Raw genomic sequence first — 72,089 nt, 5'->3', positions numbered from 1 at the left:
CTTAAGCTAACCAAAGATTCAAATCAGGTAATTACTTGTTTTTCCACTTAAGGCTAGTGATGTGGTAAAATATAGAACAAATGGGGATTAAAAAGGTTCAAGGTGGCTAACAAAGGTGATTGAAAGGATAGGCTATTTGGGATAAGTGAGTTAAATAACAAATGATGGCCTCAATCATATGCAAGCATGTAAATACACTAAACAATGGACATATAGAATGGAACAAAATATAGATTACAATCATAGAGAAGAAAACACACAAGAATAAAAATTTATAGCTAAATAATGTAATCATATAATTAAGCTCAAGTCTCACAGGTTGTGTGTTCTTAACTATAAACTATGTTCCAAATACAAGCTTCAAACAAGTTTAACACAAATGTTTAATTTAAATTAGTGAAATGCTATAACGTAGGGTCTTGAAAAGAAATTATTACTTCAACCAAGCAGTGGTAAAATATGCACAAAATGTAACAAACATGCAATCAAACATGCAAATGCAACAATGAACTAACAAAGAAAATCCCACATTGGTGTTGAAAAGGAACTAACTAACCCGCGGAAGTCGATATCGACCTCCCCACACTTAAAGATTGCACCATCCTTGGTGCATGCAGAGATGTACAAGTGGATGGGTGGCTCCAACTGATGCTCTTTCTCCAAAGATCGTGTGGCAGACTTGTTTACTGCTCTAGTTAGAGACTTTTCCCTCTTGGTGGTTATCCTGAAAAAGGGAGAAAGGAAAGGAAAGAACCCATGAGCAAATATATGAAAAGGAATAAAACATATGTGGTCTAGTTCCAAATAACAAGGTTCTCAACTACATGATCGTGACAACATGTAGTGAGAAAATAATAGAAGCACAAGGCATGTCAACTAAAGATCAAACAAGTCAAGGCGCACCCAAAATAATGCAAAAAATATGCAACAGTTGAGTAAGAGAATTTTAACACCAATATGAAAACAACAAGTATAGAAAAGAAAAGGGAAAAGAGAAGGAAGAAGAAAGGAAGGAAAGAATAAGAAATGAGAGAATAAAGGAGTAAGATGGAAAACGGGACGCGACGCGTATGCGTCGGTCACGCGTACGCGTCGGTGAGCAAAATCATAGATGACGCGTAAGCGTCGGTCATGCGTACGCGTGACTGTGTTTGTGCTATTCGCACAAAGGCAGCCTCGCGCATGCACAACTCTCTGTTCACTCAATGTTGTGGCCTAATCTTGCATATGACGCGTGCGCGTCAGGCATGCGCACGCGTGGAAGTGCAGATTTTGAAAATGACGCGCACATGATAAACCACTATTTTATGGTTTATCTAATTGAGTGGTTTTTATCAAGTCCTTGCCCACTTATTCATACTATTTGCATGGTTTTACAATTTCTTCCCAGAATTTGTGCTATGACTGAAAACATGCTTCTTTGGTCTTAATTTTGCTATGTTTAATCCTCTCTTATTACCATTCGATGCCGTGATATGTGTGTTAAGTGTTTTCAGATATTACAGGGCAGGAATGGCTTAGAGGATGGAAAGGAAGCATGCAAAAGTGGAAGGAATACAAGAAGTTGAAGGAACTGCAAAGCTGTCAGCCTGACCCTCTCGCACTAAAACGACCATAACTTGAGCTACAGAGATCCAAATGATGCGGTTTCAGTTGCGTTGGAAAGCTAACGTCCGGGACTTCGATTTAATATATAATTTGCTATAGTGGCCATACATCTAGGCGACGCGAATGCGTGCTCCACGCGGACGCATCGCAGTGACGAAAAACCAGCGTGGCAGATTTTATAACCAGCGAATTCTGGGCTATTTTTGACCCAATTCTCGGCCTAGAAAACACAGATTAGAGGCTATAAAGTGGGAGAATGCATGAATACTTCAGATCAGATCATAATACACTTTTCATAATTTTAGATGTAGTTTTTAGAGAGAGAGGTTCTCTGCTCTCTCTTAAGATTTAGGATTAGGATTCCTTTTAAAGGAATTAGGATTTCACCTTCCTTAATTTTCAGGTTCAATGTTCTTTTTAGTTATTTTCTCTTTTATTTGTTTATGGACCGTTCATGTTATGATTTTCTTTTATTAATACAATTTGAGGTATTTCAGACTCATGATTGCTTTTCCTTATTTATAATTTAGATTATCTACTATTGGCTTTGGTTGATTAATTGGTAACTCTTGAGTTATCAAACTCATCGTGATTGATAGTTGTTATTCTTGCTGATTAATTTAGATTCCTATAACTCTAGTCTTTTCTTAAGGAGTTGACTATGACTTTAGGTGTTAAATTGATTTGTCCACTTAACTGACCTTCATAGTTAGAGGTTGACTTAGTGGGAGCAAAAATATAATTCTCATCACCATTGATAAGGATAACTAGGATGGGACTTCTAGTTTTCATACCTTGCCAAGAGATTTTTTAATTATTAATTTATTTTTCTTATCAATTAAATTATTTGCTCATACCTTTTCAAAACCCCGAAATATACGTTTGCATAACCAATAATAAATCATACTTCCCTGCAATTCCTTGAGAAGACGACCCGAGGTTTAAATACTTCAGTTATCAATTCCAAAGGGGTTTGTTAATTGTGACAACCAAAACGTTTGTACGTTCGGATTTTCTGTTGGTTTAGAAGCTATACTTACTACGCGATTATATTTATAAAATTCTTTACTAGCAGGAAATTCTAACGTCAAAATGGCGCCGTTGCCGGAGAATTGCAAAATGTGCCTTATTATTGGTTATTGTAAATATTTTTCAAAAAAAAATTCAGATTTTTATTTTAAAATTTTTATCTTATCTTTTCTTATTTTTCAAAATTCAAATCTTTTTCAAAAAAAAAAATCATATCTTTTTCAAAATCTTATCTTATCTTTCTTAAAAATCTTATCTTATCCTTTTTCAAAAATCAAATCTTTTTCAAAATCTTATCTGATCTTTTTTTCAAAATTCATTTTTTTTAAAAATATTTTCTTTTTGTTAGTTTTTGTTTTTATTTTTTTCCTACTACTATGAACTCTCACCCCTTTGGCTATGAGTCTGGTTACAATTATGTTGCAGGAAGAGGAGATTATAATAAAAACATGCATCAAGGTTGGGACAATCAAAGATGGGAGGAGCCACAAGGATTTGATCAACCCTCATGGCAACAACCACCTCCAATGGACTATCAACAACCATTCTGTGATGCATATCAAGGCAACAGCTATAGTGAGCACTCTTTTAATTATCGACAACCACCACCATATGCCTATGAACACACCCCCTCCTCAACATAACTTTGGACCACCATACTCACAAGCCACTTTTCACCATTCACCTCCATATGACCCTAACCCTCATCCACTATACCAACCACCTTATGAACCATATGAACCATATATAGAACCACCCCAATTCCAACCCAATCACTCCCAAAAACCACCACCTCCAAATACACCATATCCATATCCATCAATCCAAGAGCCTTCTGGTCCTACTTATGATACCCATGCGGAACAAGAATCAAAGGATCGTCTCAAGGAAACAGTGGATCAATTTCATGCAACCCTTCATCAATTGGAGCAAGCGATAAATCAATTAGCTTTTCGACGTTCGGACATTCAAGGAACCCCCATGGCTTCAAGTGGAGAATCTACTGAAGAACGTGACATGAAGAAGAAGTTAGAAACTTCGGTAGACAGTGAGCAGCACGATTTTGTACTGGAACAATTGGAAGAAGCTACGCCCGCCATTGAAGAGGAAGAAGTGGTTCAAGTCATAGAGCCTCCTTCAAAGACGTTTGAAATTGATGTTGAGGAGGGTGTACAACCTCCAAGGCATCTCATGGTTGAAGACTTTGAAGGAGATGATCAAGAGATGGATTCAATCATTAATGAATTCTTATCTACATTTGAATCCTCTCCAATTGGACTAAACATGGAGATTAAAGAAGAAGAAGCACAACCTCCCATGCCCTTGGTGAACAATGAAGAAGAAATTGAATCAGAAGAAAGCTACCAAGAGGAAGAGGTTGAAATTGAAGAAGCTTAAAAAGAGGTGGAAGATATCAAAGAAGAGCACAAGGGAGTGGAGCTTGCACGTTCATTAGAAACACCTCCCCCTAAGTTGCCATCATCCCTCACAACATTCAAGTGGGTAAAATTCATATCCTTTAGCTTTCTAATTCCACTTGAATATGGGCTACTGGAGACGGATGGTCAGCTTAGAGCTCTTTGTGGCATTAAGAGTAAGAGGAAGATGGTCAGTGGTAAGAATTGTCCTGCAAGGTTCATTATGGTTGGAAGCTTTAAGTTTAAACGCAAAGATTGGTGTAGAGCTCAATTGAATAGGTCTAGGAAGTTGTTTGGACGCTTCAGTGAGAATTCTAAAGTTGAACCGCCCGGATGGAATCATGATAATCAACTTGAAGACGGGTGTAGAAACAAGATTTGGGATCTGGGAATATATGAGGATCAACTTTGGGAGCTCAAAACTTGTGAAGAACCCCATCAAAGCTTGAGGAATTTACTTAGTATGGATAGAGCTTATTGGAAGACCAAGCATTGGTGGAAGTTTCAAGATGAGTTCAAGCACAAGCCACCATGACAAAAAGCTCACCAGAATGTCCAACTTAAGGACTTTAACTAAAAGTGCTAGGTGGGAGACAACCCACCATGGTATGATCGTTCTTTTTTCAGTTTTAATTTCAGTCTGTTTTTGAGTTTTGATTGAACCTGGAAACATGCATAGCATTCATATTAGCATTGCATTTTGCATACTGTATTATTGAAGAAAAAAATACGCACGCGATGCGTAAGCGTCGCTGACGCGTCCGCGTCACAAGTGCGTTGGGAAGAAATAAGATTGAACAGAGAGTCACACGAAAGTGTGGCTGGAGGCGTGCCTTTTGCACAAATTGATCCACGTGACCGCGTCGCTGACGCGTGCGCGTCAAGTGGGAAAAATGCCTCCCACGCGTCCGCGTCACCCACGCGAACGCGTGCCCCAAAATCGACGTAAAAAGGGGTGTATGGCAGAATGTTGGGCTGGAACGTGGCTGGACCCATGCTGGGAGCACAAGCCCACTCACGCGTTCGCATCATTTTTGAAAAATGGCCATTCACGCGATCGCGTCCCCTACACGACCGCGTCACCCTAAAATTTGGCAATATGAGTTTCAAACAGAGAGTTGCGCGACCGCGAGGCTGCCCTTGCGCTAAGAGCACAAATCGATCCACGTGACCGCGTGGATGACGCGTCCGTGTCATTTCATAGAAGCGCTATTCGCGCGAACGCGTCACTCACGCGTCCGCGTCACAAGCGGCACACAGCTTATCCAGAGCAGCCAAATATCTTATCTTTTCTTCCCCATATCTTAATCTTTTCTTTCCTTCTTCTTTCTTTCTTCGTCCTTTCTTACCTTCTTCTTCTTCATCTCATTAACTTCTCATCCCCCTTCACTTCCATTCTATTTCATTTAATTTATTTGCATACTTTCATTCGTTGCATTATTTTCATTGGTGTTGCAACTTTATTTGGGTCTTATATTACTATACTTGAGCTTGTGGATATCATCAAGAGTGATTTGACAATTAATATTAATTTTTTGATTTTTACATGCATACCAAGTGTTTGTGAAAAGCCCGTATGGCATTGTAAATTCTTAATTACCCCATCCTTCTACTCTAATGCCTGTTTTTCACCAAACCGTTCCAATATTTTATTAATTAAATATAATTGTCAATACAAACATCATTGTTAGTTTCTCACGACTGACAAAATATTTTGGCTTTTAATGCTTGATCTATGCTACTCATGCCTCTGCCAGCATGCCAATAAACATCTTGCATCTAATTGCTTTAATATGCCCTGCTATATTTCCATTGATGTCCTAATTGCATGTAGTCGCGACCATGTTTTTAAGACATTATCTCTTACCTTGGCATTGATTTTCACTTGAACCTTCCTCCTCCCGGTTCTAGCTATTCGGATTACATCTCCCTTTTCTTTCTCCCTTTTTCAGGATGGCCACCAAAAAGAGTAAAGAGAAAGCCTCTAACAAGCAACCGCTGAAGATCAGAACGAAAGGAGCACCAGCTGAGGAACCACAACCCCCGTCCACTTGCACGTCTCTGCATGCACCGAGGACGGTGCAATCTTTAAGTGTGGGGAGGTCGATACCGATCTCCATAGGTTAGTTAGTCCATTCTCAACACCAATTTTTAATTTTCTATGTTAGTTCATTGCTGTATTTGCATGTTTGATTGCATACTTTACCACCACTTGGTTAAAGTAAGAATTTCTTTTTTAAGAAAGTTTTTATAGTATTTCACTAATTTGAATAAAACTTTTTGAAAAACTTGTATGAAGAAATATTATTTTGGAACATGGTTTAGAGTTCGAACATACAAAACCAGTGAGATTTTGAGCCTATTTGAATTGGTTGCATTTTATCAACCAATATTTTATTTTTGTGTGTGTTTTTCTCTCTAAAATTGTGATCTTTGTCTTGCTTGATTCTATATTTCCATTGTTTAATGTATGCTTACATTTATATGATTGAGGTCTTAGTTCACTGAACTTACATACCCATATGGCCTTACCCTTTCATTATCCTTTGCAAACCAATGTTGAGCCTATTTTACCCCTTTGTTCCTTACATTAGCTCATCACTAACTCTAAGCGGAAAACAATAATGTCCTTAATTTGAATCCTTGATTAGATTAGACTAGTGAAAGTGCTCATGAATTAAGTGTGGGGAAAGTGGGTTTAGAAATGTTTGGTTTGGGAATTGAGTATGTTAGACTTTCTGTGAAAATGCGAAAAATGTAAGAACATGTTTATGCATTCAATACCTTAATCATATGCATTGAAAAAAAATTATTAAGAAAATAAAAATAGAAAAAAAAGGAAAAAAAGAAGAAAAATGAAAATGGGACAAAATGCCCCAAAGTAAATGGTGATAGCAATGCACATGTACTGTACTTGGTGCACGAAATTGTGATCTCTAACAATGGCATTCAACTTGGTATGCGCATCTACTAACTCAGCACTTTCTTTACAACTTCGCACAACTAACCAGCAAGTGCACTGGGTCGTCCAAGTAATACCTTACGTGAGTAAGGGTCGATCCCACGGAGATTGTTGGTATGAAGCAAGCTATGGTCATCTTGTAAATCTCAATTAGGCAGATTCAAATGGTTATAATGGTTTTCGAAATTAATAATAAATAAAACATAAAATAAGGATAGAAATACTTATGTAAATCATTGGTGAAAATTTCAGATAAGTATATGGAGATGCTTTGTCCCTGTTGAATCTCTGCTTTCCTACTGCCTTCCTTCAAACTTTCTTACTCCTTTCCATGGCAAGCTGTATGTAGGGCATCACCGTTGTCAATGGCTACATCCCATCCTCTCAGTAAAAATGGTCCAAATGCTCTGTCACAGCACGGCTAATCATCTGTCGGTTCTCAATCATGTCGGAATAGAATCCATCTATTCTTTTGTGTTTGTCATCACGCCCAACAATCGCAGGTTTAAAGCTCGTCACAGTCATTCAATCCTTGAATTCTACTCGGAATACCACAGACAAGGTTTAGACTTTCTAGATCCTCAAGAGTGGCTGCCAAAGGGTTCTAGCTTATACCACAAAGATTCTGATTAAGAAATCCAAGAGATATGCGCTCGGTCTAAGGTAGAACGGAAGTGGTTGTCAGTCACGCGTTCATAGGTGAGAATGATGATGAGTGTCACGGATCATCACATTCATCATGTTGAAGTGCAACGAATATCTTAGAACAAGAATAAACTGAATTGAATAGAAGATAATAGTAATTGCATTAAAACTCGAGGTACAGCAGACTCCACACCTTAATCTATGGTATGTAGAAACTCCACCATTGAAAATACATAAGTGATCAAGGTTCAGGCATGGCCGAATGGCCAGCCCCCAAAACGTGATCAAAGGATCAAAATAAAATCCAAAGATGTCTAATACAATAGTAAAATGTCCTATTTATACTAGACTAGCTACTAGCGTTTACAGAAATAAGTAATTGATGCAGAAATCCACTTTCGGGGCCCACTTGGTGTGTGCTTGGGCTGAGCTTGAGCTTTATACGTGCAGATGCTTCTCTTGGAGTTAAATGCCAAGTTGTAACGTATTTTGGGTGTTTAACTCTGGTTTGTGATATGTTTCTGGCGCTTGACTTCAGAATGCAGCATGGAACTGGCGTTGAGCGCCAGTTTGCATCGTCTAAACTTGAATAAAGTATGGACTATTATATATTTCTGGAAATCTCTAGATGTCTACTTTTTAAAGCCATTAAGAGCGCGCCATTTGGAGTTCTGTAGCTTCAGAAAATCCATTTCGAGTGCAGGGAGGTCAGAATCTAACAGCATTAGCAGTTAGGGGTGGCAATGCGGGCCGCCCCGCCCCGCCAACAAAAGTGGGTACAAAATGCTAGCGGTTTGACTTTGTTTTTTTTAGAAATAAAATTAATTAAAATTAACTAAAAAATAATAATTAAAAAATTCAATACAAATAAAAAATAGTCAAATTATAATATAATTTTTTTATTAACTTTTTTCAAATTTTTAACTTCAATAAATTTGTTCAAAATAATATTTGTCAATAGAACCATCTTTATTTTAAAAAATAAGTCACATAATTTGAACATATATACAAAATTGTAAAATAAAATAAATAAAGTCACATAATTAGAACATATTATATACATAATTTGGCAATTTTTTAATTTGACAAGTTTCAAATTCTAGCCCGATCCACCTTTTTTTAGCGAGTTCAGCGGATCGACCCGACAAATTCGACCCGTTTTACCACCCCGTGTATATATATATATATATATATATATATATAAAAGAGTAGATTATCACGTATTTTATTATATAAAAATAGAAATTTTTTGTTCTAAAAAATATAAAATAAATAAATACAAAAAATATAATTTTTTTATTCATTAAGTTTAATTATTATACAAAATTTTTTTATAATATTAAAAAGATATTTTAAACTATAATATAAAAATATAAAATAAATAAAATTTATTTTATATTATTTGACAAATAATTAGATTATTATATTTAAAATTTATTAACTAATTACTTTGTTAAATATATTATTATATAATATAATTTTTTATCAAAATATTTGTAAAAGTAAAATTTATTTAAAACGTTATATATAATATATGAAAATATTAACTTTTTTATTTAGGTATGTATTTAAAATTATATTATTTATTATGTTTTTCTAAAAAATTAAAAAATTAATATTTTTATATATTATATATAATATTTTAAATAAATTATATTTTTAAAATATTTTTATAAAAAATTATATTATATAATAATATCTTTAATAAAAATAATTAGTTAATAAATTTTGAATATAATAATTTAATTATTTATCAAATAATATAAAATAAAGTTTTAATTATTTTATATTTTTATGTTACAGTTTAAAATATTATTTTAATATAATTTTTTAATATTATAAAAAAGTTTTACATAATAATTAATTTTATTAAATAAAAAATATTCATATATTTTATATTTATATATTTTATATTTAATTATTTAAAAATAAAAGATTTTGTTGCTATTTAAAGTATTGTGTATTAAAGTATTATTATTTAAAACATTTATTTATATACTAGGATATTCTATATTTATTAGAGTCCATCAATATTCTTCTTTTATATTAGCCTTTAATTTTTATCTAATAAAATCTAATGGCTTATATAAATGTAGCTTATTCAATAAGCATATAATTGTTGAGAACACACGGTTCTTGGTCATGTTAACTGGGGTTGGAAGAATAATGTTCATCATTGTGGATCTTACTGAGACAAAGGCAATGTGAGTATAATGTTTTGGAGGCCATGGTATGCTTATTTGTTGGTACCACAAACATTCAAATAAGGCTATCTTATGTTGGCAGAGGTTGAAACACAGATCATCTATGCAAACCCTGATTGCAATTTTTCTATCTCCAAAACGAGTCTTCATTGCCCAAATAAAATAACATTTTATTTATTTAGTAGAGTCCTAAAAGGGAACACTATTCATGTCATGATCAAAGGAAATTCAATGCATCTAGAGTAATACCTTAAATTGCTTTATAACTATTTTTTATTAAAGTAATTCCTAATTTTTTAGAACATTACACAAATTTGTTAGTGTTAAGTTTAGAGAATTAAACTATAATTAAGACGATGACTAAAAATTATTAGACTATTTGTTTGTAGATTTTATTGTGTTTGTGTGAAAAAATTAATTAATTTCCATTAGTCCAAAAAACATGAAAAACAAGTCCACACTAATATTCCAAATCTTGATCTAAATTGAAAAAATTACTGAACCAAAAAAAAAAAAAGTCACATGTTATGATTAGAAAAGCAAATTAATTATGGCCCAATTAAATAAGTCAATCTTGATCAATAAATAAATTCAATCTTGTATCAAAATTGACCGAAAACAAGTGGCTGAAGAAAGAAAAACAAAAAAAGCAAAATAAAAGAAATCAAGCCCTAGCGAAAAAGTAGTCCAAGAATCAAGCTTGATGAATTAAAGTAAGGAACCCAAGAAGACCAAGCTTCGTACGGTCATCTCATCCTTGGTAATTCAAACTCCAAATTCAATTCAATTTAATTTTTTTTGGGCTTCGACCGAAAGCTTCTCTCTTGCTTTGATCACGTCACTTCACCTTCCAAGAAAGAAAGAAAATGAAATGCACAGAGAGTAGGTTATGAAGAAAGGCAAAAGTATTTTTGCCAAAACAGAATAAGAAAAAGGCTACAACAAAGAAGCTACTCTCATTTGGTCAAAACACATCAAAAGGAGATTTCATATTTATGCTTCACCAAGGATTATTGAAGAAATCAACTAGGTCAAAAGTACCATTTTGGAAAATATGAAAAAGGTGAAGTCAATGGTGCTCTACTTGAAATCTATGATCAAGAAACAAAATTGGAGCCAAAACAGGAACGCACGGCTCTGATTCAAGATTCTTGAAGAAAAAGGTTGAAAGAGAAGATTGAAGGTATGGTTGCATGTCACTGCTTCTACACTCTCTCTCCTCTGTGAACGCTGCTGCTACATCTGTGTATTGGGAGAAGAGAACTAACATGTGCTGAAGAAGGTTTCAAGCCTTGGAAACTTCACTCCTCTATAATAGGGGGTGAACGACCAAGGATTGAGCAAGGAGTGAGAGCACACATTTAGGTTTTCATAGCTCTTTGAGCTGTTTATTCTTCTCCTTCATGGCTATCATTGAATATTTATTTTTCTCAGTATAGTCTGTTTGTGTTTTATTAGTAAAAGACAAAAATGTGAGGTTTTGTAAGAAAAAGCCAATAAGTGAAAAAAGGCAAAGAGTTAAAACTTGGAAAAAAAGCCATAGTTATCTCAGAAATTCTTTGTATGTATTTCTGTTTTGTTGTCATGATCTTGAGGGAATTTCTTTACAAGTTGGGTTAGCACTTTACTGTTGAAAGTTAGGGTGAGTTCTAGTCAAATTCAGGTTGGGATAGAATCTAGACTTGTTTCCTTGCAAGTTGGGTTAGTACTTTGCGGTTGAAAGCTATGTTTGAGTACTAGTCAAATTTAGATTGGGTTTAGAATCTGGATTTGTCCCAAATAGGATTGGGTAGATCTTAGGGAAGGAATTGGTGTTTGTAATCTGTTAAAAATATTGAAATTACATCACTATTGTGATGGAGACTAGATGTAGATTACATCGCACCTTGTAGCTGAACCAATCTGGATGTTCTACCTTCTTCCCTTCTGTTTTTGTTACTCAAAAGACAAAAATAAAAATGTCTCTCAATTATTCACGAGACAAAAGTAAAAATATCTCCTAAGTACGTTCGAGAAAGAAAAAGTAATACTTAGTAGAAAAAAGAAGTTAAGATTCAACCCCCTTCTCTTAGCCATTGATAACCATCAATTGGTATCAGAGCTTGGTCTTAAAGAGATCAAACTTTACAACTTAGAGAAAATATCCTGATGGTGAACGACAATTGTTCCAACACAGTGGCTTATACTTTGACAAAATGACAGTCCAACAATAGACCTTCATTCTTCAATGAAAAAAACTTCAACTATTAAAAAGAAAGAATGAAGATCTTTGTTTAGTCACTGAATTACAACATGTGGAAGATAATCATAAATGGTCCTCAAATTCCTACAAAAATTGGCGCTAATGGTGTTGTCACTCACAAAACTGAAACGGAATGGAATGAAGATGACAAGAAAAAGGTGGAGCTCAACGCCAAAGCTATCAACATGCTTAACTGTACTATCTGCTTCAAAGAATACCTAAGGGTATCAAGATGCAAAACAACAAAAAAAATTTGGGACAAGCTTCAAGTCACACATGAGGGCACCACACAAGTAAAAAAAATCAGGATTGGCATGCTGAGCAAAGAGTATGATATGTTCTCTATGAAGGAAAGAGAATCAATTGATGACATGTTTGAGAGATTCTCTATCATCATGAATGGCTTGGATGATATGGGATTACTCATTTTGAACAGGTGCTAGTGAGGAAAGTCATGAGAAGCCTGACAAAAGAGTGGAAAATTAAGGTCATTGTCAACTATAAAAGTAGTAACCTAAGTCAAATGACCTATGATGAACTAAGAGAAAAGTTACTAGCATATAAAATCACTCACATAAAAAATGATGCAAAAAGAAAAGGAGCAGCCCATAAATCTTGCACTGAATCATTGGATGATGAATCTGGTGACTGTTTATCAGATAACGAGTTTGTTTTTTTTTTTTGCTAGGAAGCTTAGAAAGATGATGAGACTTAAAGGAAGAAGCAGAAGTGGCAGCTCAAGAGAACTAAAGAAGAAGAGACTTACAGCTTCTTGGGAGGATCTCAAGATTGACTCAGATGAGGAAGAAGACTCCAAAGATGAAGCATAAATCTGTTTCATGGCTGATGAAGATCAACAAGAAGAGGTAAATTACTATGATTTATCTCTTGATGATTTGCATGTTACTATTGATGATCTCACTCACTATTTTAAAAAATTGCTGAATAAATACAACAAATGCAAATCTGAAAATGAAGTTTTGAAAGTTGAAAATGAGTTTTCTTTTGAAAGAAAACGTGAAGGAGATTAAATGTGTTTTTTATTTCTTTGAAGAAAATAGATTTTTAAAATATGAAATTAAAAAGTAAAAAAAAAAGCACATTATTGATCTCTCTAAAAAATATGTTACTGAAAATAAAAAATTAAATGCAATGATCAAAAGTTTGAATAATGATTTAGTAAAATTTGCATATGAAAAATCATGTTTAGGGTATATAACAAAAATGATGCAATTTTAGAAAAATCACTTGCAAAATTCACAGCATCATCTTCAAAATAAAATCATCATTTGATAGACCTGGTCTTGAATATTCATCTAACATTGATGCTGATTTTGAAAAGCCATATTTTGATAAAAATGCATCTTATTCAAAATCTAAACCTGCTCAAATAACTCTAGTTTGGGTTACATCTCTAACAATGAGGCTGTTTTTAGAAAATTCTTCTATCACAAAAGAGCCTTACATTTTAGAAATCCATGTGTCAAGAAATTCTGGTTTAAGATTTTTTACACAAGGGGGTTTTAATATTAGAGATGGATATTTCAAAAGAAATGCAACCTTTTCAAATACCAAAAAATTCAAATCTTTTAATCACCATCAGCATCATACCTTAAATCTTTTTCAACAACGTGCTCACACAAATCATTGTTTTAATTGCAATAAACTTGGTCACTCTTCTCCCCAATACTTTATTAACAAAAGAGGAGTAGGAAACAAAACATACAAAATTGTTTGTGATTTTAATGCACTTGGGTAACCAAGAAGGACTAACTTCAAAGGATCCAAATTAGTTTGAATACATAAGGTCACTTAAAAGTTTTGTGCAGTTTTACCTAGCATCTAAGAAGAGGAAAGATATGTGATACTTGGATAGTGGATGCTCTAAGCACATGACCGAAAAGTCCACATTCTTCATCAAGCTTGATAAATACGATGGAGACTTTGTGACTTTCGGTGACAATAGTAAATGAAAAATTGTGGGTTAGGTAAGCTTGGTAAGAATTTCTCAACTTTCATTGATGATGTATTTTGAGTTGACGGGTTAAAACACAATCTTCTAGGCATTAGCCAATTGTGTGATTTATGTTGTTTGGTTATTTTCAAGAAATTGGAATGTTTGGTTGTATGTAAAAAATCTGGTAAAATTTTATTTGAAGTTAAAAGATGTAATAATGTGTATGGACTAATCTTAGAGGAACTAAAAGAATAAAATGTAGCTTGTTTTACTTCCATGGAATCTGAGAAATGGTTATGACATAAGAAATTAAAACATGTAAGCATGTTTCGACTTTCTAAGCTTGTGAAAAAGAATTTGGTTAGAGGTCTTCTTAAAATAAGATTTGGCAAAGACATCACTTGTGATGCTTGTGAAGTGGGTAAACAAATTAAAAACTCTTTTAAACCCAATGATGACATCTCAACCAAAAAACCATTAAAAATGCTACATATTGATCTTTTTGGTCCTACAAGAACTCAAAGTCTTGGTGGTAAGCTTTATGACTTAGTGGTGTTTGATGACTATACTAAATTTGGATGGATTCTTTTTTTTGGCTCATAAGAATAAGAATGATGTCTTTCTTGCTTTTTTAAATTTGTGCAAAAAGATTAAAAAAAATTGAAAATAGCTTTCATAATAAGTGATCATGGAAAGGAGTTTAAAAATTAAGATTTTGAAATTTTTTGTGATGAATTTGGTATTTCACAATTTTTCATATTCTAGAACACCTCAACAAAGTGGGATTGTTGAAAGGAGAAATAAAAGCTTTCAAGAAATGACTATGGTTATGCTTTATGAAAATAATATTTTAAAATTCTTTTGGGCTAAAGTTATACTTTGAATCAAACTACCATTAAATTTTTAAAAAAAAAAACCATATGAGCTTTAAAAAAGAGTACCACCCAATCTTAAGTACTTTTATATTTTTTTATGCAAATGTTTTGTGTTAAACACTAAAGATAATCTTAAAAAATTTTGATCCAAAATCTTATAAAGATATCTTTGTTGGATATTTAACCACTAATAAAGTTTATAGAGTTTACATCAAGGAACATAGAATAATTGAGAAGTCCATACATGTCACTTTTTATGATTCTAACTCCATTTCAAGTGTTGTTGAAAAAATTGGTGCAGGAACTGAGATTGCACAAAGTTAAGATAGAATTGAAGAAAAAGACAAACTTGAGCTTACAATGGAAGATGCAGCTCACGATTCTGTAGACCAGAATCTAGGAGACGATTTTGTTTTGTCTCCTCCTAATACAGAGATTTGTGAAAATCTCAATGGAACTAATCCTATTCATACTCAACCTGAAATCACCTCACCAAAATCAAGAGAATGGAAGTTCTTGATAAACTATCCACATGAATTCTTCATTGGAGATCCATCTCATCGAATTACCACAAGATTCTCAAGTAGAAAGAGAGCCGAATTCAATAACCTCGCTCTTTCATCACAAGTGAAACCCCAAAATATGAAGAAAATACTCGAAGATCCCTTTGGATAAAGACAATGGAGGAAGAGCTTATCCAATTTGAGAAAAATAAGGTTTCGACTCTGGTACCTTATTCGAATGGTAAGGTAACAAGTACCAAATGGATCTTTAAAAATAAATTAGGTGAGAATGATAGTGTTGTTAGAAATAAAGCTAGATTAATAGCTCATGAGTTTGATTAAGAGGAAAAAATTGAATTTGATGAGTCATTTGCTCTGATAGTTAGAATGGAAGCAATAATATTATTGCTTGCCTATGATGCCCATAAAGAATTTAAACTCTTCCAAATGGATGTTATGTGTGCCTTTTTTAAAATGGCCTTATTGATAGGGAAGTATACGTAGCTCAATCCCCCAGTTTTGAAAATAAAGATATTCTAAACTATGTTTTTAAATTTTCTAAAACTCTTTATGGTTTGAGACAAGCTCCAAGAGCTTTGCTATGAAAGACTTAGCCCCTTTTTTGTTGAAAAATAGCTTTCAAATGGGTACTACGGATACTACTCTTTTCATTAAAGAATCTAATGATCATTTCATACTTGTTCAAGTTTATGTGGATGACATTGTGTTTAGATCGGCTCATGAAGCCTTGTGTGATGAATTTGAAAAATTAATTATTAGTAAGTTTGATATTAGTATAATGAGAGAACTCATTTTTTTCTAAATTTTCAAATCAAACAAACTCCTAATAGAATTTTTGTATACTACGGTAAATATGACAAGGAGTTAGTAAAGAAATTTGATTTAGAAAATTTCAAACCAATGAGTACACCTATGCATTCAAATTCTAAACTTGAAAAGGATGAAAAAAAAAGATGATGAAACAAGGTATAGAGGAATGATAGAATTTCTTGTATATTTATCCTCCTCTAGATCGGTTATTATTCATAGTGTGGGTATGTGTTCTAGATTTCAATCACAACCCAAAGGAATCACATCTTTTAGCTGATAAATGAATCATTAAATACATTAAAGGCACATCTGACCTCTGTTTAGGGTATTCTAAAACTAATAAATTTTGTGTAAATGGGTATTGTGATGCAAATTTTGTTGAAGATCGTGTGAATAGAAGCAGCATTTCAGGGATTTGTTGCTTTCTTAGACAATCCTTGAATGTGTGGTTAAGTAAGAAGCAGGCTACTATTGCTCTGTTAATAGCTGAGGTTACAAGGAGACAAAATTGGACAGATGATGACTTCCTCTAGGTTCCATAAAGTTCAGACTATGTGTTGATAATTTTAAATGAATTTAGATATGAACTAAATCCTTGGTGGTCAAATGTGTTTCCTTAGAACCACCACTAAGCCCTAGAGAAAGTTGTTTTGTTTTATGAAGTGGGTCTCATTGCTTGTTTTGATCACATACACCAAAAAGAGAAGTATTTGCATTCATCTTTTTTCAAGTCAAATCAGTTTCAAATTCTTTTTAATTTTTGACTTGTCATTTCAAAACTACTTACATTGTTTTTTAAATTCAAAATTCCTTAAATCCCATTTTATTAAATTGGTTTGTGTTTTTAAAGGATTTTTGAGCATCTAAAGCAGTTATTATGACAACTTCTCATCTTCTCCACTACTCCCATTTTTCTTTACATATGAAAAGTTTTTAACTTGTATTTTTGAATATTTTGGTGTTGATCTGAGCAATAAAATCTAAGACAGAATTTTATATCTTAAGAGTAGCGGTGATGTAAAGTAATCTAAAGAAAATGGCACAAAGGCAGCCAAAGACACAGTTTTGGAAGAAGAAAAAGTTTTTTCTTGCAACCGAAAATGAAAAATCTGATGACTAGTCTTGTTTGATGCTGCTGTTTTCTTATAATTTTTTGCACTTGTGGTTAGCATATTGAACTATTTTTTTGGTGTTGAAAATAACCAAAGGGGGAGTAAGCATTGTGTGAAAATAAATTGAAACAGGTATAGTGGTTGAACTTATTATGTTTGAGACTGGCCGCAAATTTTCTTGTTTTAAACCATTATTTCACGTAGCTCTGGTTATGCATATTGCTCTAATTGTGAATATTACTTTTATTTTGTTTTGGTAACTGAGCTTTTGATTAAGGTTGCTCCATGATATTGTTGCTGAAAAACTGTTTCTAAAACATTAGTTTATCATTAGTTTTTGTTCTATTTTTATATTTTTTTATTGAACTCTGTTGGGTGACTATAACTTAGCTTTTACACTTTTACCTGCTCTACATGTTTTGCTTATATTTTTATATTTTTTCCATTTATGCTTCACCAAGGATTATTGAAGAAATCAACTAGGTTACAAGCATCATTCTGAAAAATATGAAAAAGGTGAAGTCAATGAGGGAATCTACGATTAAGAAATAAACTTGGAGGCAAAACAAAAACGCACGACTCAAATTCAAGATTCTTAAAGAAAAAGGTTGAAAGAGAAGATTGAAGGTGTAGTTGCATGTCACTGCTTGTACCCTCCCTCTCCTCTATGAACGCCGCTGCTGCATCTGTGTATTGGGAGAAGAGAACCAACATGTGTTGAAGAAGGTTTCAAGCCTTGGAACTTCACTCCTCTATGGTGAACGGCCAATTGAGCAAGGAGTGAGAGCACACGTTTGGATTTTCATAGCTCTTTGAGCTGTTTATTCTTCTCCTTCATGGCTATCATTGAATATTTATTTTTTTTAGTTTAGTCTGTCTGTTTTTCATTAGTAAAAGACAAAAATGTGAGGTTTTGTAAGGAAAAGTCAATGAGTGAAAAAAAAGACAAAGTTAAAACTTGGAGAAAAAATCATAGTTATCTCAGAAATTCTTTGTATGTATTTCTGTTTTGTTATCATGATTCTGAGGAGATTTCTTTACAAGTTGAGTTTTCACTTTAGTGTTAAAAATTAGGATGAGTCCTAGTCAAGTTCAGGTTGAGATAAAATCTGGACTTGTTCCCTTACAAGTTAGGTTAGTATTTTGTGGTTGAAAGTTATGTTTGAGTACTAGTCAAATTCAGATTGAGTTTAAAATTTGGTCCCAAATAGGATTGGGTAGATCTTAAGAAAGGAATTAGTGTTTGTAATCTGTTAAAAATATTAAAATTCCGTCATGATGGAGATTAAATATAGGTTATATTGCACCTTGTAGCTGAACCAGAATACATCTGGATGTTCTATCTTTTTCCCTTCTATTTTTCTGTTTCTATTACTCAGGAGACAAAAATAAAAATGTCTCTCAGTTGTTCACGAGACAAAAGTAAAAATATCTCCTAAATACGTTCAAGAAAAAAAAAGTAACACTTAGCAGAAAAAAAAACTAAGATACAACCCCCTTCTCTTAGCCACAGATAACCATCAGTTAGTATACATGAAATGTCTCAAGTGGCATGGGGTTTGTTAGTGCTTGTTGCTTGAGTACTATTATAAAAGGCTTTTGTCGGGCACTGAAGATGAGATCACCATAAAAGTTTAATCACTTTCGGTGGTAAGTGGTAACTGAATGAAAGGGGAACCCAACCTCTCATTAAAGGGAAACATTTTATGAAGTAGGGGAACCTTTTTGGGGGAACTTGAGAGACAAGACAAGAAGAAACACCCCCACCATAGTGCATGGCAATAGCACACTACAAGGGTCCCCTCTCTCCTGTCATCTGATCAAAATCTCCTCTTTTTTTTTTTCTTTTTTAATTCAGTTTCCTTCTATGGATTGAAAAGAGATTTTGAATTGAAGCAACAAGCAGACGACGAGGCAGAACATCTTCTTTGCAGCCTTTCAGTTTCAGCAGCATATTCCTAAAGAATCTGAGATTATGTTAGCTGAAATCTAGTCTTTCCCATTTCAAAGCAATGATAAAGGGTACAAATATTGGGTGTAATCGGAGTTTGTATGGAAGAACCACGTAAAATACCAATTATTTTTATTCATAACAACGTAAGAACCCAAAATACAGGTTTCCCAGAAACAAGTGCCAGCAAAAGAAGAAAGAAAAAAGAAAATATACAAAAGAAGAGTTTGCTCATTATTGCACATGTGAATGATACAATAATCTTTGAATCCATAATACGAATACCTGTACCTTGCTATTTCTGTATACTTGCAAAGAAAGTAAAAGGTCTATCCAAATTTAGAATCCATTCTACTGGTCCCCCTACCAACTATTCATTCTCCCCTAGTATTCTACTTTTGGTTCTAACTCCGTAGAGAAATATAATAACCATTCATTTAGCACTATTTCCTCAAATGCACGAGAACTGCTTCCAAAACAGCTTCTTCAGTTGTTTTCTGGCTGCAGCATTGGAAAGAAAGCCCAACTGTTGCTTGATCTACCTTCCTTTCCAGCAACCTTCTTGTTAGTCCACCAATCAGAGCCACTGGCAACAACATCAGTAACACCTTTTCTGCTGTCAAAATTGAACTCTTTGGAAGAATTAGAGGAGTTATGCTTTTCACAGCGACGCTCCTCTCCTTCTCCCGGAGCATTGACTGTCTGATCATCTGAAGGTTTCCCTGAACATAAAGCACAAGTATTGGAGTCTATTTGCATCCTTTCTTTGTCAACAGGGTGCTCACTCACTATACCTTGCGAAGACTGTGATGTGTTTCGCAGCAATGATCCTGCTTTATTTGCAAGACAACGTGCAACATCTTCCCCAGTAAATTCAAATGAAACTCTATGATCAACAATTGCTGGATTAGTTTGGCACCCATTCCCTGAGTTAGCAAGGGATGATGCCTCAGAAATCTGCTGTGAAGCTAGCTGAACAGGTGTCAGAGAGCCAGAACTCAACCTTGAATTTGAACCCGTCCCATCAGGTGTCAAACACCCAGAGCCAAGCTGTGAATCTAGTCTTGAACCATGTCCTGTAACATTTGGTGTCAAAGATCCCGAACCTAGTCTTGAACCATGCCCTGCAACATCTGGTGTCGCAGATCCTGAACCTAGTCTTGAACTCTGCCCGGCACCATCTGGTGTCAAGGATCCAGATCCAAGTCTCGAACTCCATTTACGACCTGTGAAGTGTTCAGAACTCAAGAACTTTGATGATTCCTCTTTATGGAACTCGAGAATTGGGTGTCTATCAGGGAAAGGGGTAGAGCTGCCAGAAGTTGAAATCACTGATCCAGGTGAGATGAGTTGGCCACCTGGGCTTCCAGGATATTGCTGATAAGAATGATAATCATAGTTGAACAATGCAAACTTGTGATTTCTACCACTGTTTTTATGAGCCAGGTCTAGAGAAGATGCCACCAATTGAGCAAATGGAACCTCAGGGGATGATGGTGTTGTCTGATGCACAGATTCAGGAGGCGGAGTAAAAGGAGCAGTAGATGGTTCAGTTGTGAAGTTAGAAAACACAGGTGGTGAGACTAACTGGGTCTCATAGGCATAAGGACCAATGGTAAAGATAGATGCAGGTCCACCAGAAGAAAATGCATTTGCAGATAGAGAGGAGAGTGAGAGCGGCCCAGCTGGTGACTGAATAGCAGATGAAGGATTGGATTGGAAAACAGATGCAGGAGAAGAGGGAGGCACAGCAAATGGCATTACTACGGCAGTTGAAGAATTTGGTGCAGTAGGAGCAGCTTGTCCTGATGGTGCAACAGGTTCAGGAACATTGACAGCATGGCCAATTTTCTTGCTGGTTTTATGAGATCCAAAACACCAATATGAGCTCCAACAGCTTCCCCAGCGTTTTTTCTGCAGTCAATAAAGAAACAGACCTAAGTAGGAAGTTGGAATCATAACATCATCTGTACACACTACTAATAATCTGCTATTTTTAAACAATGCAAATTTTACTGCTTTAGTCTCTGTTGATTTTTGTCCCCAAATTTTAGGTTTTTTTTTTTCTAATTTATTTTCATTCCATGTTAAATGATCCAGACAATAAAGACCTTTTATTTAATAGATGGTCTTAAGCAAAATTCTTCCAATCAATTGAAAGCATGAAGCTGAGATTGAAGAAAATGGATACTTCCAACACAATTAAAACTAGTGAAAATTTTGGACAAGAGTATTTCAGCAGAAATGAAGAGATATTGCTTAAGATAAGCAACATAAATAGGAACACTAAACAGAGAAGAACCACTGTCGACAGGGATTCAGCTTTCAGGGGGGAGAAGTTTTGGAGCTAGGACACAGAGAAGGAAAGTAGTCACCACAGATAAGAGGCCAGGTTATTCAAATTTGGTAAAGCATCCCATAAAACTAAAGTCTTTATTTTGTAAAAGGGGATCAGATTACTTTGTTTCATAATTCATGAAATTGGTTTGGATTGATCAGATTGGCACCTCTTGGAACTGTTATTATGCTTATGCCTAATTAACAGAGTTATGAGCATCAAGTACGTACACTTCAGGAATCTATAACTTGTTGCCTTCAACAATTTACTACTGCAACTACATGGTGCCTCTTGTTCAGGCTTATGTTATCACCATACCCGTTGTAGGGGAAGCAGCAGAATGATTCCCATTTACAACATCAAAGATACTGAATAGTAGTATATTGTAGCACTTTGAATCAGTAACCAAGGATCAATAAGCATCCCAAACAGCCAAACCCACATCTGTATACTGACTTTTTGACAGCATATGGGAGGAACAAACGTCAGCAATCATCAGTAAAAGGTAATGATTGACGCCTTCAATACAAAGTGCATCTGTTGTATCAGACAATTACATTAATTACAAAATCTAAATTAAAAATCCATCTTGATCTGCAACGCTGAACATTGCGAACTAAATTTTAAACCCAGTATGATCAGCACTAGGATGTCCTTGCCTCCAAATTGCAAACATTAAACCAAATCAGCTATCTACCCCTACAACTACAACGTGGTATGCTTTTCTAAGCTAAGAGTCAGAGACCTACCAAGAAAGTGTAGCCATAAGCTTAACTATATTCACTCCATGTGTATAAAAAGGTCTTAAGCATGGATTAAAAAAATGCAGTGTGTTTGATCGGAAGCAGAGAACACTGAGTGAGTCAGATCCAGGGACCACGCTACACCGTGGTATTCAAATCTGCCTAAGAACTATAGACACAGAACCCTGAATCAAATTAAAAAATATTACGGGAGGCAAGGGCAAGAGACTTTGCAGAAGCACCGAAACAAGTTGCAATGTCAAGTTTTGTTCTCCGTGGATATATATACATTTATCCTTCCCTTAATATATCTACTACTCAAAGAAAAGCATGGCTTGAATAACAGCAGTTCAGCAAACCCAGTAGGCTAACACAGAATATCAAGCAAGCTTACAAGTATGCAATATTCATCAATGGAATCGAATCTCCAATACAGAGGTAAACCAATCACAATGCACAGGGGTTAGGGGAAAAAATGTTCACGAAAATTAAGCTCGTATGGTCAATCTAAGAACATGATCATTCCATCACTTGCAAATTAGGAAAACCAGAATTCAATTGGAAAAAAAAAAAAAGATCTGCTTTCAAAACCAGCAAGATCGAAACACCAAGTCCCTGGCTTTTCCAACTTTTTTAGATATACATGACAAGGAACAGTGTGAAATGGAACTAACTAAAGAGAGAAAATAGAAAAAGTGAGCTAGAAAAAAGTGACTAAAAAGATTTCAGCGGCGTAAGACCATAAGGTCAATAAAGAGTAGAGCTCCTAAAAAGAAAGAAAAAAGCATGCATGTATACAGATTACAGAGAGTGAGAATGGACCGGAAGAGAGGGAGGTTGTGGTCTGGATTCGGCGGAGAAGATGACGGAAGCGGCGGCAATGACGGTGTCCCGGGTGGTATTGGTGACGTCAGCCATGAGGATTACGCGGTGAGCGGATGGATGCAGAATTTCCGGCGTGATGGCATCGAATTGAATTGAATGCTGCGTGTGTTGTGTTTGGGGCTTATTTACTTATTGCATCACTATTCACTTTCACCAACACCATTCATGGTAAAAGTTTGAGTGCCACTCTTCTTTACCGATACGATAAGAGGAGAGTTATAATTATTGTATTTCCCCATTTTGGTACATTAATATTGAATGAGTAACTACTAATAATAACTAGTAGTAAAGGAAAGTGGTTATTATTACTTATTAGAATTAGAATGAGATTCTCGTGAAGTGGGTGCACGTGTGGTGCGAAGATCCAATTGGAATGGGGTATCGTGCTTAACTAACCCTCGTGTGCCTGTGACCTGTGAGATTGTGACACACACAACTCAACTCAACTCTATCTTATTTTAAACTTGCACGGGTGCCACTCTCACTTTTTACTCATTCATTCTCCATCTCTTTAATTCATGCCTTTTTCCCCCTCACTCATAATATTCATCTTTTCCTTTTCCCTTCACATTTACCAAAACAAACTTTCACTAACATTAACCTAAAGTTCATTGGATTGTTAGATTTTGCAATATAATTGAACTTATCATTATTCGTCCATCTGGATGATGATTAACCCAAAGTATACTCTAGTAGCCAAGCTAACACCGAACAAAGGTATCAACTATATATTGAAGATTTTATTCACTAAAATATTCATGTAATTATATATCACAATTCACAAGAAAAGAAGCATTCACACACTAAATCAAAAATTGAGACCCCTCATAATTCATAAAGGTAATACTAAGTAGACAAAAAAAATAGGTAGGCAAAATTATCTTATTTAGCATTAATTAATTATCGCAACAATTAATAAATGCTAAATAAAGTAAGTTATAGCTGTGTTTGACTGATTTTCTTTTTGGCTACCAAATATTTCCAAATTCATAATATGTAGATTCCTTTTCACTTAAGGGTGTGCTCTAATAAGTACTTAATGAGATTTTTTCACTTTATAGTAGCTAGTTAAAGGAAGTAACACCCTAATAAAAAATAATTGACTTTGACGGACTGAAAAAAAAATCATTATTGATTGGCGGGTCCATTACCATTAGGTGGTGGAAAACTAAATCAAACAATTGACAAGATGGCGTGATAACCCTCAGCATATGGTCCTACAAGTCAAAAGCCAAGGAAGCAAAGCACATGCCCCAATTTAACAAGTAGGTGGTGGTTCATTTACACAATTTTAAATAGTACCAAATAAAATCGTTTGTTTTTAGGATCAAGATTCTTCTTTATCTTGCCTCTCTTCCATGTCCTCTAGAGGTAAACAAAATGTCCTACTCATACTTGTTTAGTTGTTTATATCCATAATTATTGCCCCTATCGATAAACAAAATTAATTTACAGTGGAAGTTATTTCTCCTAGACACTTTTCCATATTGATGTATCTTTTTCCTATTACCTATATCTTTTTTCGCATGTCTCTTTATTAACAAAATTATCTAGGACCTTTATTGAATTCGAGCACTCTGGCCCATGGCCCTAATTAAAATATCTTCAAATATGAATATGAAGAAGTCGTAGTCCCACAAAAAGAAAAATAAACAATATGAAGATGTTCTCGTTGTCTATTTTTTAAGATCATGTGGTGTGCCATTAGATCTATGATGGTTGAATTCACACAAAACGCGTACACACTCATAAAATATATACATTTATTAAAATGACAGTCACACTTGACATATATTATTAAATCATATAGTTAATACTATTGAATAACTGTTACAAGTTCATTATGTATGTCTATTCAAAATAAGTTTAATCCACCTAAGTGGCAGCATTCATGATCTTAGGCACGATAATGATACACGTTAATTAGAAGCGAAACCTGAACAAAGACCTGACCAGGATCCATCGAAAATGCAATAGAAGACGTTTCTAAATAAAGGCATTATCATCACCATACTTCATTTCTTTATCAAACACAAACCGTTTGTTTTTTGCATAAGAAACTCTCCAATTTTCCCCCCATGTATAGAGTAATATTTAAATTCGTCTCTAAAAAAGTATTTAGTTGAATAATACTTTAATATTTAATAAATTTTAATTACTCTATTAACAAATCACATCTCACGTCATATTTTGATTATTTTCTACCAATAACTTTGATCAAACTACTCACCATTTTTTTTTTTTTTTGTGATTTCTTCTGAGCCTCTTATGTTGGGAGGCTTTTCCCTTTGCCAGCAAGAAAAAAAGAAAATGAATGAAAGGTAAAGCCCATAGCTTTACAAAGTAGTGCTTCGTAATGGGCTTTTTAAGTGTAACTTGTTGGGGCTGAAGGATACTGTAGAGTGTAGACAAAAAAGAAAGAAAGTAAAATTTATGATAAGCACCTGGCAATTAAGAAGGCTAATTGGGTAATAAGAACATAGGGAAGACAGTTAATTTGAGTTTGAGCAGGGGATTGGAGATAGGATTGTGGTAAAGAAAGACATCGTTGGTTGTTGGGGCAGATGGCAATGGCTTCTCCACTTTCCACTTCAAGCGTGTTGTGCTGGAAATTGAAGGGCACAGGTAGTGGCGCAGTCGCAGTGTGTGCAAAGTCGAATTTGGTCGATTTGTCACGATGGTGTGGTTTGAAGCATGTGGGCATGTCAGCTACGCCGAAGCCCCTTGTTATGAGAGGTGAATAGAAGAATAGAATAGGGTCCTTCCTTTGCTTTTGAGAGAGAGCGTGATGTTGGTTGATTTGATTTGCAGGTAAAAAGGGGTTGTGGAAAGGCAAGGTGGTGTACGCGTCTCTGTTTGGAGTTGGAGCTCCTGAAGCGCTGGTTATTGGGGTGGTTGCTCTATTGGTTTTCGGTCCAAAAGGTCTTGCGGAGGTTGCTCGAAATCTGGGCAAAACGCTGCGTGCATTCCAACCCACAATTAGAGAACTTCAGGATGTTTCCAGGGAGTTTAAGACCACACTGGAACGGGAGATCGGTCTTGACGACATTTCAACTCCACCAACAAAGACCACCTACAATTCTACTCTTGACCCTAGTTAGTCTTTCTTTTCTTTTCTTTTCTTTTTCATTCTATTCAATTCACTTGCAAATGATGTGATTCTGATAATGCAGATGGCACAAGAGATCCAAGCAAACCCTACAGCTCTGAGGAGTCTAAAGAAGCCATCCTGCCTCCTCCTGGTTAGTCCTTTTTGCTCACTTTTTCATCCTTTATAATCGCCAGCTGCCCCCCTTTACCATTATTCTTTATCAAACAGCAACTGCTACGGAGCCACAGCCTCAGAAGCCAGAAACTGACAACTCGCCTCTCGATTCTTCAAGTCAATAGTCATGGGAACAAATGTCAAGGTCGAGCAATTTTGTTACCTTGTTAGAATTGTGTAAAACCAAAAGGAAACCATTCATGTCCATGTTCTCTTGTTTTATCGGAATCTGTTCTAGTTAATGACTTTACTTGCCAATGTATTCTTACGCCATACAAGCAAAACACAACGCTGGTGTTTAAAATGAATTTAAATTATAAATCCTTTGGGGTTTGAACTGAGAAGTTCATCGGTGATGCTGTTGATCTACCTTTGCTATAGGAGGCACATGAATTAAAATTACAATTCTCTTAAATGATACAAAAAATGTTACTACTTCTACAGTAATCCAACTTGACTTTTCCTTTTTAACATCGCAATAGCAAAAGCTAACCAAAAGAATTAAACGACAATAAATGCGAAAAATTTTCCCATTAAATTGGCGGGGACAAAAAAATTTGCAGGAGACATCAACATGCAACTTATGGTATGCTACAACATATTCATTTGTCTGTATGGTTCAAAATCTAGATAGCCTGCTGTTGCTGGTCCGTGAAACCCATACATGATATCACATACTTTATCATCTGGAGGCATTACAGAGCCTTCGCGCCCCTTAAAGCCCTCCAGAGGTGAACCCCAAGGAGCTGGAGTAGAAGGGTTGGAGCTGGACGCATCTTGGCTTGTGCCCAGCACGGTCGGATTCTGCGGGGAATTGCCAGCAGCCCTTCTGTTTGACACACTTGGGGTCGTCAATGAAATCGGTCCAGATTGCTGCTGCATTTGTTGCTGATTCTTCATTGGTGACTTGGGCCTAAGAGCCTCTATATCAGGAGTAGTCACCACCAAATGAGGTGCCTCCGGAGGTGGATTTCTTCCTCCACCCCCCAGCCAAACTTTTCCATCTTTGTCGGCAAAGTTCTTGACATATGCCTGAATAATCCGAATTCAATTAGTGGGGTTTAACCAGTCAACCAGAAAATCAGCATCAAATAATGAAGACAATGAACATAATTAGATTGCATACAAAAAAAAAAAAAAAACGGAGACACAGGAGAAAATTAAGAAAATAAGTCCTATTGTGATTTGAACAAAAGAATAAGGTCAACGGGCTTCAGAAACTCCTCATTGAAAGAAACTCGAGTTTCTTTCATTGGAAAAGTGGCAAGAATGATGTCAAACATAAAACCAAACCTATAAATTAGCATCTAATAAACAATTAACTCAGTAGGAAGGCAGCCAAACTCTGGTTAATTTAATTTAAGATACCCTTGCTTGTATGTCATAATAGCGGAGCTCTATTTATGCTAGTGAAATAATGAGGAAATGAAAGAAAATTTTCCAGCTTATTGATTTAACTAGAAATCTCATGTCCCTAAAAGCCAGTATCTCACATCAAATTCCCTCAGCCTCTCTTCACTTGGTGCACCAACAAGCTTATTCCCATAAATTCTATACAACTTTCAAGTATCATATAGAAAATACTGCTGCTATAGGGATGAGCTATTTGATATTAGCCTCTTGTAACAGGACTATTACACATATATTGATACACCCACTGAACAACAATTCAACCCAAAATAACTCAAATATAAATAGAGGACTAATGGCAAACATTTATTTCAAGAATTCAGCCTATAACAATTAAAGAGATGGCTCTTATCAGAAGAAAAAGCAATATTCTCCAACAACAAATTGATGGTACAAAATTGTCTAAACCTCTACACAAAGGAATAATGCAATACTCTGAAAAGGGAGATAGGAAGAATCAACTTAAATGTCATGCAAGTAAACTAGCTTCTTATATTACCTCTTTATTGAAATTTGAAGAAGAAAGTTCTTTACCAACAGTCAGCCAACCAGATCGGATATTATGGTCTTCACCAAATAGTTCTAGCCTCCTCCTTCCAAGGGCAAAGTGTTCAATAATCCTATACATATCTTCAGGCTTTTGTGTAGATCCTACAAATATATCAGCAAGTATTTAAAGAGAATACCATCTTAAAAACCACACAAAAACATGAGAACAATTAAGGCAGATATAAGGAATCATGGATGTCATGGTGAAACTGTTTTCATACTTCAGTTTTCCAGATAAAGTATGCAATTTTTAATTGAAGAGCGACATTTCAAAGTACAGGCAAGTTGCTTGACTCCATATCAAGACAACATGGATCCACCAGTCTGTTTGAAGCATCAAGGAATGAAAAAAAAAAGAGTGGGGGGAAGGGGGCGAAACAAACAACCTAAAGATCTCGTCCACTTAATATAACCTCACATCCTATGAGTATAATACAGGGCTACAATTCTCATAAGACAGGTTTTCTCAGCGTAATAGACAGCAAACTGAAGCAATAATTCATTAAATAAAGGCAGTAGGATCAAAATATCCTCATTTGAATTCTCACACTCATATATTAGGGATCCTATTCGATATGTGAAATGGTAAGTCAGTTACATCTTGTTTCAATTCTTGCTGTTATTGCAGCTTATGCCTATTTCATCTTTGGATCAAATGTTTACTAAAACAAAGTGAGATAAAGATAACATGGTGAAGTATATTCAAGGATAAGACAACTAAGAGAATTTTATTAGTGCAACTGAAAATACCAACCATAGGGAGGTTCTTCAGCAATAATTACATCCGTGTCAATGTTAGCATGAATTATATGCCCATCCGTACTTCGGCGAACAGTTCCTTTTATGCCCATCAAGCAATGTTCCTTCACCATAACAAAGTAATAAAGGTTTAAGAAATACCATTGTATTTACTTAGTATTAGTACTAATATAGCTCAGAAGTGAAGCTAATGAGACAAATTTCAACTGACCTTTGAATGCTGAAATAAAGTATGTGAATCATGTCGCAGTCCTGGGGTTGCATTGTTTTTATTTGTCTTTACCCAACATATATCTTCACACCTACGAAATCCCCACTGTTGAAACCCAGCCCAAACCCCATAAAGAAACAGTTAAAGAGAAATACTAGTCATAAATAGGACATGATAAGAAAACAAAATCTTGTAGGCCATTCCAACTTCCAGATTCTTTACCTTCTTGAGACATTGACGGCCTTGTTCAAGGCCTACACCGTCGCCCACCCAAAGGAAGATGAAAGAAGGTGTATCTGCTATGGCCTTAAGAAAGGAGAAAACAAATGAGATGTCAAATTCAAAAGATAACAGCACTATGCATTTATAAAATGATAGTAGCATTATATACTAATAACAACATAATTATTTTCTTTTCTGAAAAAAAGGGTAAAAAGTTCATGAAAAAAAACTAACTTCTAAAGCAACTCTGATAAATCATAAGTATGATCAAAACCACTTTTTTTTTTAATTTTTTTTTAAACAAATAAAAAAAAGAAGAAAATAGTAGTAAAGGTTAACAAAATCTTCTCCACATGCACTCTTATCCTTCAGTTGCAGTAAAGGGTACAAAAATGATGTGAACCAGGTCATTCACCAAGTTATCAGCACAGAAATCCAAGCAGAATGAAAATGCTTTGAAATATTCATAAAAAGAATATGAAGTGCAAACAGATCTTAGTTTACCTCAATCTTGAGATTCATTATTTCTTCAAATGTCCAGTATTCAGTATGGTCAGCAACACCAGGGGCACGGTGCACATACTCCTCCCATGGGGGATCTACAAGGATGACGTCGAACTTTGTTCCAAAGAAATCTGGAGACAGTTCAAAGTCCTTCAGGTCACACTTGTAATACATTGGAGCAGAGGCAGATTTTTCCACAATCTCATCCTTTTTCTGTATAAGCTCCCTAAGTTTTGGGTAGTCCTCAACGACATTTGTGAGCTCAAGCTCCCTAATAAAATTCTGTGGGCGCTTACCAGTATCAACAAAGTTTTGAGAATAGTCATTCTGCTCACCTCTGGAAGGAGCTTTACCAAGAGGCCCACTGCCTTTAGAAGGAACCCATCCCCCTGGAGTTTTATCAGGTGGTGTTCCTCTACCCATTGGTCCTGTAGGATTAAAACCAGGACTAGCAATGTTCGGTGGCATTCCCCTTCCAGTGCCCGATTGATTATAAAACATTGCAGGATTTGGTGGATTCCCCATGTTAGCAGCAGGAAATCTTGGGGCCGATGGTCCTGGGGGAACAGGAGACACTGAAGGTGGAACACCCATTATATTCATATCAACACCTCGAGCTCCAGGCCAAACAGCTGGATTAAATGGTGACATGAACGGTGAAATTGGAGGACCAGGAGCAGGTGATATACCATGGGGAAGAGGCTGCATTGGACCAGGTGGAGGCAAGCCAAGAGGTCCATAGGGTGATCCCATCATTGGCAATGGCATTCCGACCTGCTGGTTGTCTCTCCCAGTAGGCCTAATCCTTCCTCCTCTGCCACCCCTGTTCCCTTTCATTCCTTGCGGAACAGCTCTGTTGAAGGACCCAGACTCTATGCTTCCATATGGAGGCTGAGAACCACCACTACTAGAACTTGGTCCACCACTACTGCGACCAGATACACTGCCTTTCTGACCTCTTCCTCTTCCCCCATGAGAATCATAGTCATCATCAGCATACCTCTCTTTGGATCTTCACCAGGTAAATCACTCTTTCTACCTCTTTCTTCCTGTTGATATGCCCAGTCTTCATCATTAGCACCTGATTTGGAATTGTATGGTGGATTAGCTTCAGCTCTCCCTTTCACATGGTCAAAGGACTTGGTTTGGATCTCTATCACATCATAATTGTCATTCGAGATTCCATACTTCGATGATGTTTTGACAGCTTCCCCCCTGTTTATATCCTTTCTACCACCAGATCTGCCATGAGGCCTTTCACTGTCATGCCTGTCATAACCATGTCTAGGCAAATCCCATTCTCTGTTCTGATCGATACCACTATCATCATTTGGAGGCCTCCTCTTCCAACTTTCTTTAGAACTTTCCCTATCCTTCTTCCTATCACCCCACGAATCATCTTTTCCTTTGGATCTGTCATCCTTATAGCCATCACTTTCAAGTTCCTTTCTTTTAAAGCTACCACTTCTTTCGCAATCCATCTCTGAGTTCTCCAAATCTTGATGGCGTTTACCGCTCCTCTCAGGTGTCTTCAATCTGTTCGAGTTCCCTGTTTCTCTACTACTTTTATCCCTATCCCTAACCCTCACATTTCCATCGTCATCTGCATTTGAAGGCCTATCCCAGCTTTCCGCTGCATCATAACCAGTGGGCGATCTCTGGCGCCTAGGCTTCTCAATTCTATCCTTGTCCTCATGACAAACATCTACAGAACCCGACCTCCCTTTACTCTTACCTCTTTCAGAAGCAGCTCTTCTATCCTCTTTGCTATTAGATTTCACAACTTTCTCGCCACCAGAATCCGCTCCCCTACCTTTACTCTCTCCATGCTCATTCCTACCAGATCCACTCCTCTCCCTAGAACTCTCGCGCTTACTCTCAGAACCCTTACCACTTCTGGAATCAACTTTCTCATAATAGCCATCCTCTGCTCTCCGACCAGGATCCACTTCATCCCATTTTCTCCTAGAACTCTTTGCCTGCTCCGAAGACCCTTGCCCCTTCTCCCTGCCACCATCACCCTTCTCTGAATACCTGTAATCCTTATCAACCTTATCATTCTCCTCGCCACCACGAGACCTATCCTCTTTACCCCTACTACTCCTGCTCAAAGAACCATCATGCTCTAAATGCTTGGAGGAAGAACTCTTCCTTCCAGCCTTACCATCCCCTCCTCCGCCGCCACCATCCAATTCTCCATCCTCATACCAGCTGCTGAGCTTCTCCAAAGTGCTCTCCTCCTGCCTCTTCTTTAACTGCTTCGAAGACCGTGCCTCCTTCCGCGTCGCCGAATCATAATCGTGATTCTCATCACTATCGGCCCTGCTGGAGCCACTGGACCTCTTCCTCGTCTCCACCCTGTCGCCGTAACTACTCCTCCTCCTGCCACTTCCGTCGGAAACTGCCGCAGCCTCTTCAACATCGTCACCATTACCGTTTCCGTACCTCCTAGACCTACTGGACCTATTCTTTTTCCTATCGCTAATTTCCCAGTCGTCTTCTTCTCCTACCACTCTCTCGCTCTTCGCCTCGGGTGAATCCATTTACGCCCCAAAAAACGGGGAAAGCGAAAAACTAAACCTAATCAAAACTGAAATTTTGCTCTGAAACAATTCAGATGTGAAAACCTAGCTCGCGGTGATTGCGCATCCAGAAATCAAAAAGAGAGAAACCAAGATCGTGGTTGATTCGCCCCAAATTACTAGCCCGGTGGGTTTTGGATGTTTATGATTTTTCGGTGGAGAAAAAAAAAAGATATTTTTTCCCTTTCGTTTGTGGTGGAAGGGGGGTTGGCTGAAAATTGGCGAGGGGAAAAAGAGAAAAATAAGAAAAAGGGTTACCGTTACCGGCGAAGGGTGAAGGAAGGAAAATAGAATCAGCGAGAGTGGCACCGACTCACCGGCGCTTGTGGCAGAAAGAAGAAGGGAAAGGAAGAGAGGGATTGAGGGGGGAGCTTCTCACTTCTCAGCGACGAAACGGTGTCGTCGTCGTATGGTCCCAAGTTGCGCACCCAGCTGTGTGAAAGTGGTAAAACGCGACGAAGGTTTTGGGCCCGGGTCGGTTCGGGGTTATGGAGTTATGCATGAATAAACTTGAGTTGTTTATGCTACAGTTACCAAAATTGAAATATTTTTTGTTACCGTGGAGATAGAGACGAAAAGATTGAGACTGAGAGACAGAGACTAAGAGATAGAGATTTAAAATAAATCTCAGTATTTTGTTTGGTGCAAAATAGGAGACAGAAATTAAAATAAGAATGAAACTCTAATTTAATTTGCACAAAGGGTAAAATTGGAATTAGTTAATTGAAATGAAAGTATTTTAGGTATAAAATGTTATTAAAGTTTCAGTCTCCATCTCTAAAAATTTCAATCCCTTATGTCCCTACTTTTTAGAAGTACTGAAATATTGAAATTTTAGAGACAAAGACAGAAATTTTAGTACTCAGTCTCTGTCTCAGTATCTCAAAACAAACGCTACCTAACGTTTGTTTTGAGGTACTGAGACAGAGATAGAAAGATTGAAACTCAGTATTATGTTTGTTGGTTTAGAGACTGGTACTAAAATTTCAATATTTCAGTACCTTCAAAAAGTAGAGACACAGGGGACTAAAATTTTTAAAGATGAAGACTGAAACTTTAATGACATTTTATATCTAAATTATCCTCATTTTAATTAATTAATTCCAATTTTACCCTTTGTGCAAATTAAATTAGGGTTTCATTCTTGTTTCCATCTCTGTCTTTCATTTTGTACCAAACAGAATACTGAGATTTATTTCAATCTCTGTCTCTTAGTCTCTGTCTCTCAGTCTCAGTCTTTTCGTCTCTATCTCTCCACCAAACGCTACCTAAGAGAAATGATAGAAACCAATTAATTTAGTGTATAAAGTGTACAATAAGAATAAAATTAAAATTAACATCAAATAATAATTAAATTAATTAATTTTTAAAATTAAAATTAACATCAAGTATGTACACCGCAAAAATTTAGTGAAAGTTTCACCAGCAACATCAGCCGCTGCTGCCAGAGCATTGGACTACACCACCCTACGTCCCGCCAACCTTGACTACAATGACCATTTGTTGGACTTCCAGGATTTCATGAAGCTTATGACCATCAACAATGATGATGATCTCAATAAAGCTTTTGAGATGCTCGTGTGGGAGGAGAATACGGAGGTTTCATCGTCATCGTCAGGTATCACCCCAAAGGATTTGCAACGGATGCTGCAGTGGCTTGATCTTGAAAGCTCATATGATGACTGCATCGCCATGATTGCTGCCTTCAAATTCTAATTGATTATTTTTTCGTCTTATATTATCATTGAATATTCAATTCTCTAGGTATGTAGATAGTTATTTTAATTCTTAATTGGATGGTTATTTTGTTCGATTCAGTTTAAGTATATACAATTAATAAATGCTAGATAATTATTTCACTAAGTAGTTGGATAATTATTTTAATAACTACGTAGGTAGTTATTCGATTACCAGTGAAGGAGTTTCTAATGCCAGAGAGGTGAAATGATTGATGAGAATGGGATAACAGTTGGGAGAGAATAGGATATTTGAGTAAATTTTATTAGTAAATTAACGTGGGATGATTAATTTTTTGAAATAATTGCATAGATTTTTTTCATGTATTAGGTCAAATTTAAAACTCATTATATTCCTCGTTGTCTCTCTAATAGAGTTCACTAACTAGACACAAGTGCCTACTAATTTTTAATGTTATCCATAATACGGGTTGCCTCAGTTTATCTATATTCGGGATTCATGTTTTTTTTTGTGACTGAACATAACACAAAGAAAAATGACCTAATAGAAAGAGCAGCACTCCTCTCTAATAATAATGTCTAAATTATTAGGGGGCAACAACCACTCTAGGTACACCTGCTTGTTTAAAGTAGTAGTCTTAGCCATTAAATCAGCCGCTCTGTTTGCTGTGCACTGGATGAACACTAAAGTAGCTGTCCAATTGCGCTGGAGCATCTCTTTGATTTTGTCAAGCAGATCAGAGTCATTTCTAATCATGCTGGTTGTGTCTCGCGAAACAAGAAGAAACATATCACGATTATCAATTTCACATATGACCTCTTTGCACTCGCAATCCCAAGCCATAACAAGCCCTATCCAAATAGCATGAAGCTCACAACAAAAAGCACTAGAAAGAGGTATACTGGCAGAACAACCTTTTATCCAAATTCTCATATTGTCTCTAATAACACACCCAAAGCCAGCTAATTGCTCATTTTCAAAAACGCTTGCATGCCAGTTCACTTTACAGACATTCATTGGAGGTTTCCCAGTTATATTGCAAAGAGGAAGGAATAATATGTTTTTGGGAGGTAACGACATTGGAGAAATCTCGAGCAGCATGTTTAACCAAGTGAACAATTTTCTCCTTACTCCATGGATCATCTTGATGGAAGATGTCATTCTTCTTATACCTCCAAATCCACTAAAAGGTCACTGCAAAGAGAAACTCATTTTTGTTGAGGTTAGAACGAATCCAAGACACAAAATCCAAACTAGAGTCCATAGCGGTCATTCCCAAGTTTAAGCTAATCCAAATCTGACGAGCTTTCTGGCAAGTCCTAAAGCAATGGTTAATATCCTCTAGAGCAAGATAACATCTCTAACAAAAATCAAAAGTTGCAAGACTTCTTTGAAACTAGTAACTAGCTGTGGAAACTCCATTGTTGAGGTAAAGACAGAGCAAACACTAATTAACCAATTAGTTTTTAATTGTGCTTGATAAAGTGGTGCAAGCCAAAGAAAGAATATTGCAGCAGCCCAATAGGAAGAAAATAAAACCAGAAACAAAGTAGGCTGCAAAGCACTAAAAGCCCAAGGTTGTTAAGCAATAGAATCAGTTGGGCTAAATGGAAACATATCTAACCCAAGTCCAAGTTGACTCCATCAAGCTTCTCATCCAAGATTGAAGACTTCCCTTTCTCTACTTGCTTCGGTCAGCATCAGAACAAAAGAAAGAGAGCTTCGTTCCTTACTCATTTCATCAAATAAGAAAGAAAGAGAAAGCTTAATCAAAGAAAGCAAAGGTCTAATCACCCAAATCAAGTTGAATCAAAAGTTAAAGGTGATTTATTTCCATTTGCATGCATGTTAATTTCTTCACTTCTTCTCCAACTTTCTGTGATACCATTTTTGGTTAAATGAAGAAAGAAGTCTTTGATCTCCGCTGCTGTAAATCAATAGTTCACAAAGTTTCTTGGAGGCAAAGTACATTATTAATGGTTTAGATTTGGATTTACCACTGAACAACTTTCTCTTTGCTACTCAAATGTCTTCGGTCAAGCAAAAAGAAGATAGCTTGAAAATCTCTAATTTTGGGGTTAATTGAAAAACGTGAAAGGCTAAGATGGGAGCATACAGCTCGAAGAGTTGACTTGGTAGAAAGCAACTTAGCAACATGTAAGGAGATACAAAAAAAAAATTGTTTCTGCTGAAGCAAGGAGAGATAACTGGTATTTGGAGGTCAATGTTCTGAGAAGAGTTCTTTGAAGAAGTTCATCAACTTGGACAGTGCTTCCTAGTCAAAGGGGCATTTCGCCAGAATGAGGAACTAAACCAGAGGCAAGCAAATCTGGTTCATCACATAGCAAAGAGGCTATTGAAGCATCAATCTCCTTCATGTTTTATAGATTGTAATTTTTTTAATGTTTATCTTTCTGTAATTTCTTGAGTTAAAAGGCTAAATGAGAGAGTCATTGAAAGAGCCTAAGAGTGGAAAGAGACAGAGAGATACACTTTAGTGAAAAGCCTAGAGTGATTTCAGATTTCTTTAGGTTGATTCTGTGTCTTGTATCTTGTACCAGTGCGGTATCTCTTTCTTAGTTGGGTTAGCACTAAGAGTGAAGAGTTAGGTATTAGCATAACCAAGTCAAGTTATGTTAGACTTAAGAATGAAAGGATTGTGTCAATCCTGTGGAATTGGTGTATGTAATACTTCAACTATAGTGGAAATTCTACCACTGTTGTGGTGGAGACTGGATGTAGGTTGCATTGCACAAGGCAACTGAACCAAGATACATGATGGTGTCAGCTTCTCTCATCCCTACTCTGTTCTGTTTTCTGTTATTTATGAGACAAAAATAAATTGTCTAATAAATTTTTCGCTGCTGAGTTCAAACAAATTCAAATTGAAAGTTTGTTTTAAAAGGGTTATTTCATTAAAGTAAAAGAAGGTGATAGATTCAACCCCCCTTCTCTAAGCCTTCTACAACCTTCAATTGGTATCTAGAATAAAGGTCTCAAGAATCAAACTTCATTGCTTGGAGCAAAGGTCCAATGACAAACAACTTGGGCATAACCACAGTTGCCTATACTCTAACTGAAGGCCAGTCAAACAACAAGCCTCCCTTCTTCAACGGGAAGAACTATGCATACTGGAAAGAAAGAATAAGGATCTTTGTTCAATCCATTGATTACAACATCTAGAAGATTGTTGTGAGCAGCCCCAAGATTCAAACAAAAATAAGTGCTGATGGAGTGGTGACTCCAAAAGAAGAAGCTGAATGGAACGATGATGACAAGAAGAAAATGGAGCTGAATGCTAAAGCCATCAACCTTCTTCACTGTGCTATCATCTTTGAAGAGTACCGAAAGGTGTCTAGATGCAAGACAGCCAAAGAAATCTGGGAGAAACTCCAGGTTACACACGAAGGCACTAAACAAGTCAAAGAAACGAGGATTGATATGCTACGAAAAGAGTATGAGATGTTTAATATGAAGGATGGAGAAAGCATTTATGAAGTATTTGAGAGATTCTCAATCATAATCAACAACCTTGATGCTATGGGAACAACCTACTCAGAACAAACCCTATTGAAAAAACTCCTTAGAAGCCTCACAAAGGAATGGGAAACTACTGCCACTGTCCTAACCGAGAGCAATAACCTAAGCCCTATAACCTATGATGAGCTGAGAGGAAAACTCCTTGCCTATGAAGCCACACACAAAAATCTGGATCCAAAGAAAAATGGAATAGCCCTCAAGTCAAAAATAGAATCAAAAGAGAGTGAGTCTAGTGATGATATTTCAGATGATGAACTTATGTTTTTTGTTAGGAGACTTAGAAGGATAATGAAGAACAAAGGCAAACACAAGGGTTCAAGCTCAAAGGATTACAAGAAGGACTTGAGCAAGATTACTTGTCATCATTGCAAGGAGGTTGGACATTTTAAGTTCAACTGTCTAAAACTCAAGAAGGAGGACAAAGGGAAGAAAGAAAAGAAGAGAGTGCTCATGACATCTTGGAGGATCTTGAGAATAACTCGAATGAGGAAGAAGATTTTAAAGGTGAAGATAAAATCTGCTTCATGGCTGGTAATGATCATTTTGATGAGGTAAATTACTATGACTTGTCCATAGATGATTTACATGCTATAATAGATGATCTTACACTAAATTCCTCAAAACTGTTGAAAAAATACACTAAATGCAAATCTGAAAAAGAAATGTTGAAAGCTAAAAATGATTTTTTGAGAGAAAAGGTAAAGGAAACTGAATGTGCTTTGAAAATTATTGAAGAAAACATATTTCTAAAATCTGAACTTGAAAAAATAAAAGGAAAGCACATTGTGGATCCTTCTCAAGAGCTTATTGCTGCAAATGAAAGATTAAATAAAATGGTTAAAAGGCTGAATGGTGATTTAGCAAAATTTGCTCAAAGTTCTAGTATTTTGGACAAATTACTTGCAAGTCAAAGACCATTGTTTAAAAAATCTGATTTAGGTTATGTAACCAAAGAGAGTGCAGTTTTTAATGATTCTTCCATGAAATTTGTGGCTTTTTCATAAAAAACTAAATCCACTCCTAACAAATTGGGTCTTGGATATGTTCCAACACATGAGGAGAAATTTGATGAAGTTTACACAAGTAAAACTGAGCCACCATCAAGAACCGGACCTACATCAAATAGGTCAGATTTGGGATATATTTCGAATAAGGAGGTTGCTTTCAAAAATTCACCATTTTACAACAAAATCTTATATTCAAAAATTCCAAATGTTTTTAAAAATTCTGGTTGGAACACTTTTGCAAAGAGGAACAATTACAATAAAAATCAGTTTGTCAAAAGAAATGCACCTCTTCCAAAAACCAGAAAATTTTAGTCCTTTAATCATTTCCAGCACAATAACTCACCTCAGTTTTAGCGATATGCATCAGAAAAATTATTGTTTTAATTGCAAGAAATTTGGTCACTCATATTCACAATGTTTCATTGAAAAAAGAATTGTAGGAAACCAAATTTACAATGTTGTTTGTGATTTCAATGCACTTGGACAACCAAGATGGATTAACTTCAAAGGATACAAATTAATTTGGATACTTAAGGTTACTTGAAGTTTTTAATGCAGATTTGGCTAGCATCCAAGAACAAAAGGAATATGTGATACTTGGATAGTAGATGCTCAAGGCACGTGACTGGAAGGTCAACTTTCTTCATCAAACTAAACAAGTATGATGGAGGTTTTGTGACCTTTGGAGATGATAAAAAAGTTAAAATAGTTGCTGTTGAAAAAGTAGGTAATAATCACTCTACTTTCATTGATGATGTCTTTTTGGTAAATGGCTTGAGGCACAATCTTTTGAGTATAAGTCAATTGTGTGATTTGGGTTATTTGGTGGCTTTCAAAAAACTTGAATGCTGTGTTGTAAATGAAAAGACCAATGAAGTATTTTTTATTGCTAAGCGTTGTAATAATGTGTATGGGCTTACCCTTGATGAACTAAAGGATCAAAATGTAGCTTGTTTTCATTCTAAAGAACCTGAAAAGTGGCTATGGCACAAGAGATTGGATCATGCAAGTATGTTTCAAATAAACAAATTTGTCAAGAAAGGATTAGTAAGAGGTCTTCTTTTGATAAGGTTTGACAAAGACATCACTTGTGATGCTTGCCAAATGGGAAAACAAACAAAGAGTTCATTTAAATCAAAGGAAGACATCTCTACTAAAAGAACACTTGAATTGCTACACATTGATTTATTTGGTCCAACAAGAATTCAAAGCTTAGGTGGTAAACATTATGGTTTAGTAATTGTGGTTGACTACTCTAGGTTTGGTTGGGTTTTATTTCTTGCACACAAAAATGAAGTCTTTTCAGCATTTGAAGGTTTTAGTAAGAAAATTGAAAATGAAAAGGATTTAAAGATCTCTTCTATAAGAAGTGATCATGAAAATGAATTTGAAAACTAATTATTTGAATTTTTTTGTGAGGAATTTGGAATATCTCACAACTTCTCTTGTCCAAGGACACCACAATAAAATGGTGTTGTGGAAAGAAGAAATAGAAGCATTCAAGAAATGACAAGAGCTATGCTTTGTGAGAGCAATGTTCCAAAATTCCTTTGGGTTGAAGCGGTTAACACAACTTGCCACATTTTGAATAGAACCATCATAAGAAAATTTTTGAAGAAAACTCCTTATGAACTTTGGAAAGGTCATCCTCCAAACTTCAACTACTTGCATATTTTTGGATGTAAATGTTTTGTTCTAAATAACAAAGACAATTTGGAAAAATTTGATCCAAAGGCATATGTGTATTTATTTGTAGGATATTCAACAACTAGTAAAGCATATAGAGTTTATCATCAAGATATTAAAATAATTGAGGAGTCCATACATGTTACATTTTGTGCTACTAACTTGGTTCAAAGTATTTTGGAAGAATGTGATGCAGGAAATCACGTTCAAAAGGAAGATGAAACATCACAAAATCATGAAAATGAAAATTCTAGATAAACTGAACCAGAAACTACAGCTGCTAAAAATCTAACAAGAGACAATTCCATTTTGTCTCATGAATTTGAAGGAAATCCTGGAACCAACAGTTTCCTGAATTCCTTGGTGACTGAATTTGCCTCCAAGTCCACCAAATCTTGTGAATGGAGATTCTTGAAGAATTATCCTGAGGAATTAGTCATTGGGGACGTCTCTCATGGTGTTAAAACTCGGTCTTCAACTAGAAAGGTAAGTGAAGAATCAAACATTTCTCTTCTCTCTCAAATGGAGCCTCAGAACGTCAAGGAAGCCCTTGATGACCCTTCTTAGGTAAAGGCAATAGAGGATGAGCTTCATGAGTTTGAGAAAAACCAAGTTTGAACATTGATTCCAAGGCCGAATGAAAAGAAAGTGACCGGCACCAAGTGGATATTTTGGAACAAGCTAGGAGAGGATGGTAGCATTGCAAGAAACAAAGCAAGGCTAGTGGCACAAGGATATGACCAAGAAGAAGGAATAGATTTTGATGAATCCTCTGCCCCTGTTGCCCGAATGGAAGCCATAAGACTTCTTCTAGCTCATGCTGCCTTTTATAGTTTTAAATTATATCAAATGGATGTGAAATGTGCATTCTTAAATGGTGTGATAGATAAAGAAGTGTATGAGGAGCAGCCACCTGGTTTTGAAAATAAAGAATTTTCTAACCATGTTTTCAAATTATCAAAAGCTCTCTATGGTTTAAGACAAGCTCCTAGAGCTTGGTATGAGAGACTTAACTCTTTTCTTTTAAAAAATGATTTTCAAATAGGCACCACAGACACTACTTTATTTATCAAAAATTCTAATGATTATTTCATTCTAGTCCAAATATATGTCGATGACATTATTTTTAGATCAGCTAATGAATCCCTTTGTTCTAAATTCGAAAAACTCACGACAAATGAATTTGACATGAGCTTGATGGGTGAACTTAATTTTTTCCTTGGGCTTCAAATTAAGCAATCTGAAAATGGTATTTTTTATTCATCAAGAGAAGTATGCCAAGGAACTAGTTAAGAAATTTGGTATAGAAAATGCCAAACACATGGAAACTCCCATGCACCCTAATTCAAAATTAGAAAAGGGAGAAACTGATAAAGATGTAGATGAGACTAGGTATAAAGGAATGATTGGCTCTCTTATGTACTTAATTTTCGCTAGACCTGATATTGTACAAAGTGTTGGAATGTGTTCAATATTCCAATCTAAACCAAAAGAGTCTCATATCTCTACAGTTAAGAGGATCATTAGATATGTTTGTGGCACATCCAATTTTGGTCTATGGTATCCTAAGATTGATGATTTTTCTGCAGTTGGTTATAGTGATGCAGATTATGCCGGTGATAGAGTTGATAGAAGGAACACATTAGGCTTATGTTGTTTTCTTGGAAAGTCCTTGAATGTTTGGTCAAGTAAGAAGCAGCCAACAGTGGCTTTATCCACTGCAGAGGCTGAGTATATAGCTGCTTTTTTTTGTTGTTCTCAGCTTATGTGGTTAAAAACACAGCTTATTGGCTATAAATTAAATGCTGAAAATATTCTCTTATTGTGTGATAATATGAGTGCCATTAATATTTCAAAGAATCCAGTTTTGCACTCTAGAACAAAACATATTGAAGTGAGGTTTTACTCAATAAGAGAACATGTTCAAAAAGGGGATATTAGCATTCAATTTGTTAAATCAGATGAGCAATTAGCTAATATTTTTACTAAGCCACTCGCTGAAGACAAATTCTGTATGCTTAGGACTAGTTTGGGAATTTTAAGTTATGATTCATTATTTGAAAATTGCTGATGAGTTTGTTGGAGTTTTTGTCTCATAAACAGGTGTGAGACAATTCTGGGCATATGAAGAACCTTCTATGATCAGTGTTCTCTGGGCTTTGTTGCACGTGCTGAATTATCTGGGCCAACCTTATAATTCAGAATCTGGGTGGTCCAATATGTTTCCTTAAACCAAACCACCTCTGGGCCCAATATGAGTGTTACATGATATATTTATTTATTGTATCTTGGTTTACTTTATTTATTTTATTTTATTCATTTTGTCTTTCAGTTAAAAGCTTTCAAAATTTAAAATTACTTTTCATTTTATTTTTAATAAAATCAAATCTTTCTTTTGGTGATGTCAACTCCTTTCAAAGTCAAATAAGAGGTGATGCAATTGCATGTTTTAAGAAAAAAAAATTTTGGTGCGGTTACTAACACTTCTTCTTCTTCTTCCTTCATAACTCCTCCTCTAACCCTTCAGTTTCCCCCACTACCTTTATTGCCTCTTTTTGTTCAAAATCAGAAACCAACCAAATGAGGAAGAAAATTGTTTCACAAAAGCCTCTTTGTGAAAAGATCTTCAAGCTTCCTACAAACCAAAAACCTTTCATTCGCTCTCAAGACAGAACCTTCACTCCCTCTCCTTCTCCTCCTACCTCACCTCCTCGCTCTGATCCCATGGCTCGCACTAAGAACCTCTCAAGGTTTCCACCCTCAGCCAAGCAGATGCCACCACCAAAGGAACCTTCTTCTAAACCTGGTTCTTTGAAGCCAAGCTCTTCGAAAGGAAAACACCTAGCTGCTGCAGAACCTACCTCTGAGCCCACTCAACCTAAGATAAGGTCTATTTCCATTCGTTCTCAGAGAGGTAAACCTCAAATCCCTCTTAAATCTATTAGAGAACTAGACATTGATCCATTTGCACACAAATCTCACTTCATGACCTCTCACTCCAACTATAACCCTTACAGATTTAAATCCTCCATGAATAATGATTTTTATTAAGGAGTTATTAAGTATCGTACCCTGTGTCCCTCTTTTCTTGCTGATTTACCAAATCTGAAAAAAGGCTTTTCTTTTGTTGAAAATTTGGAATTTCTAAACTGGAATCACCTTTTTAACATAAAAAAATTAGTGTACCCAATTTTGGTCAAAGCGTTTTATGCTAACATGACATATCATGAGGGTAGTGTTCATTCTTATGTCAAGGGCCGAGACATTATGCTAAACAATGAAACAATCAGTGATTTATTGAAATACACTGATGTTGGGGCTTGTGCATATACTTCTGTTAAGTGGGATGAAGGAGTTGGTATCTCTTTCAATGATACTCTGGCTCATATTTGTAAACATGTTTCTCTGATTGATGGCATCACCCCTACTCATAAAGCCCTGGGTTATGAACGTGCTCAGTTGCACCGTATTTTAAATTACATCATACTTCCTCAGAGTGGTTCATATCAAAGGGTATCTTACACTGACACTCTTGTTTTGTATGCTCTGCTCACTAAAACAGAATTTTTTTTGCTTATTTGATGGTAAGATACATGTTTGACTCTGTTAGAAGTGAGAAAGACAAAGCCCTTCCTTATGGCATGTTTCTAACTTGTATTTTTGAGCATTTTGGTGTTGACTTATCCAATGAGTATTATGAAAATAGACATTCATATCTAAAGGGAGGTGGTTCAGTGAAACAGCATAAAGGACCTACTCGCTCTAAAAGGGTGGTTCTAGATGATGAAAATGATGAGATCATTCCTGAGGATTCTCCTCCTCCTTCCACCGAGGGCACTTCCATCTCCATTGGACAAAAATCTGCTTTGTTTAATGTTGTTAGAGATGTGGTCCAAGAATTTGTCTCCCAATCCAATCATATGATTGCCATGAGTAAGGAACAAGAGAATCTAGCAAGCAAGCATGAGAATTTCCTCCGAAAATCAAGAGATAGAGTGGCTGTCTTCATGAAGTTCATTGATAATCTTCAACAAGATGAAGATCATGCCACTGATGCTGAAGAGGAAGCTAATTCTGAGGAAAATGGTTCAGATACCTAGATTTGTCTCATGAAGCTCCTGTTGTCTGCTCACTTTTGTCTCATGAACCTGTTTTTCTTATTAATTTTGAACTACTTTCTGTTTATTTTGGATGACTGTAATATTTTAACTACTGTTGTATTTACTTTCAATCAATTTGGTGTTTAGACTTTTCATTAACTCTTTCTTGCAGTTTTTAAGGCGCGGTTTTTGTTTGATCTTGACTTTTTTCCACTCTTGATGACAAAAGGGGGAGTAGTAGCATGAATAGCATGAATATTGTGAATTTTTTGCTATGATTTTTTATTACTGCTGCTATAATTTTTTGCATGAGAATTTGATTTGCAAATTTTGCTACTACTGTGATTTTTTGGCATGAGATTTGCAATTTGCTTTTTATGATATGTTGTTGTTTTGTCCTTGTTAGTCTTAATGATCTGTCTTGATTAAAGCATGATCAGTTTTTGAAATGGATATTTGATTAAAAAGTGCTGACATGATATGTTTAGTCTTTAGCTGAATATTGGTTATAATTGCTAATATGTTTTGACTCAGTTTTGGGCTAAACAAATCCACTTAGTAATGTGTCATGAGATGTTACAAATGTTTGAAACTGTCACTGTTTGCTGCATCCTTGGCTAGTATATAGCATTTTTTTGGATTCCAAATAAGTATATGCAAACAGAAAATAAAAGAAAAGTATAAATCAAGGGGGGCTACTCTTGAAAAGGAAAGGGGAGCAACACAAAAGCAAGTGACATCATTCAAAGAGAAGTTCCTTATCTTTACTCAAAGTCAATTCCTTTTGATTAATGTTTTAATTATGTTTGTCATCAATGGGGAGATTGTTGAGTTAAGAAATTAACTAAATTAATTTGATGATGACAAACATTATTTTATTGGGCTAATTAACCAATTAGTTTTTAATTGTGTTTGATAAATTGTTGCAGGCCAAAGAAAGAATATTGCAGCAGCCCAATAGGAAGAAAATCAAACCAGAAACAAAGTGGGTTACAAAGCACTAAAAATCCAAGATTGTTAAGCAATACCATCAGTTGGGATAAATAAAAACATATCTAACCTAAGTCCAAGTTGACTCCATCAAGCTTCTCATCCAAGATTGAAGACTTCTCTCTCTCTACTTACTTCGGTCAGCATCAGAACAAAAGAGAGAGAGCTTTGTTCCTTACTCATTTCATTAAATAAGAAAGAAAGAGAAAGCTTAATCAAAGAAAGCAAAGGTCTAATAACCCAAATCAAACCCATCAAGTTGAATCAAAAGTTAAAGGTGATTTATTTCCATTTGCATGCATGTTAATTTCTTCACTCCTTCTCCAATTTTCTGTGATACCATTTTTGGTTAAATGAAGAAAGAAGTCTTTGATCTCTGCTGCTGTAAATTAATGGTTCACAAAGTTTCTTGGAGGCAAAGCACATTATTAATGGTTCGCATTTGAGTTTACCACTGAACAACTTTCTCTTTGCTACTCAAATGTCTTCGGTCAAGCAAAAAGAAGACAGCTTGAAAATCCCTAATTTGGGGGTTAATTGAAGAAAGTGAAAGGCTAAGATGGGAGCACACAACTCGAGGAGTTGACTTGTTAGAAAGCAACTCAGCAACATGCAAGGAGATACAAAAAGAAAAATTTTGTTTCTGTTGAAGCAATGAGAGATAACCAGTGTTTTGAGGTTAATGTTCTGAGAAGAGTTCTCTGAAGAAGTTCATCAACTTGGACAATGCTTCCTAGTCAAAGGGGCATTCTGTCAAAATGAAGAACTAAATCAGAGACAAACAAATCTGGTTCATCACATAGCAAAGAGGCTGTTGAAGCATCAATCTCCTTCATGTTTTACAGATTGTAATTTTCTTTTCAATGTTTATTTTTCTGTAATTTCTTGAGGTAAAAGGCTAAATGAGAGAGTCATTAAAAAAGCCTAAGAGTGGAAAGAGGCAGAGAGATACACTTTAGTAAAAAGTCTAGAGTGATTTCAGATTTTTTTAGGTTGATTCTGTGTCTTGTATCTTGTACCAGTGATGTATCCCTTTCTTAGTTGGGTTAGCACTAAGAGTGAAAAGTTAAGTATTAGCATAACCAAGTCAAGTTAGGTTAGAACTTGAGAGTGAAATGATTGTGTCAATCCTGTGGAATTGGTGTATGTAATACTTTAACTATAGTGGAAATTCCACCACTATTGTGATGGAGACTGGATTTAGGTTGCATTGCACAAGACAACTGAATTAGGATACATGATGGTGTCAGCTTCTCTCTTCCCTGCTCTATTCCGTTTTCTGATATTCATGAGTCAAAAATAAATTGTCTCATAAATTTTTCGCTGCTGAATTTAAACGGATTCAGATTGAAAGTTTGTTTTAAAAAGATTATTTCATTAAAATAAAAGAAAGCCATAAACTCAACCCTAAGCCTTCTACAACCTTCAAGAACCAAAGGAGTTAGCGTTTCACATAGTCGCCAAGCATGATACCAAAAGAATTGAGACATCTTACCTGTACACCAATCAATAAGTTATATTACTTCCACAAATTAAAAGAAATGTCCTAATGCAGTGAACTACGACATAGTTTAAATAAACCAATTTTACATTATTAGTTTTCAGTAATATAATGGAGGGAAACTAAATTTATAAAATAAATGGTATTAAATATATAAAGAATTTATTAATTGATAATTATTATGAAAGGTTACTAGTGGCAGATCAAGCAGAATGAATGATCTTTTTCAGCACAAGGTCTCTAGTTCTATTAATGGTCATGAAACATAAATACAAATGCTCCTCCAATTCATCCAATTGATCACTAAAATTACATTGGTTCTGCTTTAGCAGGCGTACCACTTCTCCATCAGCTTGAATTTTATCATCTTTCCTCTCGAGCCAAAACTTCACTGTTGTCCTCATGTACTCCAGCTCATCATTGAGCCGAGCCACAAGCCGACCCGTGGTCTCCAAGTCCTTGTTCACAATGTAAGTTCCTTTTGCGGCTGCATCGACTTGAGCCATGACCTTCTTCAGCTTGCTTTCTGAAGCCACTTTTACCAAGTCCATTATTCCTATCAAACTAGGTGTAGCCACAAGCAAAACAAGTCCATGAGTAATAACAATCACCATGAGTGAAGCCGTTATAGCCACCAGAAGACAAGCAGAGCCGCCTTTTAGCCTAGCCATCATTTGCAGATTGGCTCTCACTTTGTCACGGCTCGACTCAAGCCGTTTTGACAATTCGGAGCATTGGCATTGGGCCGCCCGAACCAAACATGAAGATGGGCTTGATTGGGCAAAGGGGTTTAGTGAGTTGGAGAATTCTGTTAATTGAGCCATTATTAATGATAAAGTAGTTGTATTATGATCTTGATTATTTGCAACACATTGAAGAATGGTCTTAAGTGATTGATACTTAACCCGCACACGATCAATGTCTTTCAATAAATGGCTGCAAAGTAGAGAGGCGTTGGAAGTATGGGCAAAGTAGTCCGACAAAAGAGCATGGATAGTGGGCCTATTTTGGACTTTGTTTAAGGCCCATGTAACAGTGGGCTGATCAGGATCCAAGAGGTGCTCGGCAAATAGACGGTAAGAGGGGAGACGGGCCGAAGTCGAAGAGGAGTTTTGGGCTTTGGGATATGCAAGGACACGTGTCCAAAATTCTATGTATGATTCCGTACGGAATGCATTAGCATATTCCTCACGCACATCCACAGAAGCTTCATCATTTGGAGAACTTGGCTTACACACTGCCATAATCCATTGCCACTAACATATTTAGAATTTGAATATAGAATTATTTGGGTGCATGTTAAAGCAAAATTCTTCATAACAATGATGTGCTTTAAACACTTGATATAAAATAAGACCAAGGAGAATAAAATGGTATAGAAAAGGATCAGAATTCAGAAATAGTTGTGGTTTATTCCTACATGCAAATATTAGGCTAATTTTTTTAGTAATAAAAAAATGTTGTATAATCCAGTATCATAATTAATTGATATATTTTTTATATAAATTTTATTTATTTATTTAAAAATAAATAAATAAGATTCTCATATTTTTCAAAATTAAAGATCAAATTTTCATAGTATACAAATTAAAAGGTCTAATTTATAATGAAATAAAATTTTGCTTGATGTAAAGTAAATTGAAGGGTCTAATTTACATGTTTTTAAATATTTTCAATGTTAAAGCACAAATTCAACCCTTAAATTTGTATATTTAAAAATTTTAAAATAAAAAAAATAAATCTAACTCTTAAATTTGTAAATTGAAAGAAAAAAATCAGTGGTATCCATACAAAAACACCAAATATCCACATTATTAAAAGATATCAACTGCACTTCAACCCACAAAAAATAAAAAGCTTAAATATTATAGTCTTTAATTTCATATGCTTTATCAATTTTTAGGTCACTATATTAAAATTAAGCAGTCCCAAGTTAACTTGCAAGCTAGTTTGAAGAAATTCAAGTTATCATCTAGTATTTATAAAAATGACGTTCTAATAATATATACTGATGAAACAATATACAAGTCTACGAAAAAAGGAGAAACAATGAATAACAAACTGGAATAAGGTATGGAAGCTAGGATGGGAGAACATGATGATTACCAGAACATGAAAACAATTTTTTGATCCGTCGAATCAATTTATTCTTCATTCCTTAGTTGTTGCTAAATAGGTTTTGAAACTTCGAACCCTTGGAAATGCAATTAGATTGCTATGTTAGTGAAGGAAGACTTGATACTGAATTCTTGATATATTATACATATGCAAATGAATTCAAGGATAGTTGTTTTTTATGTGGTGGGAAATTTTAGATGTTGAATTGGTCTTGCTTGCAAGAAAGAACTTTTGCAATGAATTAACATCTTGTAGTGTAAGTGAAGGTGGTAGGGTGTTGATTTGGAAGGAAGTTGTAGAATTATCTTCAAACTAAAGAATAAAGTGATGTGCCTAAAATCAGAATCTAAATGGATAGGTGAAATTGATCGGACGTACAACGCATATCATCATCAATCCAATTCCCTTTGAGTTCTTCTAAGATTTCACGATTTCACAATTTTTTATGTGCTATTAGCAAGATATAATTATCTGTCAAAGCTGTTAATAATATTAGAGACAAATTAAGATAAAATAGATGTAATTGTACATTCTGAAGCACCACTAAACCTTGGATGCATGCATGCAAGGGCAGGGAACCTATTGACATTGGTCAATTTGGATAAATGTTATAAAACTTTATATTGCACTAGTTTGTCCCGCAAGTATATGCAGTTGCTGCTATTTCTCCATTACAAAACTTAAACCCAAAACTTGATGACTTGGTTATCACTAGTTGACAATGGATGCAATTATAGGGTTGTTTATGGAATCACCGTCCAATCTGTGAACAAGGGAGCTCCAAAGGTCCCCAAATTAGCAGCCTAATACAAAAATGAAGCCTGAAAACCAAGCATGAAGTAACATGTGTTGAAATTAAGATTGATGGTCTCAGTTTGGATTTAATAGGGATTTAGATATCTCATTTAAGAATAATAAGGACCTAGTTGTCCCAACAAACATTGAATCGGACAAAGGGTAATATATCACATTTTGAATGGTTCAGCAACACGTAGAATAGTGTCTCGTTAATAAAACTTGATAGAAGAACATGATTCTTTGGCGGAAATTATAATTAGATTTTTTTTTAATTGTGAGAAACAAGTGATCCTTTCATGAAATGGACAGAAATTATAGTAGAAAATTTTTTTTGGACATTATATTATATATGTATATGTTGAGTTTGCAAAACCAATAATTGATTAAAAGTGATGAACAAACATTATTATCTAGTTATCAATTATTGCTTGTGTAATATATTAGGTTTAGTGTGTAGAAAAATAAATTAAACAACTTGGCCCAAAAAAATAAATCATCAGACCCACACTAACACAAACCGTGGTCCACTACAAGCAAACCAAATATTTGATAGGCCTTCTAACAAAATAAGAGAAAAGAAATAAAAAATGGCCCAAACTCTTTCTAGCCCTATTCGGTCACCAACACCCATATTTTAAGAAATTTTAATTTTAAATTCAATTTATTTTAAACTCACTTAACTTCTACCGAAAGTTAAAATTCTTCTCTCTCTCTTCTCTCTCTTTTGATCACATCACTCAACGAAGAAGAAAGAAGAAAATGGAAATTACAGAAGCTAGAGTATGAAAAAAGGTAGAAAAAAGTGTTTCTAAATCTAAGCAAAGAAGAAGGGCTACAACCAATAAGCTATTCTCTCTTGATCTGAGAATCTCAAAAGGGTTCTTTCTCCTTTTATGCTTCAGCAAGGTACCGTAAAAAAATCTACCAAGCCTAAAACTCAAATCAAACTACCAAGGAGATAGTGGAGTGAAATATGGTCAAAAGCTCATCAACGCTCAGAAACAAAACTTGGGGCCGAAATCAAGATCAACAGATGAGATCAATGGAGCTTAAAAAAAAGTATGAGAGAGAAGGTAAGTTGCATGTCTCAAATTCAGACTTCTCTCTCTCACCTTTGACCAAGTCGCTCCAAGTTCTGAAGTTTGGAGAAGAAGACAGCATTGGATTGAACTTAATTAAACCTTTGAAACTTCACTCTTCTATGATAAGAGTGAACGGCCAAGGGTTGAAGAAAAGAGAGAAAAACAGAACACTGAGTTCAGTTTTCATAGTTACCTAAATTGTTATGAGTTCTTTTCCTTCATGGTTTATATGTTTGTTGAGTTAAGAAATTAACTAAATTAATTAGTGATGACAAATATTATTTTTGGGTAAAATAAATAATTAGTGCTGATTAATTTTAATTGCATATTACTAATTATTTATAAAATGTTGCAGGCCAAAATTTGAATTATAGCCCAAATGGAATGAAAAATAAAACAAGGCTGATGGGCTGGTTAAACAAACAAAGCCCAAAAGAAACAAAGCCAAAATCAAATGGGTTGCTTAATGGATGTTTGATCCAAGTCCGAGTTGATTTCAATTCTCTCTAACTTGATCTCACATCACAAGCAACGTTCACCTCTGTGTGTGGGTCAGAAACTCAGAAAAGTAAGAAAGAGAGAAAGAGCTTCTTCCCTAAGCAAATCACCGAAGAAGCAAGAAAGAGAAATATTATGCTTGAAAGGCAGATGTCAAATCAGTGAGATCAACACCAAATCAAGCTTAAGGTAAACTATTTCCTCTTGTATGCATCAGATCTTCTTCTCTTCTTTCCAACTCTCTGAAAGTCCGAAAATGGCATACAAGGGAAAGTTGCTCTCTGCCCTAATCTGCTGTGTATCTACGGTCACAAGTGATTCTTGGGGACCAAGTAGCTTCTCAATGGTTTAGATTCGGTTGACCATTGGAAGACTTTTGTGGTTGCTGTATTATGGCTTTCGGTCAAGATAGAGAAGTCAAAAGCAAAGTTTCCACTCTGATGCTTAATGAGAAAAAGTGAACGGCTGGGTTGGTGAAGCTCAGTGCTCAAGAAGTTAACCTAGGGTGAGCTACCAAGGAACATGCAAAGAGATAAAAAGAAGCTTTCTGCTTATTTAGAACCAAGGAGAGAAAACCAGAGTTTGAAAGTTGTGTTCTTTAAAGAAGTTCCTCTACTTGGATAATACTTTCTTTCAAAGAAGCATTCGACCAATACTGAAGAACTGTATATGAGGTTTGCAAATCTGGTTTTGCACATAACAAAGAGGCTGTTGATGAAGTCAATCTCCTTCATATTTTACAGATTGTGATGTACTTTTTTATATTTATCTTTCTGTAATTTCTTGTGAGAAAAGGCATTGTGAGAAAGCTTAAGTAAAAGCCATGAGTAGAAAAAGGCTGAGTGATACACTTGAGAGAAAAGCCTAGAGTTAATTTCCGATTTCTTTAGGTTGGTTAAGTGTCTTGTATCTTGTAACTGTAAGGTATCCCTTTCTTAGTTGGGTTAGCACTAAGAGTGAATAGTTAGGTATTAGCATAGCCAATGTTAAGTTAGGTTAGAACTTGAGTGTAAAATTGGTGTATGTAATACTTTTAACTATAGTGGAAATTCCTCCATTGTTGTGGAGGAGACTAGACGTAGGTTGCATAGCACAAGGCAACCGAACCAAGATATATACTGGTGTTAACTTTTCTTCTCTCTGCTGCGTTCTATTTTCTGATATTCATGAGACAAAAATAAATTGCCTCATAAATTTCCGCTGCTGAGTACAAACAGAATTAGAATTGAAAGTTTGTTTTAAAAGGTCATAACAACAACTTAAAAGGTAGGCATAGATTCAACCCCCCTTCTCTAAACCTACCACAACCTTCAATTGGTATCAGAAGGTAAGGTCTCAAGAATCAAGCTTAACCGCTTGGAGTAAAGATCCAATGGCAAACAACTTGGGCACAACCATAGTTGCCTACACCCTCACTGAAGACCAGTCAAACAACCGGCCACCTTTCTTCAACGGGAAGAACTATGCCTACTGGAAAGAAAGGATAAGGATCTTCATCCAATCCAATGACTACAACATATGGAAGATAGTTGTGAACGGTCCCAAGATCCCAACAAAAACAAGTGCTGATGGAGTGGTGACTCCAAAAGAAGAAGTTGAATGGAATGAAGATGATAAGAAGAAGATAGAGCTAAATGCTAAAGTAATCAACCTTCTTCACTGTGCTATCATCTTTGAAGAGTACCAGAAGGTGTTTAGATGCAAGACAGCCAAAGAAAGCTGGGAAAAACTCCAGGTTACACACGAAAGCACTAAACAAGTCAAAGAAATGAGGATTGATATGCTGCAAAAAAAGTATGAGATGTTCAACATGAAGGATGGAGAAAGCATTGATGAAGCGTTTGAGAGATTCTCAATCATAATGAACAACCTTGATGCTATGGGTACAAACTATGCAGAACAAACCTTGGTGAGAAAACTCCTTAGAAGCCTCACAAAAGAATGGAAAACCACTGCCATTGTCCTAACCGAGAGTAACAACCTAAGCCACATAACCTATGATGAGCTGAGAGGAAAACTCCTTGCCTATGAAACCACACACACAAACACCGACTCAAAGAAAAAGGGAATAGCCCTCAAGTCAAAAGTAGAACCAAAAGAAAGTGAGTCTAGTGATGGTATTTCAGATGATGAACTCTTATTTTTTGCTAGGAGATTTAGAAGGATGATGAAGAACAAGGGCAAGTACAAGGGTTCAAGCTCAAAGGAACACAAGATGGACTTAAGCAATGTGACATGTCATCATTACAAGGAGGCCGGACACTTCAAGCTGTCCAAAGCTCAAGAAAGAGGACAAAGGCAAGAAAAAAAAGGAAAAGAGTGCCCATGGCAGCTTTGGAGGATCTTGAGAACGACTCAAATGAAGAAGAAGAATCTGAAGGTGAAGATAAAGACTGCTTCATGGCTGGAAACAACAATCTTGATGAGGTAAATTATTATGATTTGACCATTGATGATTTACATGCTATTATTGATGATCTCACTTTAAATACCTCAAAACTACTTGACAAGTATAATGAATGCAGATCTGAAAGAGATGTGTTGAGAGCTAAAAATAATTTTTTAAAAGAAAAAGTGAAGGAAACTGAATGTGCTTTGGACATTATTGAAAAAAACAGATTTTTAAAATCTGAACTTAAAAAATTGAAAGGAAAGCACATTGTGGATCCTTTTCATGAGTTAATTTCTGAAAATGAAAGATTAAATGATATGATTAAAATGCTGAATGGTGACTTAGCAAAATTTGCTTAAAGTTCTAGTAACTTGGACAAATTACTTGCAAGTCAAAGACCATTATTTGAAAAATTTAGTTTAGGTTATATAGCCAAGGAAGATGCGGTTTGTAATGATTCCTCTATAAAATTTGTGGCTTCTTCATCAAATGTTAAATCCACACCAATCAAATCTGGTATTGAATATGTTCCAACTTTTGAAGAAAAGTTTGATGAAGTATACACAAGTGAAACTGAACCTTCACCAATAATCGAACCTAATTCAAATAGGCCAGGTTTGGGGTACATTTCGAAAAATGAGGTTGCTTTCAAGAAACCACCCTTTCACAACAAAATCTCATATTCGAAAAGTCTAAAAGTTCAAAAAATTTTTGGTGAAAATGTTTTTGCAAAGAGGAACAATTTTAATAAAAATCAATTTGTCAAAAGAAATGCACCTCTTCCAAAAACTAGAAAATTTCAACCTTTTTATCATTTCCAGGAAAACAACTCATCTCAATTTCAGCGATACACATTAGAAAATCATTGTGTCAATTGCAAGAAATTTGGTCACTCATATGCACAATGTTTCATTGAAAAGAGAGTTGTAGGAAACAAAATTTACAATGTTGTTTGTGATTTCAATGCACTTGGGCAACCAAGATGGATTAACTTTAAAGGATCAAATTAATTTGGATACCTAAGGCTACTTGAAACTCTTCATGCAGATTTGCCTAGTATCCAAGAACAAAAAGGACATATGGTACATGGATAGTGGATGCTCAAGGCACATGACTGGAAGGTCAACTTATTTCATTAAACTAAACAAGTATGATGGAGGTTTTGTGACCTTTGGAGATGATGGTAAAGGTAAAATCATTGCTGTTGGAAAAGTAGGTAATGAACAATCTACTTTCATTGATGATGTATTTTTGGTATGTGGTTTGAAGCACAATCTTTTGAGTATAAGTCAGCCGTGTGATTTAGGATATTTAGTGACTTTCAAAAGACTTGAATGCTGTGTTGTTAATGAGAAAACAAATGAAGTGCTTTTTGATGCCAAGCGTTTTAATAATGTGTATGGACTTACTCTTGATGAACTAAAGGATCAAAATGTAGCTTGTTTTCATTCCAAAGATTCTAAAAAGTGGTTATGGCACAAGAGATTGGGCCATGCAAGTATGTTTCAAATAAACAAACTTGTAAAGAAAGAATTAGTAAGAGGTCTTCCTTTGATAAAGTTTGACAAAGACATCACTTGTGATACTTGCCAAATGGGAAAACAAACAAAAAGTTCTTTTAAACCAAATGAAGACATCTCTACTAAAAGACCACTTGAGTTGCTACACATTGATTTATTTGGTCTAACAAGAACTCAAAGCCTAGGTGGTAAACATTATGGTTTAGTGATTGTGGATGACTATACTAGGTTTAGTTGAGTTTTATTTCTTGCACACAAAAATGAAGCCTTTTCGGCCTTTGAACCATTTTACAAGAAAATTCAAAATGAAAAGGATTTAAAAATCTCTTCTATAAGAAGTGATCATGGAACTGAATTTGAAAACAATTTATTTGAATCCTTTTGTGAGGAATTTGGAATATCTCACAACTTCTCTTGCCCAAGGACACCTCAACAACATGGTGTTGTGGAAAGAAGAAATAGAAGCATACAAGAGATGACAAGGGCTATGCTTTGTGAGAGTAATGTTCCAAAATTCCTTTGGGCTGAAGCGGTTAACACGGCTTGCCACATTTTGAATAGAACAATCATAAGGAAATTTTTGAAGAAAACCCCTTATGAGCTTTGGAAAGGTTACCCACCAAACTTAGACTACTTGTACATCTTTGGATGCAAATATTTTGTTTTAAATAACAAGGATAATTTGGGTAAATTTGATCCAAAGGCGTATGAGTGTCTGTTTGTAGGATATTCCACAACTAGTAAAGCATATAGGGTTTATCATCAAGATGCTAGGATTATTGAGGAGTCCATACACGTTACATTTTGTGATACTAACTTGGTGCAAAGTATTTTGGAAGATTGTGATGCAGGAAATCAAGCTCAAAAGGATGTTGAAACTATGCAAAATCAAGAAAATGGAAATTCTGTTCAACCTGAACCAGAAACTGCAGTTGTTGAAAATTCGAGAGACAATTCCATTTTGTCTCATGAATTTGAAGAAAATCATGAAGCCAGCAGCATCCAGAATCCATTGGTACCTGAATCTGCATCCAAGTCCACCAGACCTCGTGAATGGAGATTCTTGAAGAACTATCCTGAGGAATTTGTTATTGGGGACGTCTCTCATGGAGTTAGAACTCGGTCCTCAACTAAAAAGGCCAATGAAGAGACAAACATTGTCCTTCTCTCTCAAATGGAGCCTCAAAATGTCAAAGAAGCCCTTAGTGACCCCTCTTAGATTAAAGCAATGGAGGATAAGCTTCTTGAGTTTGAGAAGAACCAAATGTGGACTTTGGTTCCAAGGCCAAGTGAAAAGAAAGTGGCCGGCACCAAGTGGATATTTCGGAACAAGTTAGGAGAAGATGACAGCATTGCAAGAAATAAGGCAAGGCTTGTGGCACAAGGATATGACTAAGAAGAAAGAATAGACTTTGATGAATCCTTTGCCCCTGTTGCCCGAATGGAAGCCATAAGACTTCTCTTAGCCTATGCTGCATTTTGTGGTTTTAAATTATATCAAATGGATGTGAAATGTGCATTTTTGAATGGTGTGATAGATAGAGAAGTGTATGTGGAGCAGCCACCTGGTTTTGAAAATAAAGAGCATTCTAATTATGTTTTCAAATTATCTAAAGCTCTCTATGGTTTAAGACAAACTCCTAGAGATTGGTATGAGAGACTTAGCTCTTTTCTTTTGAAAAATGGTTTTCAAAGAGGCACCACAGACACAACTCTATTTATCAAGAATTCTAATGATTCCTTTATTCTAGTCCAAATATATGTTGATGACATTATTTTTAGACCAGCCAATGAATCTCTTTGTTCTGAATTTGGAAAACTCATGACAAGTGAATTTGACATGAGTATGATGGGTGAACTTAATTTTTTTCTTGGGCTGCAAATTAAACAAACTGAAAATGGTATTTTTATTCATCAAGAGAAGTATGACAAGGAATTAGTTAAGAAATTTGGTATGGAAAATGCCAAACCCATGGGAACTCCCATGCACCCTAATTCTAAATTAGATAAGGGAGAAACTGAAAAAGATGTAGATGAGACTAGGTATAGAGGAATGATTGGTTCTCTTATGTACTTAACTTCTTGTAGACCTGATATTGTTCAAAATGTTGGATTGTGTTCAAGGTTCCAATCCAAACCTAAAGAGTCACATCTTTCAACAGTTAAAAGGATCATAGATATGTTCATGGCACATCCAACTTTGGTAGTTGGTATCCTAAGATTAATGATTTTTCTGCAGTTGGTTATTCTGATGCAGATTTTGCTGGTGATAGAAGTGATAGAAGGAGCACTTCAGGCTTATGCTGCTTCCTTGGAAAGTCCTTGAATGTTTGGTCAAGTAAGAAACAGTCAACAGTGGCGTTATCCATTGCTGAGGCTAAGTATATAGCTGCTTCTTCATGTTGTTCTCAAGTTTTATGGTTAAAAACACAGCTTATTGATTACAAGTTAAATGCTGAAAATATTCCCTTATTGTGTGATAATATAAGTGCAAATATTTTCAAAAATCCAGTTTTGCACTCTAGGACTAAACATATTGAAGTGAAATTTCATTTAATGAGAGAACATGTTCAAAAGGGGGATATTAGCATTCAATTTGTTAAATCAGAAGAGCAATTGACAGACATTTTCACTAAACCACTGCCTGAGGACAAATTCTGCATGCTTAGGACTAGTCTCGGTATTTTGAGTTATAATTCATTGTTTGAAAATTGCTAATGTGTTTGCTGGAGCATTTTGTCTCATAGACAGGTATGAGACAATTCTGGGCAGGTGATGAACGTTCTCATCAAATCACCGTGTTCTGGGCTTGTTTCAAGTGAGAGTTAATCTGGGCCTTCCTCAAAAACTAGATCTAGAGTGGTCCAATATGTTTTCTTAAATCCAACCATCTCTGAGCCCAAATATGAATGTTACATTTTTGTTTGGTTGATTTTTTGTTGGTCTGTGTGTTTAATTTTTTTTGAAAGGGGTCTCATTTAATGCTCTCTGGTCCAAAAGATTTTCAGTTTGATTTTCTTTCAAAAAAGGGGTTTTTAAAATTTAAAATTAATTTCCTGTTTTAGTTTAAAATCAAATAAAATCTTTCTTTTATGAGGTCATGTCTTTTCAAGTCTTTTCAAAAGATGATGTAGTTGCATGGTTTGTGAAAAACTTCCTTGGGTACGGTTACTGTTCATACCCTGGATCAAGCTGTCCGACTCAGGATGTTCTATAGTCAAAGCAACCGACCTCTTCAGGTCAGGACAACCCGACCTCTTTCTTAAGAGCTCGGCCAAGTCATCAGAAAAGCCCAAAAAAGGGCCCAAATAGAGGAATACGCCCTAAATCCTAAGGCAGCCCAAGCCTACAGAGGGAAGGGCGGTTCCCATGAAAGATAAGCTGACCTCACCTAGAAGGTAAGATAAGATAAGATAACTAACTTATCTTATCTAAAAAGGTCACGCCTCATCACTATAAATACACTGGAGCACCCAGGTATAACTCATACTCTGATTCTACTCAATACCTGCTTAATACCCTTGCTAACTTAGGCATCGGAGTCCCTTGCAGGTACCCCCCACCCTCCGGGGACGAAGGATCAGCATCATCTCCAAGTCGGACACAATAGCCCGACCAATACAGAAGATCTCATCCGAGATCGACCTATAGTTCCAGGTAACCCTCGGAACATTGGCGCCGTTACCGGGGAACCTGGAAGTCATCCCAGCACCATTGCGGATGACCATGACAACAACCACGACTCAGATCTAGAGGATAGAACGCCGCACAAAAATGCGGACACTACACTAAAAGATACTCCCTAAATCAACAAAAAGAACTCCCCAAACGAGGGAGCCCTGGATGCGTTTCAAGATCGGTTAAAACAACTTGAAGAAGAAGCTCCACGTCAACGAGAAGCTGAGAAGGACCTGCAAAGAGAAATAAGATGACGCCGAAAATTGGAGAACAAACTCCTAAACTTGAAGCCGATGTCAAGATTAAAGCCAGCCGATCCACTCTCGAAGATAGCACCCGCAAGGAGCAAGATCCATTCACCAAGGAGATCATGAAGACAAGAATCCCAAAAGACTTTAAACTTCCAGACATGACCTTGTACGACGGCACTACGGATCCCAGCCATCATTTTAGCAACTTCAGGAGCATAATGTATCTCACCGACGTCCCGGATGCAGTTCGTTGCAAAGCCTTTCCAACTACGTTAACAAAAACAGCAATTAAATGGTTCAACAACTGATGAGCGGATAATTTATACGCTTTTTGGCATTGTTTTTAGGTAGTTTTTAGTATGATCTAGCTACTTTTAGGGATGTTTTCATTAGTTTTTATGTTAAATTCACATTTCTGGACTTTACTATGAGTTTGTGTGTTTTTCTGTGATTTCAGGTAATTTCTGGCTGAAATTGAGGAACCTGAGCAAAACTCTGATAAAAGACTGACAAAGGACTGCTGATGCTGTTGGATTCTGACCTTCCTGCACTCGAAATGGATTTTCTAGAGCTACAGAACTTCAAATGGTGCGCTCTAAACGGCGTTGGAAAGTAGACATCCAGAGCTTTCCAGCAATATATAATAGTTCATACTTTATTCGGGATTAGATAACGCAAACTGGCGCTCAATGCCAGTTCTATGCTGCATTCTGGAGTCAAACGCCAGAAACACGTCACGAACTAGAGTTGAACGCCAAAAACACGTTACAACTTGGCGTTCAACTCCAATAGAAGCCTCAGCTCGTGTAAAGCTCAAGCTCAGCCCAAACATACACCAAGTGGGCCCCGAAAGTGGATTTATGCATCAATTACTTATTTCTGTAAACCCTAGTAGCTAGTCTAGTATAAATAGGACTTTTTACTAGTATGTTTACATCTTGGTATCTATCTCTGGACGCCTAGTCCTTAGAACTTGGGGGCTGGCCATTCGGCCATGCCTGGACCTTCATCACTTATGTATTTTTAACGGTGGAGTTTCTACACACCATAGATTAAGGGTGTGGAGCTCTGCTATACCTCAAGTTTCAATGCAATTACTACTATTTTCTATTCAATTCCGCTTGTTCTTACTCTAAGATATTCGTTGCACTTCAACATGATGAATGTGATGATCCATGACACTCATCATCATTCTCACCTATGAACGCGTGACTGACAACCACTTCCGTTCTACCTTAGACCGGGCGCATATCTCTTGGATATGGGGTCTTAACACCAAACTTAGTGTTTGGTTGTGGCCTCCCAACACCAAACTTAGAGTTTGACTGTGGGGGCTCTTCTTGACTCTGAACTGAGAGAAGCTCTTCATGCTTACTCTCTTGTATCACAGAGGGATGGCCATGTGCCTTAAACACAAGGTAGTCCCCATTCAATTGAAGGACTAATTCACCTCTGTTGACATCTATCACAGCTCCTGCTGTGGCTAGGAAAGGTCTTCCAAGGATGATACACTCATCCTCTTCCTTCCTAGTGTCTAAGATTATGAAATCAGCAGGGATGTAAAGGCCTTCAACCTTCACTAGCACGTCCTCTACTATTCCATAAGCTTGTCTCAATGACTTGTCTGCCAATTGTAATGAGAACAAGGCAGGTTGTACCTTAATGATTCCCAGCTTCTCTATTACAAAGAGTGGCATAAGATTTATCCCTGACCCCAGATCACATAGAGCTTTTTCAAAGGTCAATGTGCCTATGGTACAAGGTATTAAGAATTTGCCAGGATCTTGTTTCTTTTTAGGTAAAATTTGCTGAATCCAGGTATCTAGTTTACTAATGAGCAAGGGAGGTTCACTTTCCCAAGTCTCATTACCAAACAACTTGGCATTCAGCTTCATGATAGCTCCTAAATATTGAGCAACTTGCTCTCCAGTCACATCTTCATCCTCTTCAGAGGAAGAATAGTCTTCAGAGCTCATGAATGGCAGAAGAAGATTTAATGGAATCTCTATGGTCTCTATTTGAGCCTCAGATTCCTTTGGATCCTTAATAGGAAACTCCCTCTTGCTTGAGAGACGTCCCAGGAGGTCCTCCTCACTAGGATTTTCGTCCTCCTCCTCCCTTGTGCATTTGGCCATATTGATTAAATCAATGGCCTTGCACTCTCCTTTTGGATTCTCTTCTGTATTGCTTGGGAGAATACTGGGAGGAGTTTCAATGACTTTCTTACTCAGCTGGCCCACTTGTGCCTCCAGATTTCTGATGGAGGATCTTGTTTCACTCATGAAACTGAAAGTGGCCTTTGACAGATCAGAGACTAAATTGGCTAAATTAGAAGTGTTTTGTTCAGAATTCTCTGTCTGTTGCTGAGAAGATAATGGAAAAGGCTTGCTATTGCTTAGCCTATTGCGTCCACCATTGTTAAAGCCTTGTTGAGGCTTTTGTTGATCCTTCCATGAGAAATTTGGATGATTTCTCCATGATGGATTATAGGTGTTTCCATAAGGTTCACCCATATAATTTACCTCTGCTATTGCAGGGTTCTCAGGATCATAAGCTTCTTCAGAAGCTGCCTCTTTAGTACTGTTGGATGCATTTTGCCATCCATTCAGACTTTGAGAGATCATGTTGACTTGCTGAGTCAACACTTTGTTCTGAGCCAATATGGCATTCAGAGCATCAATTTCAAGAACTCCCTTCCTTTGAGGCGTCCCATTATTAATGGAATTCCTCTCAGAAGTGTACATGAATTGGTTATTTGCAACCATGTCAATAAGCTCTTGAGCTTCTGCAGGTGTTTTCTTTAGGTGAATGGATCCACCTGCAGAATGGTCCAATGACATTTTTGAAAATTCAGATAGACCATAATAGAATATATCTAATATGGTCCATTATGAAAACATGTCAGATGGACACCTTTTGGTCAACTGCTTATACCTTTCCCAAGCTTCATAGAGGGATTCACCATCTTTTTGTTTGAAGGTTTGAACATCCACTCTAAGCTTGCTCAGCTTTTGAGGAGGAAAGAATTTATCCAAGAAAGCCGTGACCAGCTTATCCCATGAGTCCAGGCTATCCTTAGGTTGTGAATCCAACCATATTCTAGCTCTGTCTCTTACAGCAAAAGGGAAAAGCATGAGTCTGTAGACTTCAGGATCTACTCCATTTGTCTTTACAGTCTCACAAATCTGCAAGAACTCAGTTAAAAACTGGTAAGGATCTTCAGATGGAAGTCCATAAAACTTGCAGTTCTGTTGCATTAAAGCAACTAGCTGAGGCTTAAGCTCAAAATTATTAGCTCCAATGGCAGGAATGGAGATGCTTCTTCCATCAAATTTGGACGTGGGTTTGGTAAAGTCACCAAGCATCCTCCTTGCATTATCATTATTGGGTTCGGCTGCCATCTCCTTCTCTTGTTCGAAATTTTCTGAAAGGTTACTTCTGGATTGTTGTAATTTAGCTTCTCTTAGTTTCTTCTTCAAAGTCCTTTCAGGTTCAGGATCAGCTTCAACAAGAGTGCTTTTGTCCTTGTTCCTACTCATATGAAAGAGAAGAAAACAAGAAAAGAAAGAGGAATCCTCTATGTCACAGTATAGAGATTCCTTTATGTTAGTAGAAAAAGAAGGGGGTAGAAGAAAGAAAAGTGAAGAATCCAAACACAAGGGATAGATTGGGTTCGGATTTTTAGATGAAGAGAGGTGAAGAGAAGTTTTAGTAAATAAATAATTAAATAGAATAAGAAAAGAGATGGAGAATTTTGAAAATAATTTTGAAAAAGTGGTTGGTGATTTTCGAAAATTAAAGATAAGATATGATTAAAATTAAAATTTAAAACAATTAAAAAGAATTTTTGAAAAAGAGAGAGGTATTTTCGAAAATTAGAGAGGGATAGGTAGTTAGTTGGTTTTGAAAAAGATAAGAAACAAACAAAAAGTTAGTTGGTTCATTGAAAAAGATTTGAAGTTTTTAATTTTAAAAAGATAAGAAGATAGGAAGATAGAAAAGATCTTTTAAAGTCAAATTTTGAAAAAGATAAAAAGATAAGGTAAAAAGATAGGATAAAAAGATAAAAAATGATTTTAATTTTTAAATTTAAAATTACTTACTTCACTAACAAGAAACTACAAGATGAGATTCTAGAACTTAAAGATTGAACCTTTCTTAACAAGAAAGTAACAAACTTCAAATTTTTGAATTAATCACATTAATTGTTAGTGAATTTTCGAAAATATGATATAAAGATAAGAAAAAGATTTTGAAAAAATTTTGAAAAAGATTTTTGAAATTTTCGAAAAATAGAAAAAAATGAAAAAGATATAATTTTTGAAAAAGATTTTGAAAAGATAAGATTTTTAAAATTGAAAATTTGACTTGACTTGCAAGAAACAACTAATTTTGAAAATTTTTGACTAAGTCAACTCAAATTTTCGAAAATTATGAGAAAGATAAGGAAAAGATATTTTTTGAATTTTTTTGAATTTTTAATCATGAGAGAGAAAAATTAAAAACGTCATTTTTGTGTTTTTCTCTTTTCTTTATGGATCAAAACAAAGAATGCATGCAAGAACACTATGAATGTCAAGATGAACACCAAGAACACTTTGAAGATCATGATGAACATCAAGAACATAATTTTGAAAGATTTTTTATGCAAAGAAAACATGCAAGACACCAAACTTAGAAATCTTTAATGCATGGACTCTAACAAAAAATGCATATGAAAAACCACAAACAACATAAAACAAGAAAACATCAAGATCAAACAAGAAGACTTATCAAGAACAACTTGAAGATCATGAAAAACACTATGAATGCATAAATTTTTCGAAAATAATGCATAAATTTTTAAAAACATGTGACACCAAACTTTAAAAATTGACTCAATACTCAAACAAGAAACACAAAATATTTTTTATTTTTATGATTTTATTAATTTTTTTGGATTTTTATTATATTTTTCAAAAATAAAGTTTGGAAAAACGAAAAAAGAAAAGAAAAATTTTGAAAAAGATTTTTGAAAAGAAAATTACCTAATCTGAGCAACAAGATGAACCGTCAGTTGTCCATACTCGAACAATCCCCGGCAACGGCGCCAAAAACTTGGTGGACAAAATTGTGATCCTCAAAATTGGTCTCTTTGTATTTGTATGAAATCAAAAATACCCCAAAGAGATCATGGTATGATGAACTGGGATCTTTAATAATCCCTGGTAATGGCACCAACAGCTTAGTGTTGTTGTTGGACCAAAAGAGTTACAGGCACTGTTAGAGAAGCTCACAACTCCGTTCAACTTAACCAACAAGTGTACTGGGTCATCCAAGTAATACCTTACGTGAGTAAGGGTCGATCCCACAGAGATTGTTGGTATGAAGCAAGCTATGGTCACCTTGTAAATCTCAGTCAGGCAGACTAAATGGTTTATGATGAGTTCGAAAATTAATAATAAACAGAAAATAAAATGGGATAGAAATACTTATGTAAATTAATGGTGGGGATTTCAGATAGGCGTGTGGAGATGCTAAAATCCTCTCGAATCTCTATTTTCTTATTACATTCATCCAATCCTTCCTACTCCTTTCCATGGCAAGCTGTATGTAGGGCATCACCGTCATCAATGGCTACTTTTCATCCTCTCGGGAAAATGGTCCTATGCGCTGTCACTGCACGGCTAATCGTCTGGAGGCATCACCCTTGACAATGGCTACATCTCATCCTCTCAGTGAAAATGGTTCAAATGCTCTGTCACAGCACGGCTAATCATATGTCGGTTCTCAATCAGGTTGGAATAGAATCCATTAATTCTTTTGCGTCTGTCACTAACGCCCAGCCTTCAGGAGTTTGAAGCTCGTCACAGTCATTCAATACCGAAATCTTACTCGGAATACCACGACAAGGTTAGACTTTCCAGATTCCCGGAATCCTACTCGGAATACCACAGACAAGGTTAGACTTTTCGGATTCCCATGAATGCCGCCATCTATCTAGCTTATACCACGAAGATTCTGTTGGGGAATCTAAGAGATATACGCCCGGCCTAAGGTAGAACGGAAGTGGTTGTCAGTCACGCGCGTTCATAGGTGAGAATGATGATGAGTGTCACGGATCATCACATTCATCAAGTTGAAGTGCAACATATATCTTGGAATAAGAATAAAAGAGAATTGAATAGAAAATAATAGTAATTGTATTGAAACTTGAGGTATAGCAGAGCTCCACACCCTTAATCTATGGTGTGTAGAAACTCCACCGTTGAAAATATATAAGTGAAAGGTTCAGGCATGGCCGAATGGCCAGCCCCCCTGGTCTGAGAACAAATCGTCCCAAGATGATCCTAAGATCTAAAGTGATCAAAAGATGTCTAATACAATAGTAAATTAACCTATTTATACTAGACTAGCTACTAGGGTTTACATGAGTAAGTAATTGATGCATAAATCCACTTTCGGGGCCCACTTGGTGTATGTTTGGGCTGAGCTTGATCTATCCACGAGCTGAGGCTTTTATTGGAGTTGAACGCCAAGTTATAACGTGTTTTGGGCGTTCAACTCCGGGTCGTGACGTGTTTCTGGCGTTTAACTCCAGACAGCAGCATGTACTTGGCGTTGAACGCCACTTTACGTCGTCAATTCCCGAATAAAGTATGGACTATTATATATTGCTGAAAAGCTCTGGATGTCTACTTTCCAATGCCGTTGAGAGCGCACAATTTGGAGTTCTGTAGCTCCAGAGAATCCATTTTTAGTGAAGGGAGGTCAGATTCCAACAGCATCAGCAGTCCTTTATCAACCTCCTATCAGAGTTTTACTCAAGTCCCTCAATTTCAGCCAGAAATTACCTGAAATCACAGAAAAATACACAAACTCATAGTAAAGTCCAGAAATGTGAATTTAACATAAAAACTAATGAAAACATCCCTAAAAGTAGCTTGAACTTACTAAAAACTACCTAAAAACAATGCCAAAAAGCGTATAAATTATCCGCTCATCAGTCGTTCTCAGTTTAGTTCGAACACCATTCAGGACCTAAGACCAAGGTACGAATTTTTTATTCTAACTAAGTTCATGCTGTGAAAATCTTCTTCAGTGGGTGTCCCTTTAAAAACAATTAAACTATGTGCATGTATTGCTCTGTTTGCGCAGCCTTTTAAAAGGGGTGGAACAAAAAAATTTACGACAACGGGTATGAAGAATCGAAAGGGTAATGACAACACGGTTAATGTGGTAATTTTTGTGATTGTAAACCTCTAATTTTCGTGACATGAACTGAGTAAATTAATACAGCTGTCCTTCTTCTTGTTTAAAAAAAATGCGAACGATGTTTTGTGGACATGAACATGAGAGGATCAAAATATGTTTTGTGGACTCTTGAGGGGGCTGCAGCCAATGGGCATAGATAAAATAGATGGAGCTTTTGGGCCAATTCTAATAATATTTAATTTCCGTTTTTGGGACTAAAGCTGTTTTAGTTTCTAGATTTGCTTTGTTTTCATGGGATGCACATACTCGGGTACCTCATTTGTGCTTGATTCCCGTAAGTTTTTCTGTTGAGGTGAAAGTGAAATTATGAGATGGTTTCATAGAACTTTTTTATTTTTATTCCCAAAGATAAAGAGTTTTATTTATTAAAAGACATGGAACTTTATTACATAAATTTCATGTATGAAAATTCCTATACTTTTGTCCCGACACACGACAAACCCACACGTACCTAAGGCGTTGAATGTTGGAGATAAAATGAAAGAAATCCCATAATAATTTCTAAAATTCACGGAATTTTTTATAATGGTCTTCAAAATTAATTTTTTTTTTTGTAATAGTCTCTTAGATAGATCTTCGGACAACATAATAATCTTTGAGACATTTTTTTATGCTGAATCAGTTATTGAAGTACTGATGTAGTTATTTTTTTACTATACTGGACATTTCCAATGACTAAGTGACGTCACATCATTTCAATTTATACCTAATTTAATTCTTTGCTTAATATATAATCCTAATTTTTAATGTGTATAGTGTTTATTGTGTTTTTTATCTCGTTTTTCTTTTTCATCTCTTTTTTCTTTCTTTTTTCCTTATGGATAGTTAATGTTAATATTAAAAAACTATGATAAGAGATGGTAGCACTAAGTCTAATACAAAAACAATGATGCACATTAGGGTTAGTGATATCACCTCTTATCTTTGTTTCTGAACATTAACAATCATTGATAAAAAAAAGAAATGAAGAAGAAGAATGAGATGAAAAGCACAATGAGCGCTATGCATATTATTAGGGATTAGGATTATATATTGAGCGAGAGACCAGATTGAATATAAATTAAAATAATATTACATCATTTTGCAGTTGATTAGGAGCGTTTAGTGTGATCAAAGATAGCCACGTTAGTATTCTAATAGCTGACTCAGCAAAAAAATGACACAAAAATTATTATGATGTCCGAAATTTTAGCTAAAAAAAATATTATAGAAAAATTTGAATCTCAAAAATCATTATAAAAAATTTTGTCAGAGGCTATTATAAAAATTTATCAAAATAAAATGTGATAGATGATAAATTTATATCATTTTACCAATTAACTAGCGAACAAGGATTTAAAGAAAATATGACATTATATTTATCTTTTTTTATAATAGAGTAACAGGACAAGTAGATGATTGGTAGAAAGAGAATGATATTACTGGAGATATAAATAAATAAATAATTAAATACCAACAACAACAGGAAAACAAGAAATCGTTGAGGGTTAGTTACTTTTGACCCTGTATATGTATGAAAGAGAACAATTATTATATTTATGTAATATATTGCAGGGAAACGTGATTCATCTGATTCCAAGTGGTCACAGCAGAGAGATGCTCAAACATGTCCTCGTTAATTTTGCAAGTGTGCATGTATGCATGCTAACTACTAGCATAGGATCATTATTGCATACAGGATTAATACATTTTTTAATTTATATGTGGGATAAAAATTAGTGTAGAATGTAGATATAGAGTATATAGGTGTTTTACGCAAGTATGGTATCAGGAGTAAAAATCGAATTATCCAATTTTTTAGGACACAAATCTGAGGGTTCGATTTGTGTTTAAAAAATTAAAAAAATTTGGAGTACACAAATCGAAAAATTCTATCTGTGTGCTCCAAATTTTTTTAATTTTTTGGACGATTACCTTCACCAAAATTTAAATTTCCTCTTCCATACGAATCGGACTGTCCGATTAGTAAGCTTAATTTTTTTTACAGTAAAATCGGATGATCCGATTTCTTCGTCCCTATTTCAAAAAAACTATCTCACATTCATGTCTAACACCCACATTTTCTATAATAATACACAGCATATACATACTTCTCATATCCAAAAAAAATGAGCCCTACTAATACTTTAATGCAACATACACTGGTATGCATGCCTATTAGATCTATTAGGTCATTCAAGATTTAACAGAAACTGAAACTGTTAGTTATATTATATTTATATGAAAAAAGCTTCATGGGGCCAGATGGGACGTACCATTTTCTTCCAATTTATTGGGCAAGTGTCTTCTGCTAAACTAAAGGAAACTGAAGTGAAATCTACCCCACTCCACCCATGTGAAAATTAAAGGCTAATGGAAGGAATAATATCATAATGTAATTGATCATTTGTCCAGTACACGTTTGGATTTGTCGGATCCATCGTAAATGTGTTTCATTCTTGGCCACAAATCTAGTTTTATTATTTACTTATAATGTGTTTTCCATGTGAAAATGTTTTATGTGCAGCAGCCAGTTATAGTTACACTTCATAAGCAAATGTAATTTAACTTTAAACTATTTTTTTTATTAAGTTGTGCCTATATTGTAAGCTCTTTACGAATCAACACTTGTAAATTTTTCCTTTCACATTGATATAACAGAGTTGACTCTGGGTCAATGCAATTACTTGAGCTCTATAAGGATTAAGGGATAAAACTTGGAAGCTCCTCTGAAAAATTCAGTGTACATATAATTAATCATAATGAAACTTGCAGTTAAATAATTTATATATTATATTATAAAAAAATGCTATTTAATTAATTTATATATTAAAATTAATCATCAAAATCAGTCACAATATATTTATGTATAAATATATGCATTGTTTAATTCATTTTCAATATATATTTTATATTTCAACATATATTTTATACTAGTAACTAATTTTGATAACTGATTTTAATGTACATGTAACATAATCGTTCAGACGCGCTAATATATAGAATATAATTATAAGTTTCTGGTAGGAATTCACATGAAGTGGCGTTTTCCTTTTTGTTTAAATGAATTTCCACAACAACTAATAATTTATATTATACCAGCATACAACATTAACTACGATACAACTCCAAGAAAGGTTGGATCATATATCACATTTTAATTTCAGTGCTCAAAACACATACTTCAAGAGATCAGATGTTATATATAGGTCCATGACAACTACTCTAACCACCATATATTGGAAGAATATAATCAGTACCAATTCCTTGTGTAGAATAACATACAATGTATGTTGGATCCTAAATTTGTGATGCAGCCAAATGAGGTAGTTTTGCAGAATCAGAAGCTTAACAATTACATGCCCCAGTGGAACTAGTACTTTCTCTGTACTTTTATATTCTTTTAATTTCCACTGATGACCCTTCATTTCATTCTTTCTTTTCTATCTATGACCTCTCAACCTGTCAGTTTATTATGCTCTTTTTATATTACACCCCATTGATGATTGATGCATGCATGCAATGTACCAATAACTAGAATCTTCGATGAGTCGAGTCAGCTTTTCTCTCTTTGATTTCATTTCATTTGAAGACAGCATCGTATGCAGAAAATCTTGATCCGATATGATTTGTCTCCTTGGCTTTGTGTGGCTCTAAAGTAAGTTAGTTAGTCGGCATGCATGTGTGAAAATTAAAATATGTGGTTTACAACACTCACTTTGTTGACCTACGCAGCAACACTGTCATCCCAATATTCTTCTTCTCCATCAAAAATCGCTTTGTTTTTATTTTCAATGTACCATGTGCATGTCTTTTCGAAGCTCCAATTTTCATGACTTGTCATTTTCCATAGTACAAATTACAAAACACAATTTGTCTATCATTCGAGTCATGCGAAGACAACATCTTCTTGGCCCTTGCTACTAATAATATATAAAACAAAAGACAAATCAGCTAGATTGTCGATTTTATAGCACAACAATTCAGATCTAAAAAAAATAAGAAACTTATTACATGTGATTAATTAATTAATTCTTTCTGCCTATATATACGAATACATGAAGAGAATAAAAAATTAATTAAATCACAAGTTCATATTAGGTGTTCACAAATTCTTGGTGATTTAATTCGAATTCATGCACGCATCAAAAACTTCAGTTCATCGTTATCAACTGCTTGAAACATGCTTCATAAGCTCTTGAAAGCTTCTCACTCTGTGTCTCTCTAGAGACTAGAAAGTGGTACTTTTAGCTTAATTTATGTGCATGAACATTAACACTAACTCAAAAAATGAAAAAAATAATGCTTATTTATTTAATTTCTAGAGAAATTGAGATCTTTTTATGGATCAAGTGAGTTGCATGCCATAATAATTCCCTAATTAATAAGGGTTAGAAGGGATATATGTTAATAATATAAGCTCGTAATAAGCATTTTTTATTTTAATTCAAAAATATTATTTGTACACTAAAATTAGTCACTAATATATTTGTATATAAATATATGTGTAATCTAATTTATTTTTAATGTATATTTTATATTAATGACTAATTTTGGTGATTGATTTTGATGTATACTTAGCGTAATCAATTTTAATTTCTTGATGAATAGGACAAAAACACTCATAATATGGAAGACTCATAGATAGACTCATTTGCTGCCACCATGTGTGGTGGTACTTATCTCCCTTTGTCAAATTATATAGTGCATTATGTTTTGGTTTTTGGATCAAATTTGCCGTATTATTTTGTCACTTGTGAGAAACGTAACACGAAACGGGTTATTAGTAAGTTGGAGGAAGCAACAAATTCATTCCATGAAGATCTATCCTAATGTTGCAATAATAAGGACCAGTATTTGTGTGTCCACCACATGGAATTGCTTGCCACATCATGTTCACTTCTTCATTCACGGGCAGATAGGGCTGTTCACATTAAAAAAACAGAACAAAACAAAACACATATAAACCGATTAACCAGTTAAAAGATTTTAACCAAATTTTCAGATAACAGTTTTTTTTAAATCATTAATAAATTATAATCAGTTTTAAAAAGTAGCTAACTAAATTGGTAAAATCAATTAACCAAATCAAATCTGATCTGATTTGATAATTTGGAGTTTTAAAGTTAGTTTTTTTTAATATAAATGTGTTATAGATTTAAATCGGTTTTGTAATAGGTAAAAATTGCTAA

At 35.4% G+C, this 72,089-nt stretch overlaps 5 protein-coding genes and 1 non-coding gene across 6 annotated transcripts; 2 read left to right on the top strand and 4 right to left on the bottom strand.

The window, feature by feature from the left end:
- Positions 1-19,433: 19,433 nt before the first annotated feature.
- On the bottom strand, positions 19,434-23,584 carry LOC112711621 (uncharacterized). The gene is made up of 2 exons (XM_025764315.3): positions 23,241-23,584; positions 19,434-21,251 (listed from the first exon to the last, which is right to left on the bottom strand). Exons 1-2 carry the CDS (start codon positions 23,334-23,336, stop codon positions 19,824-19,826), a joined length of 1,524 nt encoding a protein of 507 aa, XP_025620100.1. The 5' UTR covers positions 23,337-23,584; the 3' UTR covers positions 19,434-19,823.
- Positions 23,585-25,576: 1,992 nt separating this feature from the next.
- LOC112711620 (sec-independent protein translocase protein TATB, chloroplastic) lies at positions 25,577-26,912 on the top strand. The gene is made up of 4 exons (XM_025764314.2): positions 25,577-26,039; positions 26,115-26,399; positions 26,477-26,545; positions 26,623-26,912. Exons 1-4 carry the CDS (start codon positions 25,868-25,870, stop codon positions 26,691-26,693), a joined length of 597 nt encoding a protein of 198 aa, XP_025620099.1. The 5' UTR covers positions 25,577-25,867; the 3' UTR covers positions 26,694-26,912.
- A 49-nt stretch (positions 26,913-26,961) lies between these two features.
- On the bottom strand, positions 26,962-33,282 carry LOC112711618 (N6-adenosine-methyltransferase non-catalytic subunit MTB-like). The gene is given in 7 exon segments (XM_025764313.3): positions 26,962-27,600; positions 28,478-28,629; positions 29,282-29,390; positions 29,498-29,602; positions 29,720-29,803; positions 30,224-31,234; positions 31,237-33,282. Coding segments are annotated over 7 exon segments (3,432 nt in total). The 5' UTR covers positions 32,767-33,282; the 3' UTR covers positions 26,962-27,159.
- A 1,761-nt stretch (positions 33,283-35,043) lies between these two features.
- On the bottom strand, positions 35,044-35,604 carry LOC140175212 (uncharacterized). Its single transcript, XM_072202158.1, has one exon. The coding sequence runs from the start codon at positions 35,602-35,604 to the stop codon at positions 35,044-35,046; it is 561 nt and encodes a 186-aa protein (XP_072058259.1).
- Positions 35,605-47,472: 11,868 nt separating this feature from the next.
- LOC112713068 (UPF0496 protein At3g49070-like) lies at positions 47,473-49,618 on the bottom strand. The gene is made up of 2 exons (XM_025765831.3): positions 49,434-49,618; positions 47,473-48,564 (listed from the first exon to the last, which is right to left on the bottom strand). The coding sequence occupies exons 1-2, from the start codon at positions 49,480-49,482 to the stop codon at positions 47,531-47,533; spliced, it is 1,083 nt and encodes a 360-aa protein (XP_025621616.1). The 5' UTR covers positions 49,483-49,618; the 3' UTR covers positions 47,473-47,530.
- Positions 49,619-62,562: 12,944 nt separating this feature from the next.
- On the top strand, positions 62,563-62,666 carry LOC112713174 (small nucleolar RNA R71). The gene has a single exon (XR_003158148.1). It is a non-coding gene; the product is annotated as a small nucleolar RNA R71 (small nucleolar RNA).
- Positions 62,667-72,089: the final 9,423 nt, after the last annotated feature.

The sequence above is a fragment of the Arachis hypogaea genome, chromosome 9 (genome assembly GCF_003086295.3).
Source record: "Arachis hypogaea cultivar Tifrunner chromosome 9, arahy.Tifrunner.gnm2.J5K5, whole genome shotgun sequence".
Taxonomy (NCBI): domain Eukaryota; kingdom Viridiplantae; phylum Streptophyta; class Magnoliopsida; order Fabales; family Fabaceae; genus Arachis; species Arachis hypogaea.
The sequence above is the reverse complement of the archived record's forward strand: the minus strand, read 5'-3'. Positions and strand labels throughout refer to the sequence as shown.

Excerpts from the sequence above, each read along its gene's own strand:
- LOC112711621 (XM_025764315.3), bottom strand. The coding sequence starts at position 23,336 with ATGGCTGACGTCACCAATACCACCCGGGACACCGTCATTGCCGCCGCT. Across the intron at positions 21,252-23,240 it reads CACAACCTCCCTCTCTTCCG|AAAAAACGCTGGGGAAGCTG; the intron begins GTCCATTCTCAC and ends TATTGACTGCAG.
- LOC112711620 (XM_025764314.2), top strand. The coding sequence starts at position 25,868 with ATGGCAATGGCTTCTCCACTTTCCACTTCAAGCGTGTTGTGCTGGAAA. Across the intron at positions 26,040-26,114 it reads GAAGCCCCTTGTTATGAGAG|GTAAAAAGGGGTTGTGGAAA; the intron begins GTGAATAGAAGA and ends TTTGATTTGCAG. Across the intron at positions 26,400-26,476 it reads CAATTCTACTCTTGACCCTA|ATGGCACAAGAGATCCAAGC; the intron begins GTTAGTCTTTCT and ends CTGATAATGCAG.
- LOC140175212 (XM_072202158.1), bottom strand. The coding sequence starts at position 35,604 with ATGCTGCTCGAGATTTCTCCAATGTCGTTACCTCCCAAAAACATATTA.
- LOC112713068 (XM_025765831.3), bottom strand. The coding sequence starts at position 49,482 with ATGAAGAATAAATTGATTCGACGGATCAAAAAATTGTTTTCATGTTCT. Across the intron at positions 48,565-49,433 it reads AAAATTGTTTTCATGTTCTG|TGTGTAAGCCAAGTTCTCCA; the intron begins GTAATCATCATG and ends GGATTATGGCAG.